We start from the raw sequence: 60,948 nt of genomic DNA on the forward strand, positions 1-60,948 counted from the left end.
TGTCAGGGGAAGATACCAGCAGCAGCCAGGTCTCTGGCACCACACTTGGTTCTGCTGTGGGATAGGGTCGGGCAAAGAGCAAGCAAGTTGTGGTAATAGGGGACTCGCTAGTTAGAGGCACAGACAGGCATTTCTGTGGCTGCGATCGAGACTCCAGGATGGTGTGTTGTCTTCCTCTTGCCAGGGTCAAGGACGTCTCTGAACGGTTGCAGGACATTCTTAAGGGGGAGGGTGAGCAGCCAGAGGTCATTGTACACATTGGTACCAATGACATAGGTAGAAAAAGGGATGAGGTCCTGAAGTGTGAATGTAGAGAGTTAGGCAGAAGGCTAAAGTGCAGGACCTCGAAGGTGGTAATTTCTGGACTACTGCCAGTGCCACGTGCTAGTGAGAGTAGGAATAGGAAGATTAGACAGGTGAATGCGTGGCTTGAGAGCTGGTGCAGGGGGGCGGGGATTTAGATTTTTGGATCATTGGGATCTCTTCTGGAGATGGGCTGTCCTGTTCAAGAGGGATGGGTTGCACCTGAACTGGAGGGGGACTAATATCCTGGCAGGGAGATTTGCTAGAGCCACTCGGGAGGGTTTAAATTAGTTTGGCGGGGGGGTGGGACCCAAAGCAGTCGGGAGACAGAAGAGAAGGTTGAGGACAGCACAGAAGTTAAAGAGAGCGCATTAAATAATAAAGGCAGTGTCAGTAATCCTAGTACCAGACAGATCAGGCAAAAGCAAGACATGTCCCGAGTTCATGTGCCTTGCCCGTCAGGCCTCTTGCATTGAAATAAATGCAGTTTAATCTGATCTTCCCTTGCTCTCTGTCTTGCTTTTGCCTGATCTGTCTGGTACTAGAATTACTGACGCTGCCTTTACTATTTAATGTGCTCTCTTTAACTTCTGTGCTGTCCTCATTTTTGGGCAGGTGACAGAAGTGTTAGTGAGCGATCACTTTGGGACAAGTGGCCATAATTCCATTAGTTTTAAGATAGCTATGGAGAATGATAGGTCTGGCCCAAAAGTTAAAATTCTAAACTGGGGCAAGGCCAATTTTGATGGTATAAGGTAAGGAACTTTCAACAGTTAATTGGGGGAGTCTGTGGGAAGGCAAAGGGACATCTGGTAAGTGGGAGGCTTTCAAAAGTGTGTTAACCAGGGTTCAGGATAAGCACATTCCTCTTAGAGTGAAGGTAAAGGCTGGTAGAAGTAGGGAACCCTGGATGACTCGGGATATTGAGGCCCTGGTCAAGAAGAAGAAGGAGGCATATGATATGCATGGGCAGCTGGGATCAAGTGGCTCCTTTGAAGAGTATAGAGGGTGCAGGAATAGGGTTAAGAGAGAAATCAGGAGGGCAAAAAGGAGACATGAGATTGTTTTGGCAGGTAAGGCAAAGGAGAATCGAAAGAGCTTCTACAAATACATAAAGGGCAAAAAAGTAACTAGGGAGAGAGTAGGGCCTCTTAAGGATCAACAAGGTCATCTATGTGTGGATCCACAAGAGATGGGTGAGATCCTAAATGAATATTTCTCATCAGTATTCACTGTTGAGAAAAGCATGGATGTTTGGGAACTTGGGGAAATAAATAGTGATGGCTTGAGGAGTGTACATATAACAGAGAAGGAAGTGCTGGAAGTCTTAAAGCGCAACAAGGTAGATAAATCCCCGGGACCTGATGAAGTGTATGCCAGGACATTGTGGGAGGCTAGGGCGGAAATTGCAGGTCCCCGAGCAGAGATATTTGAATCATCAATAGTCACAGGTGAGGTGCCTGAAGATTGGAGGGTGGCAAATGTTGTGCCTTTGTTTAAGAAGGGCTGCAGGGAAAATGCCTGGGAACTACAGGCCGGTGAGCCTCACATCTGTAGTGGGTAAGTTGTTAGAAGGTATTTTGAGAGACAGCACGGTAGCACAGTGGTTAGCACTGCTGCTTCACAGCTTCAGGGACCTGGGTTCGATTCCCAGCTCGGGTCACTGTCTGTGCGGAGTTTGCACATTCTCCCCGCGTCTGCGTGGGTTTCCTCCGGGTGCTCCGGTTTCCTCCCACAGTCCAAAGATGTGCGGGTTAGGTTGATTGGCCAAGCTAAATTGCCCCTTAGTGTCCCGGGATGCGTGGATTAGCGGGGAAATATGAGGGTTAGAGGGATTAGCGGGTAAATATGTAGGGATATGGGGATAGGGCCTGGGTGGGATTGTTGTCGGTGCAGACTCGATGGGCCAAATGGCCTCTTTCTGCACTGTAGGGGTTCTATGGTTCTATGGAGACAGGATCTACAGGCATTTAGAGACACAAGGACTGATTAGGGACAGTCAGCATGGCTTTGTGAGTTGAAAATCTTGTGTCTCAAATTTGATTGAGTTTTTTGAAGGGGTAACCAAGAAGATAGATGAGGGCAGTGCAGTTGATGTTGTCTACATGGACTTTAGCAAGGCCTTTGACAAGGTACCACGTGGTAGGTTGTTGCATAAGGTTAAATCTCAAGGGATCCAGGGTGAGGTAACCAAATGGATACAAAATTGGCTTGATGACAGAAGACAGAGGGTGGTTGTAGAGGGTTGTTTCTCAAACTGGAGGCCTTTTACCAGCGGTGTGCCTCAGGGGTCGGTGCTGGGTCCACTGCTATTTGTCATTTATATTAATGATTTGGATGAGAATTTAGTAGGAATGGTTAGTAAGTTTGCAAATGACACCAAGATTGGTGACATAGTGGACAGTGAAGAAGGTTATCTAGGATTGCAACGGGTTCTTGATCAATTGGGCCAGTGGGCTGACGAATGGCAGAAGGAGTTTAATTTAGATAAATGCGAGGCGATGCATTTGGTAGATCAAACCAGGGCAGGACTTAGTCAGTTAATGGTAGGCCGTTGGGGAGAGTTACAGAGCAAAGAGATTGAGGGGTAGAGGTTCGTAGCTCCTTGAAAGTGGAGTCCCAGGTGGATAGAGTGGCGAAGAAGGCAGTCGGCATGCTTGGTTTCATTGGTCAGAACATTGAATACAGGAGTTGCAATGTCTTGTTGAATCTGAAGACATTGGTAAGGCCACACTTGGAATACTGTGTACAGTTCTGGTCACCCTATTACAGAAAGGATATTATTAAATTAGAAAGAGTGCAGAAAAGATTTACTAGGATGCTACCGGGACTTGATGGTTTGAGTTATAAGGACTGGGACTCTTTTCCCTGGAGTGTAGGAGGCTGAGGGGTGATCTTATAGAGGTCTATAAAATAATGAGGGCATAGATGAGGTAGATAGTCAATATCTTTTCCCAAAAGTAGGGGAGTCTAAAACTAGAGGGCATAGGTTTAAGGTGAGAGGGGAGAGATACAAAAGTGTCCATAGGGCCGAGTTGTTCACACAGAGGGTGGTGAGTGTCTGGAACAAGCTAACAAGCTGCCAGAGGTAGTAGTAGAGGTTGGTACAATTTTGTCTTTTAAAAAGCATTTGGACAGTTACATGGGTAAAATGGGTATAGAGGGATATGGGCCAAACGCGGGCAATTGGGACTGGCTTAGGGGTTATGTAAAAGGGGCAGCATGGACAAGTTGGGCCGAAGGGCCTGTTTCCATGCTGTAAATCTCTATGACTCTATGATTAGGCAGGGAATAGAGGGATACAGACCGTGTAGAGGCAAAGGGTCTTTAGTTTAGAAAGGCATCATGTGTTGGCGCAGGTTTGGTGGGCCGAAGAGCCTGTTCCTGCGCTGTACCGTTCTTTGTTCAAAGAGAGAGATTTTAAGGAGATCCTTCAAAGAAGAGTGGACAGGTTTAAGGAGGGAATTCAAAATATCTATGCATTCATGAGATTGTGGGCATTGCTCGCTGGGGCAGGATTTATTGCCCATCCCTAATTGTCCTTGAGAAGATGGTGGTGAGCTGCCTTCTTGAACCGCTGCAGTCTGTGTGATGTAGGAACATCCACAGTGCTAATAGGGAGGTAGTTCCAGGGTTTTGACCCAGTGACAGTGAAGGAACAGCGCTATATTTCCAAGTCAGGATAGTGAATAGTTTGATGGGGAACTTGGTGGTCGTGGTGTTCCTGTGTGCCTGCTGCAGAAATGATAGGTTTGGGATGTGCTGTTGAAGGGGCCTTGGCAATTTGCTCAGTCATCTTGTAGTTGGTACATGCTGCAGGCACTGGGTGCCAGCCGTGGAGGGAATTAATGTTTTAACATGAGGAATGGGGTGCCAAGCAAGCCAATCAATTCCAGAACTTCTTGTCTGGGCAGCTGAAGGTGTGATCACCTATGATGGAGCAATGAAGATCAAGAAATTGCAAGGGGCCATAATTAGAGGAGTGTAGAGAGGTTGGAGGGTTTTGGGGATCGGAGGGAGTTACAGGGGCAGGTAGAGGCGAGGCCCATGGAGGAATTTGAAAATAAGACTATTGTATCCCCCAGGCCCTGAACCAATGTTGGTAACAAGCACAGGGGTAATGGATGAATGGGGCTTGGTACAAGTTAAGCTCTGCGGCGCAGAGCGAAGACATGTTTTTGGACCTCAGGTTTCGGAACATTGTGAGGGGTTGGGGAAGGGAGAGTCCAATGATTCATACAGATCAGGAAGAGCCAAGTTTGGATAATGACCTACATTCAGTCAATCATATTCATCACTGGTTGCAGTGTGGAATTCTGCACTGTTCCCTATGCCAGGTTATGTTGCAGCTGTATAAGGTGCTGGTGAGGCCACACCTGGAGTAGTGTGTGTCAGTTTTGGTCTCCTTACTTGAGAGAGAATATACTGGCACTGGAGGGGTGCAAAGGAGATTCACTAGGTTGATTCCGGAATTGAGAGGGTTGGCTTATGAGGAGAGACTGAGTAGACTGGGACTATACTCACTAGAATTCAGAAGAATGAGGGGAGACCTTATAGAAACATATAAGCTTATGAAGGGAATAGATAAGATAGAAGCAGGGAGGTTGTTTCCACTGGCAGGTGAAACTAGAACTAGGGGGCATGGCCTCAAAATAAGGGGGAGCAGATTTAGGACTGAGTTGAGGAGGAACTTCTTCACCCAAATGGTTGTGAATCTGTGGAATTCCCCACCCAGTGAAGCAGCTGAGGCTACCTCATTGAATGTTTTTAAGGCAAGGATAGATAGATTTTTGAACAGTAAAGGAATTAAGGGTTATGGTGAGCGGGTGGGTAAGTGGAGCTGAGTCCACGAAAAGATCAGCCATGATCTTATTGAATAGCGGAGCAGTCTCGAGGGGCCAGATGGCCTACACCTGCTCCTAGTTCTTATGTTCTAATCGGTCGGAATAGGATGAAACTCAGCAGTAATGCCCCCTCATATCCGCATGCTCTCGTCCAACTTCAGCTACCTTTCAAAAGTACCTCATTGGCTGTAAAATCATTTGGGCATTTAGAGGATGTGAAGGGTTGTGCTGCTTTGGAACTCTCTGCCTCAGAGGGCGGTGGAGGCAGGGTCACTGAATATCTTAAAGGCGGAGGTAGATAGAATCTTGTTAGGCAAAGGAATCGAACATTATCGGGGCGGATGGGAATGTGGAATTCTACACAAACAGATCAGCCATGATCTTCTTGAAAGGCAGAGCAGGCTCGAGGGGCCGAATGGCCTACTTCTGCTCCTATTTCGTATGTTCGTATATAAATGCAAGTCTTTCTTTCTCCTCCTGGAGCTGTTCAGATTCCCACTGTTGCCTCATTGGTGGCCATGCCTTCAGCTACCTGGGCCCAAAGCATTCAAATTCCCTCCCTCTCTTCTCAAGACACTTCTTAAAACCCATCTGTTTGACCAAGCTTGTGATCACCTGTTCCAGTATCTCCTCTTGTGGCCCACTGTTAAGTTGTTGCTATGCCGTGAGGCCCCTTGAGATGTTTAATTATAAAGGCATTATATAAATGCGAGTTGTTGTAAGTGTTGCTCAGTCTCACTGCTGCTGGCTCTTGATCTCGTATTCTCAAACTTGAAAGCAGCGTGAGATCTGTACAGCAGAATTATTCCAGAGGGTTTGAGGAGGTTTAATGAAGCTGTTGTAGAATGTTGGAATGACACCTTCATGTGGGATGTCACGGAGCCTCAATACGAGTCAATATCCAACAGCATCAAGCACTAGAAGTGAGTATTTGGATCTATCCTCGGATTGTTTGGAAATCTGTGGTCTTTCCTGGCAATGAACCAACTGTCAGATGGTGATTTCTCCCTGACTCTATCTTTCAGGCAGTCTTCACAGACCTCGAGGTATTGGCTGCAATTTTTGCGTCGGCAATCCACGATGTTGACCATCCAGGAGTCTCAAACCAGTTCCTCATTAATACCAGTGAGTACTGTCCCGAGATGACTAATAACACAAGGGGTACAATCCTGGGTATAAACCACCCCGAACCCCTCGATTAGATTCCAGTCTGTAACTCACTCCCGGGTATCTGTTATTCTATATATAAACACCCTGAACCCCTCGATTAGATTCCAATCTGTAACTCACTCCCAGGTATCTGTTATTCTATATATAAACCATCCAAACCCTTCGGTGAAATTCCAGCCTGTAACTCACTCCCGGGTATCTGTTATTCTATATATAAACCATCCAAACCCCTTGGTGAGATTCCAGGCTGTAACTCACTCCTGGGTATCTATTATTCTATATATAAACCACCCTGAACCCCTCCATTAGATTCCAGTCTGTAACTCACTCCCAGGTATCTGTTATTCTATATAAAAACCACCTCAAACCCCTCGATTAGATTCCAGTCTGTACCTCACTCCCGGGTATTTGTTATTCTACATATAAACTACTCGAACCCCTCAATTAGTTTCCAGTCTGTAACTCACTCCCCCCGGGTATCTGTTATTCTATATATAAACCACCCTGAACCCCTTGATTTGATTCCAGTCTGTGACTCACTCCCGGGCATCTGTTATTCTTTATATAAACCACCCCAAACCCCTCGATTAGATTCCAGTCTGTAACTCACTCCCATGTGTCTCTCTATATATAAACCACAAGAACAAGGCTGAGATAGACATTTTTATTCAGTAAGGGAATCGAGGGTTATGGGGATAAAGCGGGAAGGTGGAGTAGAGGATGATCAGATCAGTTCAGTCATGGTCTCATTGAAGCAGACTCGATGGGCAGAATGGCCTACTTCTGCTCCAACATCCTTTGGTCTTATTGTCAGTCTGTAACTCACTGTAACTGTTATTCCTTCATTTTAAAAAATAACTTATTTATCCTCTCTGGAAAAATAAAGTGTATTTTACACAGTGAAGGGTTCCTTCATATTTGCAAAGTCCGCACAAGAGTTGCACATCAGAAGCAATGTTGTGTCCATTGCTCATTTGACATTGCCGGCCCATTCACCAATGTCCCACTTCAGGACGCCATGGATATCACAGTGATCTGGACCCATCCTCATTGGGTGAATCAGTATTCATTGAACTTATGAACTCAGCAACTTGTGTAGTTGAGTTCAGTTTTAACGATGCCATGTCTGTCCAAATAGATGCCGTTGTCATGAGAGCCCCTCTGGGCCCAGCTCTCTCAAGCATCTTTGTAAATGACCCCGAACCTCCTACCCCCCGTGTGCTTTTGATATGTGGATGATACGTTTGCCATATTTAAATCCACAGCTGCATGTAATAATTTCCTTGCATGTCTCAATGGACTCCATCCTGAACTCAAATTCACCTTTGGAATGAGGAAGTCAAATGAACTCCCTTTCCTTGACATGCTAGTTGAGGAATTTGCCAGGGGGTTCTCTGCTGCTGTCTACCACAGGCCAACCTTCACTGGTCAATATACGTGTTGAGTTGCTTACAGTTCCATGCACTATAAGTTTGGCCTTATCAGCAACCTGATGAATAGGGCCTGGGCCATTTCCTCACTATGTAAGTTTGATGCTGAAATAGGGTCCATCAGAAACACCCTGCAGAATAGTGGCTACCCGGATCAGCTCGATATGTGCCGTGTATCATGGAAACCAATGAACAGGTTCAGGCTGTCACTTTTGGCCCTGAAAAGTACCCAATCTACCTCCGATTGCCCTGGAAAGGCAAGGTGTTGCAAACATAGCAAGTGAAGCTAGCTGCTTCACGCCACTGCTATGAAGCAGTAACATGATTGGTAATCACTACAAACAGAATGCTGCCATCTAGCTAAAATCACATTCTGCCGACCACACAATTGAGTCATGTGGTAGCTGAATTTCAGTGCCAGTGTGATGTTGGGCATGTAAGCCTGTAAGGGGATTTTCCAGGGGCCTCCCTCTGGCGGGGGGTCTTGCATTCAGACGACCTCAGCTAACACAAAGACTTGCGAAAGACAGTGTGCAGTTCAAGACGTTCTTTATTTCACCATTGGGAGAGAGAAAGCCGGAGGATTCCAGCTTCTCTCTGACTTCACATCACGTGAGCACAATATACATTTTCAAAGATTCATTTCTCCTGCCCAATCTGTCATCCAAGCTCGATGATCCAATTACATTAATACGCATTGTCCACCTTAGCCAATAGCATTCTACCCCCTAATTAGGAATTGGGAACGTACTGGTCAACTACACCCAGAGGCCTTTCCCCTCCCCATTGCCTGGCAACCTGACCTACACATACTTGGCAGGTTCAAGGATCACCCTCCCCTCCTTGGAGTTCCATCTTGGAGTTCCAAGATGGCGCCGTAGCGAGGCGACTTCTTGCAAGCTGTGCCCAGCATACCTTCTCATTCTATATTTTACTCTCGTTCTCTGCTTCTAAAACTTCATTCTAACTCTCTTCACCGCATTCTGCACTCTCTCGTTTCCTTCCCTATGAGCGGTATGCTTTGTCTGTATAGCGCACGAGAAACAATGCTTTTCACTCTATGTTCATACATGTGACAATAATAAATCAAATCAAAAAATCCTGCAAGCCATGGGAATGAGGAGGGAGTCACTCCCTCTGTTTGTTAGCTACCCCCTTATCAATGGAAGCTGAATACAACTATTCATTGCAACTAGAAGTTGAACCCTTCTATTCATTTATAATCTTGGTAGCCTCCAGCTGCAAGGCTTTTCAGTGATAATATTTCCAAACGTTATTGTTTCCAGAGATCTGTTGTGATCTGCCTGGTTCTGCTTTTTCCCATTATGTTTTAGGGCAGGTTGCTTTTGGCCAAAGTTTGCAAAACATTTAAAACTACAATATTTGTCCAAAATTCGCTACTGTTACATATGTGTCTATACAGACAATACCTTCGTATGATATGTAAGTGAGGCACATCATGATACCTTTGGTATGTATAAGGCACACTGATCCCTATTCTAAACTAATTTACTTATTTTATTAGTTCTCAAATAGCAGGGGCTTTTGTATAGAAACCTAGAAGATAGGAGCAGGAGGAGGCCATTTGGCCCTTCAAGCCTGCTCCGCCATTCATCACGATCATGGCTGATCATCCAACTCAATAGCCTAATCCTGCTTTCTCCCCATAACCTTTGATCCCATTCTCCCCTAGTTCTATATCTGGCCGCCTCTTGAATACATTCAATGTTTTGGCATCAACTACTTCCTGTGGTAATGAATTCCACAGGCTCACCACTCTTTGAGGAAATGTCTTCTCACCTCCGTCCTAAATGGTCTACCCTGAATCCTCAGACTGTGAGCCCTGGTTCTGGACTCACCCACCATCGGGAACATCCTCCCTGCAGCTAACCTGTCTAGTCCTGTTAGAATTTTATAAGTCTCTATGAGATCCTCCCTCATTCATCTGAGCTCCAGCGAAAACTATCCTAACCTAGTCAATCTCTCCTCTTACATCAGTCCCACCATCCCCGGAATCAGCCTGGTAAACCTTCGCTGCACTCCCGAGAGACCAAGAACATCCTTCCTCAGAAAAGGAGACCAAAACTGCACACAATACTCTCGGTGTGGCCTCACCAAGGCCCTGTATAATTGCAACAACACATCCCTGCTCCTGTACTCAAAACTTCTCGCAATGGAGGCCAACATACCATTTGCCTTCTTTACCGCCTGCTGCACCTGCATGCTTACCTTCAGTGACCGGTCCCGCTGCACACTCCCCTCTCCCAATTTACAGCCATTCAGGTAGTAATCTATCTCTTGTTTTTGCTTCCAAAGTGAATAACCTCACATTTATCCAAATTATACTGCATCTGCCATTGATTTGCCCACTCACCTGACCTGTCCAGATCATTCTGAAGGATCTCTGCATCACAGTTCACCCTCCCACCCAACTTGGTATTATCTGCAAATGTTGAGATGATACATTTTGTTCCTTCATCCAAATCATTAATATCCCCTGCTACAAGATCGTACATCCCAAAGACTGGCGAATTGTATCAAACAGCATCTCCCTAATGTTGATCACTGCAGGCAAGGTACGGACTGTATCCAGGGCAAGGTACAGACTGTATCCAATCAGCTTGTGCTTGCAAAACTCAAAACAGTGTCCAACATTAGATATGATTCCATGATTGGACAACATTTGTTAAATATTCCTCAGTGCGCTAAGAATTATGCTGACAGTCAATTCAAGATTGTCATTCAGACTCACATTGTGGCTCAGTTGCTTGTACTGGGAGTTACATATGTTAATACACGGGGCCCTGTTCTTTGCAAACAGAAAGAACATATATACACACTGCACCTGTTTCAGCTAAACAAAGCCATTCACTGGCTCATTCCTCAGGCCTTGACCAATCGGATACAAGCTGCCTGGTTTAAATTTCAAACAATACTTGAAGTTAACCGTCAGTCATCGGTTAACTGGTGCATTTCCATGGCAACACCTCTGTCAGTCAGAGTCCACTTGCCAACCAATCAGCACTCTCTTCCCACAGTATAAATTTATTGAGTTCCCCTTGCATCGTATTCCTGCAACTATCCTGATGAGTGCTAGATGAAAAGTTTTGACAGAAATGTCTTTTTTTCCATCAACACTGAATGATGCTTTGTTTTCAATGTATTGATGGAATGAACCAGCTGTTATATATGGAATATTTGAGTTGCTTGTTGCAATTTTTGATGGAATAATTATTTTCAAATTGTTGTTTTCTACTTTCCACCTCTGCCTATCATCATCTTTGTTCTCCACGTCTAACTCCCTTTTCAATCCCTCCTCATCCCATCTTCTCTCACACTGTCCCTTTTACCCCGTCATATCTTTTTTTCCTGACTTTGTATCTATCTGCCTCTCCCATTCTTCCTTTCTCTCCCTATCCTTCATTTGTTGCGTGTCTTTTCCCTTATCACCTCGGCCTCCTCGCCTGGTTCCCTACGTCTCTCCGTTTATATTGCTCTATTCCCCTGAATCCCTCAAACATCCGCCTCCTCTTGTCTTTCACTGCATCTCTCTGTCTTCCATCTATCTTTCTGTCCGTCTTCCCCCTATCTCTCTCTGTCTGTCTTCCCCCTATCTCTCTCTGTCTGTCTGTCTGTCTTCCCCCTATCTCTCTCTCTCTGCCTGTCTTCCCCCGTCTCTCTCTGTCTGTCTTCCCCCATCTCTCTCTGTCTGTCTTCCCCCATCTCTCTCTGTCTGTCTTCCCCCATCTCTCTCTGTCTGTCTTCCCCCATCTCTCTCTGTCTGTCTTCCCCCATCTCTCTCTGTCTGTCTTCCCCCATCTCTCTCTGTCTGTCTTCCCCCATCTCTCTCTGTCTGTCTTCCCCCATCTCTCTCTGTCTGTCTTCCCCCATCTCTCTCTGTCTGTCTTCCCCCATCTCTCTCTGTCTGTCTTCCCCCATCTCTCTCTGTCTGTCTTCCCCCATCTCTCTCTGTCTGTCTTCCCCCATCTCTCTCTGTCTGTCTTCCCCCATCTCTCTCTGTCTGTCTTCCCCCATCTCTCTCTGTCTGTCTTCCCCCCTCTCTCTCTGTCTGTCTTCCCCATCTCTCTTGTCTGTCTTCCCCCATCTCTCTCTGTCTGTCTTCCCCCTCTCTCTCTCTCTTTCTCTGTCTTTCCCCCATCTCTCTCTCTCTCTCTCTCTGTCTGTCTTCTCCCTACACCTCGTCTCTGTATTGTGTTGTGCAGACTCGGAGTTAGCGCTGATGTACAACGACACCTCCGTACTGGAGAACCATCATTTAGCCGTGGGCTTTAAATTACTGCAGAAGGACAATTGTAACATCTTCCAGAACCTGACCAAGAAACAATTCCAGAACCTACGCAAAATGACCATCGACATGGTGAGTGCAACCGCTTTGCTCAAAGACCAAATTCAGACGGCAAACTTGTCCCTCGAGGAACCATGTTCATCCCCGGAATTAACTGACAGACTCAGCCAAAGCGTTCACCTCTTTGATGTCAAAAGACGGGGGTGATTCTCCCCAAAAAAATTCTAATTGTCGAATTCACATAAAAACTGGAGTAAATGCCATTGGTTATTTCAGCGGGAATTTGAAAATGAATCTCCCACACTCTTTGCCCTGCAGAGTGCACTAGCGTGAACCAGTGGCGGGGCCTATCCCCACTGGACAGGCCGACAGCATAACGCTGAGCGGGCCACTGCGCATGCGGTGATCTGTCAGCGCCACAATCAGCACACGTGCAGTAGCCTCCTGAGCGCTGGCCAGCCCCGCGACCCCCCCATTATTTGTTTTGCTCCAGCGGGTCGGGCCATCAGTTCCCCGCAAGTGTGGAGCTACTGTAAACCCCACTGGAGGGGGGGGAGGAAAGGGGGGGGGGGGGGGAGCGGGGAGACTCAAGCGGCCCCGGAGAATTCAGCCTGGGACCCGCTAATGAGATGCAAATAATATTAAAATGATGATTGCCGATTTCTGGCGCGGAGCTGACAGTGCCGGAAATCCAGCTGCCGGAGACGCGGGGCGCCCGCGAAACGGCCTCCACTTGAGTCTCCCAGCCCACTGTGGGACAAAAGCAGCACGGCAGCTGGGAGAATCACCCCCGACATTTTTTTCCCTCCTCTCTGTATAAAATGAATTAAATTTAAGGTCTGTCTGAATTACTTTGAAATAATTTTCTGAGTTCACCTTATCTCTGACATTTGGTATTTGGCCCCCTAACGGGGAGACTCTCTCTATAAAGGGGTCCCTAACGGGGAGACTCTCTCTATAAAGGGGTCCCTAACGGGGAGACTCTCTCTATAAAGGGGTCCCTAACGGGGAGACTCGCTCTATAAAGGGGTTCCTAACAGGGAGACTCTCTCTATAAAGGGGTCCCTAACGGGGAGACTCTCTCTATAAAGGGGTCCCTGATGGGGAGACTCTCTATAAAGGGATCCCCTGACGGGGAGACTCTCTCTTGTTTGTGAAGTTGTTTCCCTCTCCCTCTCTAACACTGCTTTGTTCTGTTCTAGGTCCTGGCAACTGACATGACCAAGCACATGAATTTGTTAGCAGACTTAAAGACAATGGTGGAGACAAAGAAAGTTACAAGTTTAGGTGTCTTGCTGCTGGATAATTACTCTGACCGGATCCAGGTAAAATCACCAGCTTCATCCAACTAGTCTGCATCATCCAGCTGTCCAGCTCTGATATGTCTACAATGGAATTCTTCTCGGTCACAAACTGCTTTTTAGTTCCCCACCACTACTGTACCCCACTACTGTACCCCACTACTGTACCCCAGTGTTATAGTGACAGACCCGTCCCCACCAGTACTGTACCCCAGTGTTATACAGTGACAGACCCACCCCCACCAGTACTGCACCCCAGTGTTATACAGTGACAGACCCGTCCCCACCAGTACTGTATCCCAGTGTTATACAGTGACAGACCCGTCCCCACCAGTGCTGTACCCCAGTGTTGTACAGTGACAGACCCGTCCCCACCAGTACTGTACCCCAATGTTACACAGTGACAGACCCTGGGTGGAATTGTGGTCGGTGCAGACTCGATGGGCCCAATGGCCTCTTTCTGTGCTGTAGGGTTTCTAAGATTTCTAAGACCCGTCCCCACCAGTACTGTACCCCAGTGTTATACACTGACAGACCCGTCCCCACCAGTACTGTACCCCAGTGTTATACACTGACAGACCCGTCCCCACCAATACTGTACCCCAGTGTTATACACTGACAGACCCGTCCCCACCAGTACTGTACCCCAGTGTTATTCAGTGACAGACCCGTCCCCACCAGTACTGTACCCCAGTGTTATACACTGACAGACCCGTCCCCACCAATACTGTACCCCAGTGTTATTCAGTGACAGACTATGTGAAAATTTTGCGAAGCCACCTTGGCCCCCTCCTGGCGTTCTGTCGATATCTCTCTCTCTCTCTGTGCAGTGACTGGGAGCTGGGGAATGTGTTGACTAACAGCCAGTGAACTTTGCCCTGAGATTTGTGCTGTTCTTCTCTGCAGGTTCTCCAGAATATGGTGCACTGTGCCGACCTGAGCAACCCCACCAAACCGCTGCACCTTTACCGGACATGGGTGGACAAAGTCATGATGGAGTTCTTCCAACAGGGAGATCAGGAGCGAGAGCGAGGAATGGAAATTAGCCCGATGTGTGACAAACACACAGCTTCCATCGAGAAATCCCAGGTTTGTCCGTGCAATCTCTGACTGCAGAGGGACAGGGATAAATGTTACACACTCCGGGCTTCAGTCCTGGGGCTTTAGACTCACTTTGTGCGGTTTTATCATTTTCTTTGCACATTTTAATTTGTTACTTTCTTAAAAAATGAGAGTTGGGGACAGAGCACTGTCCAATTGACAATGGAGAATTTCCAATCTGGTAACAAAGTGTCTGCTGGCTTTCTGATTGGCTCTAAGAAGATGGGACACCGGTAAGATGTTGGGCCACCAATAGCAGGAGAGTGGAAATGGATCACAGTTCCATACTGATAATCCAGTGGATCACAATTCTACACTGACAATCCAGCCCTCTCTCACTACTGTCACTCAGTAATCCCTCTCCCCCGGCACCCTGTGTTACTGACTGTATCTGTACTGATGTTAATCCAGCTCCCTCACATTGTCACTCAGTAACCCCTCTCCCCCCAGCACCCTGTGTTACTGACTGTATCTCTACTGATGTTAATCCAGCTCCCTCACACTGTCACTCAGTAACCCCTCTCCCCCCAGCACCCTGTGTTACTGACTGTATCTCTACTGATGTTAATCCAGCTCCCTCACACTGTCACTCAGTAACCTCTCTCCCCCCAGCACCCTGTGTTACTGACTGTATCTCTACTGGTGTTAACCTAGCTCTCTCACACTGTTACTCAGCAATCCCCCTCCCCCAGCCCCCAGTGTTAAACATGCCTCTACTGATTCTAATCCCACTCCATCGCATTGTTGGATTTTTGGGGGGAAACTGGTTTGTGGAACCAATCAGGACATCCCCCATAACAATTTTTTTTAAATTGAAAGTAAATTGACAAAGAAAACAAACAATGACAATAATCTTCAATTATGATTTGGAGATTAACTGGTTCTGAATGATGAATCTTAACCTGTACCTTCATTGCCCTCTGCTGGCCAGTTCCTCAGTTTGACCGATTAGTCACTAAAAGTTTGGGTTGCCAAAGATGATGTCATATAGAAGCCTTAACTAATGAGACCTGGGTTCAAATCCCACCACCACAATTCCGACTGTGAAAATTAAACTCAGTTAATTTGAAATAAAATTTGGAATAAAAAGCTGGTATTAGTAATCATGACAATGAAACTACTACTTTATTATTTAAAAAACCCATCTGGTTCACGAATGTCCTTTAGGGAAGGAAATCTGCCGTCCTTACCCCGGTCTGGCCTACATGTGACTCCAGACCCACAGCAATGTGGTTGACTTTTAATTGCCCCTCTGAAATGGCCATGTTGTTGTCTGCAACAAGGTGGCTCACCACCAACTTCAGAAGGGCAAATAGAGATGGGCAATAAACATCGACTTTGCCAGGGATGTCCATGTTCTGGGAATGAAAGCAAACAGTGAGTTTCAAGGAGGATTGTTGGACAGACTTTTGGTAGACAAGGTAGTCAAGGGTTATGGGAGGGGGCAGATAGCAAAATGGAGTTGAGGCTACAACCAGGTCCGTCATTGGCTCAAAGGGCCAAATGGCCTAACTCTGCTCTTATGATTAACCATGATGATGGAACAGAGGGGCTGAACGGCCTGTGCCAAATTACTGAAAAAGGAGGAGGAGAAATAATGTAAAATGTATCAATGTTCCTGATTAGATGTTCTTGTTGTTCTTGTTAGGTTGGATTTATCGATTTTATTGTGCATCCCCTCTGGGAGACCTGGGCTGACCTTGTTTACCCTGATGCCAAAGAGATATTGGACAACCTGGAAGACAACCGCGACTGGTTTCACAGCATGATCCCTCGTAGTCCACCTTCCCCAGTCTCCCTGGACTTGGAGGAAGGCAACAAAATTGGCAACGATAACTTCCTGATCAACATCGCACAGAACAAGGAGAGGTTGAGCTATAGGAGCACAAATCCCAGCTCCTTCGAAGAGATGCAAAGCTTCAGCAGCCCGGAGACAGCAGATACTGATGCGTCCGAGTCCTCGGAGACCATGGAGGCTAACCGGCTGGTCCCACTCAAAACGTACGACAGCGAGGTGGGAAACTCCTCTGCCGAAGATGATAGTTCCAGGGATTCGGGCAGCAGTACGCCAGAGGCCAGGTATCAGCCGCGATATCCCTATCCGGGCTTCAGGCCGGCACCTAGAGCTGCACAGGGAGAAACCAGTCAAAGTCCAGAGGACACGTTGGATGAATCGAGGCAAATCGGAGCACAAAGTCTTGTAGAAGATGAAGAGAATGTTTCAAATCTTCTGCTAGGCACCTAACAAGATAGAGACATTGTGTATTATATAATAAATTCATTATTTTTCTGGTATCAAAGCACACAGATCAGCCACTGCTTTAAAGGCAAGAGGCTGGAATCTTCGTTGTGAGCTGTTTGAGAAGGCAGAAGGAAGAGACAACTTGGCCAGTGGCAGCCACAATAAGAAGCAACCCAAAAGGAAAAAAAAACAAAGTGCAGTGATTTTTCCCCCCTCTCTCTGGGCGAGAGGGGGGAATAATTTTTTTTTAAGAAAAGGAGATCGCTGGCAAGCAGTGGTGCCAAACTGAAACCTGAGGGAGGAGCGAAGAGGAGAGGACGGAGTCGGGAAGAAGACCAGCTTGGAGAGCAAGTTTTTACTTTTATTTTTATTTTTTAATTTTGAAAACCTTTCAGCAACAATTAACACTGAGAAGGAAATAGAAATTGGCTGGAGATGTGGCCAGGGAAGAGGGTGCATGTGGCAATGGAAGAGCACAGTAGTCGCTGGTCTGCTGAGAACTGTTGCTCGAACTGGAAAGGGTTACAAAGTTGGATCGTGGCACTGAGTCAAGCACTGCGCTGGACTAGACTCGAGGACACACCAAATCAGATGCCTTTTTAATTGAATTGTAAGCTGTCAGCAGCATGACGGGACTTCTATTCGGGTACAAAAAACATTTAAAAGAAGGGTTCGTCGATCCTTTTTTATTTAAAAAGTGATCTGTATTTTTCTTAAATGAATATTTTTAGCAATTTTTTTACACAATTTGACTTGTGATTATGTGAGCCTTGGATTGGACCATGTCGACTGCTGCCCTTGATGTCTGTGTGTTTGCGTTCCTGTGCCTCTGTATATATCTGTGTGGGTGTGTGTGTGTATATGTGTCTCTTTTCCCCCCTCTGTATCTTTGTTATGTATGTCTTTCTCTATACGTGTGTGTTTCTGTATCAGGGTGTTATATCTGTATGTGTGTGTGTGTGTCTCTCTCCTCTGTGTATCTTTGTGTGTGCCTGTCTGTGCTTTTGGTATCTGTGTGTCTTGTATCTGCGTCTTGCACTGTGTATCTTTACTTTGTCTCGGTATGTAGCTGTGCGAATGTGCGTGTGGGTGTGTGAGTGAGTGAGTCTTTGTGGGGTGCTGTGTGAGTGTGATTGGGGTTAAAGGGGGGGTGTGGGGTTAAAGGTGAGTGGGTGTGAGTAGAGGGTGTGACAAGGGGAACATTTCACACTGGTTAAGATGCAATCTCAGTTTCCTCCTATGGCCTGCCTCTCTGTCTGCTCCCACAACATCATTCGAAATTGCACATTTGTTATCTGCCCAAACACCAACTTGTGTCAGTGTCTTAGTTAAAAGGTATTGCTAAGTTTTGATCAATCAAAACTTGTTCAGGGGGGGGCGAGGGGTAATATTTACCATACAGCAAACAAAACCTCATTATTGTAGACTCATAGGGTGAAAGTCAATGCCCTCTCCGGTGGTGAGTTTAGAGGGTTTAGTCGGGTGTGAGGGTGGCAGTAGAGTCCACGCCACTTTCCTTGCAAGCCACCCTGATTAAGTCCAAGGCAGGAAACCCTGTGATCGACCTTCCAGCCCACTTAAGGGCCTCACCCTATCACAGCCAGGGGTTATTTGCCAGGCCTAGTGGTGGTGGGTGGGGGTGTGAGAGGCCCCCTTGTACCTGACCAAGGGATCATACATCAGCAGTGTGAACCCCTGTGGTAGCACGCCTCAGCCCTTCCTGTCAATTTTCCCCCAACCCTAACCCATGATTTCTCCCACCTCTCCCCCCCCTCCCCCCCACCCACCTTCTCCCTCCCCCATGCCCCACCATCACTACCTCCTCCATCGTAGACCTATGGTGGGTGTCATACCAGCAGCAGCCAATGCTATTGGTGGCACTGCCGTTTGGTAGAATTGACGGTCTCTGATCTTCAACAGGTGGGTATTCCACCCCCTGGGTTCTTGATCAGAGTGGCACTTGAGGTGGATCTTCCCAAAATGGAGTAAAGCAGGACTTTCACGGTTCTCCATCCAGTGGGTGGGACTCTTGCTGCCGCCATTAATTATTTCTCCATGTGCAGATGGCGGACTTTCAGGGAGCCCACCCCCACTGGGATGGGGAGGGGTAACAGGGACGTCATCACAATTCTTCTTGACAACACATGATAGGAAGGTGATCTGTGTTGAGGTTGGAGACTATCGCTCATCCTTGAGCCAACTGTATGAAATAAGAGATTTTTTCGCACCATCCTTGCAAAGGAAGCCTTGGTATATTTTGATATGTCCACAGTTAAGGTAAAGGCCCAGATGACCATAGGCTGCTCTTCCCTTTGAGGCAGAGAGCTGACTGGTGATGATTTAACCCGAGGATCACCACACCTCAGGCAAGGGGCAAGGTTGAGAATAATCTCAGCCGTTGTGGGAATTGAACCAACGCTGTTGGTGTTTTATATCTATCCTTTAAGATTATTGGTCAATGATCGAGGTGAAGATGAGGGAACTTCAGAGGCAATGCTTAGACATTCTAAAAATGAGATATTGCAACACCAGATCACAAACTAAAGGAGAGACGCTGTTAATGGGATGAATTGAGGTGAGAATGAGGTCTGTGGTTGTGTCTGCACTGGTTTGGATGGGCTATCTTACAAAGAATTTCCAAGTATTTACAACATAGAAACAGGCCATTCAGCCCAACAGGTCTATACTAGTGTTTATGCTTTACTTTCAGTGAATGATAGAACTGAAGTCTAATCATTGCACACTTTGAGAGCTTTAATTACAGAGAAACGCACAACACACAAGCACCTCTTGGCCTGGCAAGTGTGGTTTCAGTCTGTTATCTATAGAAGCACAAGTGAATCTCCAGGTTATACCCACCACCTGCATACAAATACTCAATTAAAATACAATTGGCATTCATTGGCCATTACCAACATATCCTATTTTTTTCCCTTGATGTTTATCCAGCTTCTCTTTAAATGTATCAATAACTATTCACTTCACCCACTCCGCAAACTCCACATTCTCACCACTCTCTGGGGGAAAAAAGTTCCTCCTAAAATCCCAATTCGATTTTTAATGCCTATTTTATGTTTATGGCCTTGAGTTCTGATCACTCCACATGTGAGAAAATCTCTCTATTTACCCCTTATACAACTCCCATGATCTCTATCGGGTTTGCGCCTGAACCCTTTTCTCTGAAAAAAATGAGTCTCCGCTTGTTCAAACTTTCCCATAACTTCTCCAATCTGATATCATCTTTGGTGTCTCAATATCCTCTTTATAATGTGGAGACTGAAGCTCTGGGTATGGTCTACGCAAAGTATTTTAGAGACCGGAACTGTGCACAACAGTGACTGGGATGAAGGTTCCTTTCTGTCTAGAACCTCCTTCCGGCTCTTGAGAAAGCAATCTCTTGCACCGACCAAAGTTGTCCTGTGAACTCGGGTAATTACAGCAACTGAATGCTGACACACACTCTAGAGACAAAGACTGGAAAAAGGACGGCAGGGTTTATAAGCAATTATTTTCCATTAGAATCCTGAAGCAAGTCATGCATTCACACCACGTTCACGCTCCATCTCCCTATTCACTCCCACAACCCCAGATTAATTCAGGGCCGAAGTTTATCTTTAATACTCAAAGTGGCTTCTCTTTAAGATGCTTCCAATTTGTTGAGACTAGAGGTCAGCTTTTGTGTTGTACCAGTCAACACGAGCCGGCCCCCCGCCAACACTACATCTTCACCTGACATTCCCATTTCATCCAAACATCATTCCATTTGCTGTTCTGCTCCCGTTCTTGTCCAATGTACCCCGTTTTATGCTCATCCAGCCCAAGTGTTTAGCAAGGTTGTGGAAATTAGCCCACATTCCATGATACTGTGCCGTCAACCTGTTTGGACCAAGTCTCTACGGTAAGGGCATCTCACACAACCTGCACCCAGCGATGGTCGGAGAGCTGGGTGAAAACAAGCCCAGAAAATACATTTTTTTAGTAGACTTTTGAAGGTGGGGAGAGAAGAAGGGAGGTGGGATGGGGAGGGAGGGGGGTCACAGCATCGGTTTAGGGGTAGGGGGCTCCAATGGGTAGGAACTAGAGATTTGAGGAGCAGAGGAGAGGTCAGTAATGGCTGGCATTCCTTCCATACTGGGGAATACAGTTTGATCTCTTAACCATCAATCCAGCAATCAACTGATGTCATCCTGAAAATCCTCCTGTTAGCATTCATTCCCATGTCTTCAGTCACCCCTGTGTAGGACCGTTCTCCACTGTCTTTCCAACCGGAAAATATTCTGCACAAGTATCCCCCTCCCCTCCTGATTGGTCATGATGTGGAGTTGCCGGCGTTGGACTGGAGGAGGCACAGTAAGCAGTCTCACAACACCAGGTTAAAGTCCAACAGGTTTATTTGGTAGCACGAGCTTTCGGAGCGCTGCTCGTTGATCAGGCACTCACCTGATGAAGGAGCAGCGCTCCGAAAGCTCATTCTACCAGATAAACCTGTTGGACTTTAACCTGGTGTTGTCAGACTTCTTACTGATCCTGATTTGTGTTTCTGGTTTTTGAAAATTGGGACTGGTCTAGCCCAAGCTCACCATTAAAGCACTGACTGTATCTGGTGTTCAAAGGGCAAGGATGAGCTGACTGGGAGGGTTTGTGCAATAGGAACCATCACGTGGAGTAATGAGGGCAGCATTGAAATCCAGGGTGGCACGCTTTAAGGCAGACAAATTATTTCTAATTTTAAAGGGGAGGTATGCACAATTTAGAAGGCTCACCCAGGGACTGAAAGCTTGCAACACAATCCCTTTAAGGCTTTTCTAAGGTATGTAACACTGAAGTTAATTATGACAATGCTTTAGAATAGAATGAGGTCTTTGTTTGTGTTAGGCAAGTAAAAAGTCATTTTGAGGGACTGGTTTAGGAACATGGTAGGATTACAGGATCCCACTTTGACATCTTGTTTCTTTCTAACTCTGGTAGTGGCCTCAGGGCCTTTGGCAGGCAGGCAGATCAGAGGTCAAGGATATCAACTAGATTGGGGGGGGGAAAATGATTCATTCTTGGGATGTGGGCATTGATGGCGAGGTTGGCATTTATTGCCCCAACCCCCATTGCCACTTGCGATGGTATTAAACAGTCCATGCAGCGATGGTGCCCCCTGCTGCCGATAAGTCAGAAGTGCCAGGATTTTCCAGCAATGCTTGCCAACTGGGATGAGTGAGCCTTCGCTTGGGATCTGTGCATCTGCTGCTGTCCTTTGTTGGGAATCACCAGGCCACTTCAAGCACCAAGCACATTTTGACATGTTTATGAACATAACATTTGCCTGTCGTTGCAACCACTGGCCTTCTGATTATCCTGTGGGCAGCAGCTGTTTTGCCTGAGATTAGAATCACTCGGAAGGGGGAAATAACTTGGGCCTGTATCAAACCGTTTGTATGTAATCCAGCAGCTCAAGGATCTGGGCGTCCTTCCTGAGTTCAGCAGTCTTAAGTTTGGATCCAGCTTGGACCCCAGCATCCAGTGTTGTGAAGTATGTGAACTGAGGAAAGTCTGAAATCTCTCGTTGAATGTCTCTCTAGCTGTCTGCTGCAGGGTGAATGTGTCATGAGAGTAGAATCGCGGCACTCGATGGGCCGAATGGCCTCCTTCTGCACTGTAGCATTCTATGATGATTGTCCGCAGAGATCAGCGTTAACCCCTATCCTGGCTGCTTTCCTGTTTGATAAAGGCAGAGGGCAGCCCAACAGCTGAATCTGGAACAACTTGCGGTTCCAGGCTCATGCCTGGGTGCCTTTAATTGCAGATTCCCCTCATTGGCAGGGAAACTCTGGGGTAACTTCCCTCCTCAGCACCAGCATGGAATTAACCTCTCCGCCATGGGAGTAAGATGAGCCTCAACATTCACTGCACTTGGAGCTGATTTTTTTCAGATGTTGTCCTTTAATTTGGAACCTACATCTAAAATACCCCAACTCTCACTGAAGCCACATGCCGACGGCAGGCTCTCACATTCAATAGTCACCATTGGTTACCATCATCTGTTAACTCTCAATGTTAAGGCAAAATCAGGGTGACAATTTCCCCACCTATCGACTGTAATAGCTTGCACCGCCTGCAAGTGTGACACTGTCACATCTTCCCAGTCACACTTAGTTAACAGAAGAGGATTTAGTTTATCCAGTAAATCAGTGGCCCTGGGGCGTTCTTCAGTACAACATTCCACTCTTAAAGACACATGAATCATCCATCTCAGCATGAGAAACTCAAGGAGAGTTCCGGTTGTAAGATGTGCAGTGGCCGCAAGTTATTTCATCTTGCATGAACTCTCCCTCCCTTTCCCCAGCCGCGTTATTCTCACCTCAAGTTCTAACCCTATCTCTGTGCCATCAGGTGAAGCCTTTAACTTCTTTTAGACGTTGGGCAAAGGCATAAGCGCTGCCATGTGCCAACCAAGGCCAGAATCCAAAAAGAAACCCCAATGCAATGCCAAATAAAACCGGGCAAAGGGGACAATAGTGAGGCACGTGGCCACCCCACAATTGCCTGTGCCATCAGACTGCCCCCAATCCATTACCACGTGCCATTCCATCTTCGACCAACCGCTCAATGACCTTGCAGCATAAGCCCAGCGCACACATACACGTGCAAAGCAATGAAACTTGTTCTCCCATTCAGTAAAGAACGTGAGCAGAGCAGACCTTATCAGTGAAAGAAATGTATTTTCATGCAAAGCTTCTCAACAAGAGAATGTATTTAAGGCAGCGTGGAAGAGGTGTCAGCATGCAGTCAATGGTTCTCAATCACTCTGTTATGTATAAATATTAATGACCAAGAAACAGTGATTTTCTTTCACCACTCTCAATTTGAACTATTTCTTTTTCCGTGCCTGTTTTCAATGTGTATAATTGTAATTAAGTTCACTATTTATTCCAGTCTGTATAACAGCATCTTTCCAAAGGAAGAGGTGCAGTCTCCCTGTTAAGCTCTGATTTAGAGTATGACTAGTATCTATTCCTGTAAGTTGTTGTAGATGTAATATATGCACAAACTGCTTAATATAAAATTTTCAATAATATTCTGATTGTTTGTGTTTTATATGTTGTGAGAATTATCCCGTGCTTTAAACCTCTCTGAAATTCCTTCCCAGTGTTCACTGACCTACGTTGACTTCTTGGCTTTACAACTCTCCGAGATTCTCCCTATTCTTCGTTCAAACAGTACTGAGGGAAGATGGGGGACACAGTTTCATCATTCATCCAAAAAACAGCACCTCCCACAGTGCCACGACAGGGATCTCTGAAGGTTGCATTTCCCGTCTGGAGCCAGGATTAAGGACATCTCCTTGTGGTTGGAGAGGAACTTTTAAAAATTCATTTCATAGAATCCCTACAGTGCAGAAGGAGGCCATTTGGCCCATCGAGCCTGCACCGACTCTCAGAGCATCTTATCCAGGCCCACCCCCTATCCCATTCCCTTAACCCCACATGTTTGCCCCTCTAATTCCCCCTAACCTACACATCTTGGGACACAAAGGACCAATTTAACATGGCCAATCCACCTAGCTTTCTCATCTTTGGAGTATAACTGGAGCATCCAGAGGAACCCCACACAGACACAGCGAGAAAGTACAAACTCCACACAGTCGCCCAAGGCTGGAAGTGAACCCGGGTGCCTGGCGCTGTGAGGCAGCAGTGCTAACCACTGTGCCATTTATCGGATGTGGGTAAAACTGGCTAGCCCAGCATTTATTGCCCATCCCTAGTTAGGGAGTTTCAGGATTTTGACCCAGCGACAGAACTTGGAATGGGAGGGGGAGAATCCAGCTGTTGTGGTACATGTGGGAACCAGTAACATAGGTAGAACCAGGATTGATGTTCTGCTGAGAGAGTCAGTGTCCAAATTAAAATACAAACCATCAAAGGTAATCATCTCTGGAATGTACCTGAACCATGCACCAATTGGCATAGGGTAAAGCAGATTAGAGAATTAAACATGTGGCTCAATGTGTGGTGTGGGAAGAAGGGCTTTGATTAATGGGGCACTGGCATCCATACTCAGAAAAGAACGAGCCATTCCGTTGAGATGCAATCCATTTGGATCAGGTTAGAACCAGTGTCCTGACCAGTTGTATAACTAGGGTTGTGGACAAGACTTTAAACTGACAGAGGAGAGGCGGATTCGGGTGAAAGGTGAGTTAGAAATCCAAAGAGAGGTCAAGGTATCAGAACAGTGTAGTGATGTGGGTAAAGACCAGCAGAGTTGATAAAAGGGGAAAGAAATAGAATATGAGAATGAACCAGCCAGGAATATAAAAACCGATCGTAAGAGCTTTTATAAGTATATAAAAAAGGAAGAGTAAACATTGGTGCCTGACAAGCAAAGACAGGAGAAATTATCTTGAGGAAATTTTTAATTTGGTTTGATTTGATTTATTATTGTCACATGTATTAACATACAGTGAAAAGTATTGTTTCATGCCCGCTATACAGGCATAACATACCACTCATAGAGAAGGAAATGAGAGAGTGCAGAATGTAGTGTTACAGTCATAGCTAGGGTGTAGAGAAAGATCAACTTATTGCAAGGTAAGTCCATTCAAAAGTCTGACAGCAGCAGGGAAGAAGCTGTTCTTGAGTCGGTTGGTACATGACCTCAGACTTTTGTATCTTTTTCCCGAAGGAAGAAGGTGGAAGAGAGAATGTCCGGGGTGCGTGGGGTCTTTAATTATGCTGGCTGCTTTGCCGAGGCAGTGGGAAGTGTAGACAGAGTCAATGGATGGGAGGCTGGTTTGCGTGATGGAGGCTGGTTTGCGTGATGGATTGGGCTACATTCACGACCTTTTGTAGTTTCTTGTGGTCTTGGGCAGAGCAGGAGCCACACCAAGCTGTGATACAACCAGAAAGAATGCTTTCTATGGTGCATCTGTAAAAGGTGGTGAGAGTCGTAGCTGACATGCCAAATTTCCTTAGACTTCTGAGAAAGTAGAGGCATTGGTGGGCTTTCATAACTATAGTGTCGGCATGGGGGGACCAGGACAGGTTGTTGGTGATCTGGACACCTAAAAACTTGAAGCTCTCGACCCTTTCTACTTCGTCCCCATTTATGTAGATAGGGGTATGTTCTCCTTTATGCTTCCTGAAGTCGATGACAATCTCCTTCATTTTGTTGACATTAAGGGAGAGATTATTGTTGCCGCACCAGTTCACCAGATTCTCTATCTCATTCCTGTACTCTGTCTCGTCATTATTTGAGATCCGACCCACTACAGTGGTGTCGTCAGCAAACCTGAAGATTGAATTGGAGGGGAATTTGGCCGCACAGTCATAGGTTTTAGAAGTATTATTAGTTAGTAGAAATGTTAGAAACTATTTAGGCAATACTTATGTTGTCCCCACAGTAGAAGAAACAACTTCCATGCCACAAATAGACAATAATCTAGGGGTTAAAAAGAGTGGGGAAATTAATAGAGATAAAGTATTGAAGAACTTAAGGGACTAAAATCTGGTAAATCCCAGGAGCATAGACCCTTGGGTTCTAAAGAGACAGCTGCAGAGTTAGTGGATGAGCGAGCTATGATTTTCCAAAATTTCTCGGATTCAGCAACGAGTTTGGAAGTTGGCCATTGTTCCACCACTTTTCCAGAATGGAGGGAGAGGGAAAACAGTGAACTACAGACCAGTTAGCCGAACATCAGTTGTTGGGGAAAGGCTGGAATCTATTAATAAAGAAGTCTTGACAATGCACTGAGAGAAGTGTAGTATGATTAGAACAAATCAACATAGTTTTACGAAAGGGAAATCCTATTTGACAAATTTATTAGAGTTTTTTGAGGATGTATCTAGTAGGGTACAGGTGTACATCTGGATTTCCAAAAGACATTCAATAAGATGCAGTTCAAAAGATTAATAGGTAAAATAAGAGTTCAAGGAGTTGGGGGGTAACATGTTACTGTTACTAAGAGGGTTTTAAACAGCCCTGATTTCTCCTCTCACCACATATAAGGTGTTTCAATTTTAATTTCCCCTTTATAAGCAGTGGCATATTTCCCAACCCCTCGATTTTGGTGTGATGTGATTTCTATTAATAAGCAAAGTCAAGATTGAGTAAACTCAGAGGGTTAGTTTATTTCCATTCACTCAAATGCAAGAGGAGGGTCATGACATCATCACCTTGCCACTTATACAATAAAGAGGGAGATGGAGAAAGAAAGATTCACAGGGCAAAGACCACAGAGGAAGTAATTATTGTTTCACACGAGTCCAGAATCAATGTCCAGTGGTGTATTCCTTCACAGAGGCCGGCAGGCTTAAAACTGATGCTGGATAATTCACTTTTCCAGCAGAGATGACTTCCATGCTGAGATTTTGATTTCATTTGATTTATTATTGTCACATGTATTAGTATACAGTGAAAAATATTGTTTCTTGCGTGCTATACAGACAAAGCATACCGTTCATCGAGAAGGAATGGAGAGGGTGCAGAATGTAGCGTTACAGTCACAGCTAGGGTGTAGAGAAAGATCAACTTAGTGCGAGGTAAGTCCGTTCAAAAGTCCGATGGCAGCAGGGAAGAAGCTGTTTTTGAGTTGGTTGGTACGTGACCTCAGACTTTTGTATCTTTTTCCCCACGGAAGAAGGCGGAAGAGAGTATGTCTGGGGTGTGTGGGGTCCTTTATTATGCTGGCTGCTTTTCCAAGGCAGCGGGAAGTGTAGACAGAGTCAATGGATGGGAGGCTGGTTTGTGTGATGGACTGGGCTTCATTCACGACCCTTTGGAGTTTCTTACGGTCTTGGGTAGAACAGGAAACACCAAGCTGTGATACAACCAGAAAGGATGCCTTCTATGGTGCATCTGTAAAAGTTGGTGAGAATTGTAGTGGACATGCCAAAATAGGCACGCAGAGATGAATTAGCCTTGTAGGTAATGGTATAAAAGTTCAGACATTCTATCGTAACAATGTAGATTGGGCCAAGCATTCAAACCTGGAGAGAAGCCCTTTTTCTGAGCTGCTACTTGATGAATGGAAGATGATGGACTGACTTGCAGTGCAGCAAGACAGTGTAACTGATTCTCCCAGCCAGGGGGCCATGTTACATGACACCCACCACTCCACCTTGGCTTGACAAAAGGGATCTATTCCTTTGTCTGGGTTTCTGAGGCTGTTAATGTTCCAACATTATGAACGTGAAAGGATATTGCCTGTGCTCCAGGCAATAACTCAGCTCTGGTGGCCAGGTCGGGTTATGAAATGTAGATAGATAGTCATAGAAATCATAGAAACCCTACAGTGCAGAAGGAGGCCATTCGGCCCATCGAGTCTGCACCGACCACAATCCCACCCAGGCCCTACCCCCACATATTTACCCGCTAATCCCACTAACCTACGCATTACAGGACTCTAAGGGGCAATTTTTAACCTGGCCAATCAACCTAACCCGCACATCTTTGGACTGTGGGAGGAAACCGGAGCACCCGGAGGAAACCCACGCAGACACGAGGAGAATGTGCAAACTCCACACAGACAGTGACCCGAGCCGGGAATCGAACCCGGGACCCTGGAGCTGTGAAGCAGCAGTGCTAACCACTGTGCCACCGTGCTGCCCTTTGTCTTTGTATAATTCCCCTTGAATTTAGTTTCTGCAGCCCACAAGGTCATTAGTGTCTCTCCAGAGATAACGAGGTGTCTACCTCTCTGATACTGCCAGAAAGGTCTTTTTGTTTGAACGTCATAGCCAGACAGGGCTTTGGACAGTTTATATATTCTTAGATGATAGCCATGAGGATATCTATATATTATAAAAATATAGAGTGTGAGTTCTTAACCCCGTTATAATTAGCAGGGTTGGAGGATTGGTTAATTGATAGAAAATGCAGAGTGGGCAGGTAGTGACTAGTGGAGTGTCACAAGGATATGTGCTAGGGCCTCAGCTGGTTACTATCTATATTGATGACATAGATGAAGGGACCAAGATTAATGTATCAAGCTTGCTGATGAACCAAACTAGATGAAGAGATAATCTGTGGGAAGGACACAGAATCTGGAAAGAGATATAGACAGATTAGGGCAATAAAATGGCAGATAGAGAATAATCATAGAAACCCTACAGTACAGAAGGAGGCCATTTGGTCCATTGAATCTGCACCAACCACAATTCCACCCAGACCCTATCCCCATCACCCCATGTATTTACCCTGCTAATCCCCTTGACACTAAGGGGCAAATAAATGGCCAATCAAACTAACCTGCACATCTTTGGACTGTGGGAGGAAACCTTTGCAGACATGGGGAGAACATGCAAACTCCACACAGACAGTCACCTGGAATTGAACCCGCATCCCTGGTACTGTGAGGCAGCAGTGCGAACCACTGTGCCGGGAAGTGTGAAGTTATTCATTTTGGTCAGATGAAGAACAAAGCCAAATTTATTCTGAAAGATGAGAAATCTGTAAATGGTAATACAAAGAACAAAACAGCACAGGAACAGGCCCTTCGGCCCTCCAAGCCTGCGCTGCTCATGTGCCCACTAGACCATTCTTTTGTATCCCTCTATTCCCAGTCTGTTAATGTGGTTATCTAGATAAGTCTTAAACAATCCCAGCGTGTCCGCCTCAATCACCTTGCTTGGCAGTGCATTCCAGGCCAAATTAGCAGGGTAAATTTCAAGGCCAAATGACCAAGGTCATGGGTTCAATCCCTGTGCTGGCCAGTGATACTGACATTGATGGCACCCGCTCTTTTGGGGCGGCAAAGTGACGCAGTGGTTAGCACTACTGCCTCACAGCACCAGGGACCTGGCTTCGATTCCAGCCTTGGGAGACTGTCTGTGGGAGTTTGCACATCATCGAGTCTGCATCAACAATGATCCCACCCAGGCCCTATCCTCGTAACCCCACGTATTTACCCCGCTAATCCCCCTGACACTAAGGGAAATTTAGCAAAGCCAATCCACCTAACCTGCACATCTTTGGGGTGTAGGAGGAAACCGGAGCACCCGGAGGAAACCCATGCAGACACAGGGAGAATGTGCAAACTCCACCCAGTCACCCAACACCAAAACAGAACCCAGGTCCCTAGTGCTGTGAGGCAGTGGTGCTAACCACTGTGCCACCATGCCACCCTCCCCGTCTGCATGGGTTTCCTCCGGGTGCTCCAGTTTCCTCTCATAGTCCAAAGGTGTGTAGGTTAGAAGGATGAGTGATGGTAAATGCCTGAGGATATAGGGATAAGGTGGAAGGGAGGGCTTGGGTGGGATGCTCTTTCAGAGAGTTGCTGCAGACTCAATTACCTTTTTCTGCACTGTAGGGATTGTATGGTTCTCTGGCCTGCTCCTAAGTCCTATGTTCCCAAGCCCTGAGCTACTGAAGACCTCACTTGTTTCAGGGTCTGAGCCTCCCTGGCTGGGGACTGCTTTGATCCTGAGCTGTACAGCCCACTCTGTGATGTTGGAGCTCACCACACCCCCAATGGGCAGTCAATGAGAAGGAGCTAGAAACCCTATAATGGCAACGACTCCTCACACCGCCAGGGGGCGCTCTGCCTGGAGGACTCACCATTGGCCAGCAGCGCCCTGACGTCACCAGTAATTAAGTATTCATGAGTATGCATGCGTCATAAATTATGCAAAACAGTGCAGAAAGTGCTATCTTGCTGCTTCCCTTTGCTTTTTGCACCTTACTAACTTCCTACTTTAACCCAATTTGCAAAATTAGGGTGAAAATGGGATAAAATTTCGCCTGGGAATGTTAGAGAGACAACCTAATAAATAATTAAAATGTACACAATATATTATTCATGAGAGCAGGTTTGTTCCCAATAAATTCCACATTTAGCCATTTATTTGGCCTCATTGCTTTTGCATTAAAAATGTACTGGATTTAACATGTTAAGACTATTAATAGTTTTGCAAACAAAAAGCTTTAATGTTGCTCAGACCAAATTAGCAAGCCTTCTGGGGTGATGATGAATAATTGATCAGCTTTTGAATAAATGAAGAATTGTGCAGAGTTTCACAATTAATCTGAATTCACTCAGGCTTTCATTGTCATCCTGGCTCATTGCTGGCTGCAGAAGCAAAGAAAAGGAGGACATAAACTGCATCTGCATTGAGAGGCTAAGGATGCTCTGGCCTGCCTGAGCTGCCAATCAGTGCCCTCTGACAGGGCCCCGCCCCCCGCCCCCTGACAGGGCCCGGGAGTGACGTCAGGCGGAGCTGTCAATCAGCCGCTACCGCTGCTGCTGCAGTCTTTGCAAAAAGGAGCGGTACTGAGGCAAACGCTTGAAAGGTAAGGGTTAAGGGAGGGCGCTGGGGTCGCACGGACAGCGCGGGGCACCGGATTGCAGCCGTTGCCCCGTGTTGCACCCTTTCCCATTGGGATTAATCATCTTTAATTGCAGCAGTTTTCCTTAATATTTGCCATTTTTCTCCCCCATAACCTTCATTTGACATAGAATGTCAGAGAGTTGTTGTTGTGGGGGAGTGGGGGAGGGAGGAGGAAGGGGGTGGGGAGGAATTGGGCAAAATTAAATATTGCTTTCCCCAAAAATGAAAGGTGGCAGGTCTTCTTCTATCTGGTGAGCAATGGGCGACTGGAAATGATGTTGGTCCCACTGGTCCATTCATTCTGTAGCCTGAGCTGTCAGTGTTGAGGAGCAGGCAGCATCCGCTGGATTGCAACCGAGAGGAGAACCCTCCTGGGCGGATGAGCCTGTGCTGGACCAGTCGCTGCTGCCTCCTCCAGCATCAGTGACAGTGGGATCGCCCTGTGCCTCTCCACTGCAGAGCCTATAGAGACATTGACATATTTCCTATTGATACACTGGCTGTTCCGGCACAAGACAAATTGTGGCAGAAATCAGCTATAAATAATTTACAATGTGAACTGTGAGTTGCATGTATAATGTATTCATTGCCACATCTGACTGGCAGGAAATACAACGTATCCTCAACGTGAATAACATCAGCAGCAGAGCCAGAAAATGGTTACCAGCTTGCAGTTTCTCTCCGGCAGAGGACAAGCGACCCCCAGCAGGAGTGCAGCGTTTTAGTTTCTAAAGGAACCCGGCCCACAGTTTATTTATAATCTGCCCAATAGAGGGCACAAGGCTGGCAGAGTGAGTGGGTAGATGTACATTGCTTCCACAGGGATAAGTCCCTTGCCTGTTTAAGGATTTCTGGCGAACAGTCAGTGTTGTCACTGGGCTTAAGTTACAACTAAACGAAGCAAAAATCAATGTCATTCGAAACACTTAACTGACGTGTATTAATTTTCGGTCTGCTTCTTTTAATTTGTCCTCTACAACTGCTGAAACGACCAGTGCTGTACCCCAATGTTATACAGTGACAGACCTGTCCCCACCAGTACTGTACCCCAGTGTTATAGTCACAGACCCGTCCCCATCAGTACTGTACCCCAGTGTTATACAGTGGCAGTCCCCACCAGTACTGTACCCTGGTGTTATAGTGACAGACCCGTCTCCACCAGTACTGTACCCCAGTGTTATACACTGACAGACCTGTCCCCACCAGTTCTGTACCCCAGTGTTATACAGTGACAGACCCATTCCCACCAGTACTGTACCCCAGTGTTATACAGTGACAGACCCATTCCCACCAGTACTGTACCCCAGTGTTATACAGTGACAGACCTGTCCCCACCAGTTCTGTACCCCAGTGTTATACAGTGACAGACCCGTCCCCACCAGTACTGTATCCCAGTGTTATACAGTGACAGACCTGTTCCCACCAGTACTGTAGCCCAGTGTTATACAGTGACAGACACATCCCCACCAGTACTGTCCCCAGTGTTATATAGTGACAGACCCATCCCCACCAGTACTGTATCCCAGTGTTATACAGTGACAGACCCATCCCCACCAGTACTGTATCCCAGTGTTATACAGTGACAGACCAATCCCCACCAGCACTGTACTCCAGTGTTATACAGTGACCCATCCTCACCAGTACTGTATCCCAGTGTTATACAGTGACAGACCCATCCCCACCAGTACTGTACCCCAGTGTTATACAGTGACAGACCTGTTCCCACCAGTACTGTAGCCCAGTGTTATACAGTGACCCATCCCCACCAGTACTGTATCCCAGTGTTATACAGTGACAGACCCATCCCCACCAGTACTGTACCCCAGTGTTATACAGTGACAGACCTGTTCCCACCAGTACTGTAGCCCAGTGTTATACAGTGACAGACACATCCCCACAAGTATTGTACCCCAGTGTTATACAATGACAGACCTGTCCCCACCAGTACTGTACCCCAGTGTTATACAGTGACAGACCCGTCCCCACCAGTACTGTAGCCCAGTGTTATACAGTGACAGACACATCCCCACCAGTACTGTCCCCAGTGTTATACAGTGACAGGCCCATTCCCACTAGTACTGTATCCCAGTGTTATACAGTGACAGACACATCCCCACCAGTACTGTCCCCAGTGTTATACAGTGACAGGCCCATTCCCAGAGTACTGTATCCCAGTGTTATACAGTGACTGACCCGTCCCCACCAGTACTGTACCCCAGTGTTATACAGTGACAGACCCATCCCCACCAGTACTGTATCCCAGTGTTATACAGTGACAGACCAATCCCCACCAGTACTGTACTCCAGTGTTATACAGTGACCCATCCCCACCAGTACTGTATCCCAGTGTTATACAGTGACAGACCCATCCCCACCAGTACTGTACCCCAGTGTTATACAGTGACAGACCCATCCCCACCAGTACTGTACCCCAGTGTTATACAGTGACAGACCTGTTCCCACCAGTACTGTATCCCAGTGTTATACAGTGACAGACCAATCCCTACCAGTACTGTACTCCAGTGTTATACAGTGACCCATCCCCACCAGTACTGTATCCCAGTGTTATATAGTGACAGACCTGTTCCCACCAGTACTGTAGCCCAGTGTTATACAGTGACAGACACATCCCCACCAGTACTGTCCCCAGTGTTATACAGTGACAGACCCATTCCCACTAGTACTGTATCCCAGTGTTATACAGTGACTGACCCGTCCCCACCAGTACTGTACCCCAGTGTTATACAGTGACAGACCCATCCCCACCAGTACTGTATCCCAGTGTTATACAGTGACAGACCAATCCCCACCAGTACTGTACTCCAGTGTTATACAGTGACCCATCCCCACCAGTACTGTATCCCAGTATTATACAGTGACAGACCCATCCCCACCAGTACTGTACCCCAGTGTTATACAGTGACAGACCTGTTCCCACCAGTACTGTAGCCCAGTGTTATACAGTGACCCATCCCCACCAGTACTGTATCCCAGTGTTATACAGTGACAGACCCATCCCCACCAGTACTGTACCCCAGTGTTATACAGTGACAGACCCATCCCCACCAGTACTGTACCCCAGTGTTATACAGTGACAGACCTGTTCCCACCAGTACTGTAGCCCAGTGTTATACAGTGACCCATCCCCACCAGTACTGTATCCCAGTGTTATACAGTGACAGACCCATCCCCACCAGTACTGTACCCCAGTGTTATACAGTGACAGACCTGTTCCCACCAGTACTGTATCCCAGTGTTATACAGTGACAGACCAATCCCCACCAGTACTGTACTCCAGTGTTATACAGTGACCCATCCCCACCAGTACTGTATCCCAGTGTTATATAGTGACAGACCTGTTCCCACCAGTACTGTAGCCCAGTGTTATACAGTGACAGACCCATTCCCACTAGTACTGTATCCCAGTGTTATACAGTGACTGACCCGTCCCCACCAGTGCTGTACCCGAGTGTTATACAGTGACAGACCCATTCCCACCAGTACTGTATCCCAGAGTTATATAGTGACAGACCCATCCCCACCAGTACTGTACCCCAGTGTTATACAGTGACAGACCCGTCCCCACTAGTACTGTCACCCAGTGGGGTTATACAGTGACAGACCCATTCCCACAAGTACTGTACCCCAGTGTTATACAATGACAGACCTGTCCCCACCAGTACTGTACCCCAGCGTTATACAGTGACAGGCCCATTCCCACTAGTACTGTATCCCAGTGTTATACAGTGACAGACCCGTCCCCACCAGTGCTGTACCCCAGTGTTATACAGTGACAGACCCATTCCAACCAGAACTGTACCCCAGTGTTATACAGTGGCCAAACCTGTCCCCACCAGTACTGTACTCCAGTGTTATACAGTGACAGACCCATCCCACCAGTACTGAACCCCAGTGTTATACAGTGACAGACCCGTCCCCACCAGTACTGTATCCCAGCGTTATACAGTGACAGACCCATTCCCACCAGTACTGTACCCCAGTGTTATACAGTGACAGACCTGCCCCCACCAGTACTGTACCCCAGTGTTATACAGTGACAGACCCATTCCCACCAGTACTGTAGCCCAGTGTTATACAGTGACAGACCCATTCCCACTAGTACTGTATCCCAGTGTTATACAGTGACAGACCCATTCCCACTAGTACTGTATCCCAGTGTTATACAGTGACAGACCCGTCCCCACCAGTACTGTAACCCAGTGGGGTTATACAGTGACAGACCCATTCCCACAAGTATTGTACCCCAGTGTTATACAATGACAGACCTGTCCCCACCAGTACTGTACCCCAGTGTTATACAGTGACAGACCCGTCCCCACCAGTACTGTACCCCAGCGTTATACAGTGACAGACCCGTCCCCACCAGTACTGTACCCCAGCGTTATACAGTGACAGACCCATTCCCACCAGTACTGAACCCCAATGTTATACAGTGACAGACCCGTCCCCACCAGTACTGTATCCCAGTGTTATACAGTGACAGACCCGTCCCCACCAGTACTGTAACCCAGTGTTATACAGTGACAGACCCATTCCCACCAGTACTGTACCCCAGTGTTATACAGTGACAGACCCATTCCCACCAGTACTGTATCCCAGTGTTATACAGTGACAGACCCATTCCCACTAGTACTGTACCCCAGTGTTATACAGTGACAGGCCCATTCCCACCAGAACTGTACCCCAGTGTTATACAGTGACAGACCCATCCCCACCAGTACTGTACCCCAGTGTTATATAGTGACAGACCCACCCCACCAGTACTGTACCCCAGTGTTATACAGTGACAGACCTGTCCCCACCAGCATGGCACCAGTTAGCCAGCCTCAGCTGTTTTTTGAATTTTTCAGATAACAGATATCCTAACTATAATTGTGCAAAGTTCTCTACCTCAGGAAATATTCCTTTGAATTGAAATATTGTGCATTTCACTCTGTCCTTCAAGAACCTGATTCAAGAAGAGAATGGGGTACCTGGGAATTATAGGCCAGTTAGTCTAACATCTGCTATTGGGAACAATAGAGCCTAGAGTTAAAGGTCAGAGTCTAACACATTGAAAAATTTCAGCTGATCAGAGACGGTGGCATGCTTTTGTCTCGAGTAGGTTATCTGATAAATCTAATGAATTGTTTCGGGGTGATAAATGGTGACTGGGTTTCTTGGAGGCATTTGAGTTCCTGATTAGAGACTGTTTGCTAAAATTGAAGCTAATGGAATAGAAGGCAAATTATTCACCTTGTTAGGAAATTATCTGAGGGACAGGAGGCAAAGGTTGGGTAAATGGGCAGATACTCTTGTTGGCAGAATGTGACTCGTGATGTTCCACAAGCATCCTTGTTAGTGCCTCAACTGTTCATTATTCTAAAGAGGAAGGAGAGAGAGAACAAAGCCTTGGCTTGAGAACTGCCTCTCCCGCAACCCACTCGCTCCCACCCACCCCCAAATTCATCAGGACAATTCTTACCCTCTCTGCCCAGAGATCTGTAGCCCCAGGATTGGCTTGCGGAGTTACCTGAAGACACACAAAGCGTGAAGCTGATGTCCTCCGTGTGTCAAGAGGCTGACGGTAGCATTGACCCATCACTGTGTTTATCCCGGTGATGGGATAGAAAACCATCTCCAAACTTGCTGCTGACACAAAGGTAGGCAGCGTTTCAAACAGTTTAGATAGAAGTGGAACATTACAAAGAGATATTTATAGATTAAGTGAATGAGTAAAACTGGGGCCCAACACATTTCAATGTGGCAAATGTGAAATTATCCACTTCGGACGCCAAAGGATAAATCAGGAATTTGTAAATGGTAAAAAAACTAGAAACAGGGAGGCCCAAAGAAACTTGGTGGTTCGTATATGAAGATCATTAAGATGTTTTGAAGAAGGGAGCGAGGGATGCAGTGGTAATATCACCAGACTGGTAATCCAGAAGCCGATGGTCTGGGGACATGGGTTCAAACCCCACCACGGCAGCTGGTGGAATTTAAATTCAAGTCATAAAAGCTAGCCTCAGTAATAGTGACCGTGTAACCATTGTTGATTTCTGTAAAAACCCATCTGGTTCACTAATGTCCTTTATGATATGGAGATGCCAGCATTGGACTAGGTTGGGCACAGTAAGAAGTCTCACAACACCAGGTTAAAGTCCAACAGGTTTATTTGGTAGTACGAGCTTTCGGAATGCTGCTCCTTCATCAGGTGAGTGGGAGTTGACCTGTTAAGCCTCGCATTTCATCCATTATCTTGTAATTGAGTTTGTGTTTATATATGCTGTGTTTGTGAACTCAACTCCCACTCACCTGATGAAGGAGCAGCGCTCTGAAAGCTCGTGCTGCCAAATAAACCTGTTGGACTTTAACCTGGCGTTGTGAGACTTCTTAATGGCCTCCAGGGAAGGGAATCTGCCATCCTTACCCGGTCTGGCCTACATGTGACTCCAGAGCCACAGCAATGTGGTTGATTATTAACTGCCCTGTGAAATGGCCGAGTGAGACACTCGGTTGTATCAAATCGCTACAAAACATACCAAAGGAATGAAACTGGATGGACCACTTGACATCGGCCGAGACACCAGAAATGAGAACTGCAAACCCAGTTCTGTCAACCCTGCAAAGTCCTCCTTACTAACATCTGGGAGCTCGTGCCAAATTTGGGAGAGCTGTCTCTCAGACTGGTCAAGTAGCATCCTGACATAGTCATTCCCACAGAATCATAGCTTGCAGAATACACCCCAGATACCACCATTACCATCCCTGGATATGTCCTGTCCCACTGGCAGGATGGAGCCAGCAGAGGTGACGGCACAGTGGTATACAGACAGGAGGGAGTTGCCCTGAGGGCCCTCAATATCGAGTCCACTCCCTATGAAATCTCATGGCACCGGGTCAAACATGGACAAGGAAACCTCCCGCTGATTACCACACACCGTCCCCTCAGCTGGTGAATCAGCTCCTCCATGTTGACACCACTTTGGAGGGAGCACTGAGGGTGGCGGGTGCAGAATGGACTCTGGGTGGGGACTTCAATGTCCATTACCAAGAGTGGCTCAGTAGTTCCACCACAGACCGAGCTGGCCGGGTCCTAAAGGACATCGCTGCTAGACTGGGACTGCGGCAGATGGTGAGGAAACCAACAAGAGGGAAAATGTACTTGACCTCATCCTCACCAACCTGCCTGTCGCAGATACATCTGTCCATGACAGTATCGATAGGAGTGACCACTGCACAGTCCCTGTGGAGACAAAGTCCTGTCTTCACATTGAGGATAGCCTCCATCGTGTTGTGTGGCACTGTCACTGTGATAAATGGGACAGACTTTGAACAGATCTAGCAACTCAAGGCTGGGCATCCATGAGGTACTGTGGACCATCAGCAGCAGCAGAATTGTACTCAACCGCAATCTGTAACCTCATGGCCCGGCACATCCCCCACTCTACCATTACCACCAAGCCAGGGAATCAACCCTGGCTCAATGGAGAGTGCAGGAGGGCATGCTGGGAGCAGCACCAGGCATACCTAAACATGAGGTGTTAACCTGATGAAGCTTCAACACAGGACTCCTTGTGTGCCAAACAGCAAGTAATAAACAGAGCGAAGCGATCCCACGATCAACGGATCAGGTCTAAGCTCTGCAATCCTTCCACATCCAGCCGTGAATGGTGGTGGACAATTATCAATTCACTGGAGGAGGAGGCCCCACAAATATCCCCATCCTCAATGATGGAGGAGCCCAGCGCATCAGTGCAAAAGATAAGACTGAAACATTCACAACAATCTTCAGCCTGAAGTGCCGAGTGGATGATCCATCATGGCCTCCTCCAGAGGTTCCCGGCATCACAGATGTCAGTCTTCAGTCAATTGGAATCATTCCTTGTGATATCAAGAAAGTGCTGAAGGCACTGGATGCTGCAAAGGCAATGGGCCCTGATAATATTCCAGCAATAATACTGAAGACTTGTGCTCCAAAACTTGCCGCTCCCCTCGCCAAGCTGTTCCAGCTACAACACTGGCACCTACCCGGCAACGTGGAAAATTGCCCAGGAATGTCCTGTCCACAAAAAGCAGGACAGATCCAATCTGGCCAATTACTGCCCCATCAGTCTACTCTCGACCAACAATAAAGTGATGGAAGGGGTTGTTAACGGTGATATCAAGTGGCACTTACTCAGAAATAACCGGTTCAGTGATGTTCTGATGCAAGGGGATATCACCACCTGGAAGTTCCCCTGCAAGTCACTCACCGTCCTGACTTGGAAATGTATCACCGATCCTTCACTGTCGCTGCGTGAAAATGCTAGATCGCCCTCCCTAACAGCACTGTGGGTGTACCTACATCACATGGACTGCAGCGATTCAAGAAGGCAGCTCACCACCACCTTCTCAAGGGCAACTAGGGATGGGCAATAAATGCTGATCTAGTCAGCGATGCCCACATCCCGTGAAAGAATAAATTACTGAAAATACATAAAAGGCTGATGGAGTGTTGGTCTTTCTATCGAGAGGACTGGAATACAGGGTGGGGGAGTTATGCTTCTGCTAAACAAAGCCCTGGTTAGACCACACCTGGAGTCACTGTGAGTAGTTCTAGGCTCCACACCCCAGGAAGTATATACTGGCCTTGGAGGGAGCGTAGCATTGCACTCAAAGGATTCAACTTCAAGGAGAGATTACAAAGCCCGGTTGGCGTTCCTTGGAATTTAGAAGGTTAAGGGATAATTTGATCCAAGGCACCAAGATGGGCAGACAGGTTAGATTGGAGGAAACCATTTCCGTCAGTTGGGAATTCTAGGATTAAGGGACAGAGTCTAAAAATTAGACACAGACCTTCAAGAATGCAGTTCAGAAACACTTCTACACTCAAAGGGTAAGGGAAGGTTGGAGTTCTGTTCTAAATATGGCTGTTAATGTTAATAGTTAATTTTCAATCTGAGTTTCATAGATATAGCCAGAGATATTAAGGGTTATGGGTAACATTTCGATACAGGGGTAAGGGGTGGCATGGCGGCACAGTGGTTAGCACTGCTGCCTCACAGCCCCAGGGGCCAGGGTTCAATTCCCGGCTTGGGTCACTGTCTGTGTGGAGTTTTCACGTTCTCCCCGTGTCTGGGTGGGTTTCCTCCGGGTGCTCTGGTTTCCTCCCATAATCTGAAAGACGTGCTGGTTAGGGTGCATTGGCCGTGCTAAATTCTCCCTCAGTGTACCCGAACAGGCGCCGGAGTGTGGCGACTTGGGGAATTTCACAGTAACTTCATTGCAGTGTTAATGTAAGCCTACATGTGACTAATAACTAACTTTAACTTTACTTTAAGGTCATAGATCAGCGGTGACCTCAATGAATGGTGCACCAGGCTCGAGGGAATCCAATGTGCACCATTTGTTAGCTAAGGTTCAGATGGTGGCCTTTCTGACCTGACTCAGAAGGTTGTTGATTTTCTGGAGATTACTGAGTGAGTGCTACATTGTCAGAGGTGCTTTCTTCCACTGAAACATGAAACCGAGGCTCCGATTGCCCTCCCATGTGAAGCAAAGGATCCCAGAGAAGTTTCTATTTGAAGGTCAGGAGAGCTCTCCCAGGTGCCCGGGCCAATGTTTATCCCTCAATCAACATCGCAGAAACTGAAATACAAAAGCAAAATACTGCGGATGCTGGAAATCTGAGACAGGAACAAAAAAAAGCTGGAAAAACTCAGCTGGTCAGACATCTGTGAAGTGAAAGCGTACACACTTCAGAGCAATGACTTTCTTCAAAACTCCACAATGTTGTCTGATCTGCTGAGTTCATACACCTTTTTTGTTGTTATTTATTGTAACTAAAATAGATCTGGTTGTTATCACATCGCTGTTTGTGGGAGCTTGCTGTGCACAAATTGGCTGCCGCGTTTCCTACATTACAACCGCAAACATACTTGAAATGTATTTCATTGGCTGTGATGGTCGGTGGCTGTGGAAAGCGCTAGATCAATGCAAGCCTATTTTTCTACATGTGACTCACAATGAACAGGATTGCTTGAAGTGCTTGCAGAGGTTGTCAATGCTGGGGTCAAGTTAGTGGCGTGGTTAGCAGTCAGCTTTGAGGTTTTCGGAACCAACCCTTTTGTATCTTCCCTGCCCCCTCTGAGAAATGGATACCAGCACCACTGACCCCGTTCTCCCAACAAACGTGCCCTCGCACAGTCCTGTACCTCTTCCCCCCCCTGCCCCCCCAACATTCCTTCTCGTGCATTCATAGCTCATGAACCTTGTCATGGGAATACACGAACAGGAGTAGGCCATTCAGCCCCTCGAGCCTGTTCCGCCATTCAATGAGATCATGGCTGATCTGTGGACTAACTCCATATCTCTGCCTTTGGCCTATATCCCTTAATACCTTTGCTTAACAAAAATTTATTTACTTCAGATTTAAAATTAGCAACTGATCTCACGCCAACTGCCAATTGTAGAAGAGAGTTCCAAACTTCTCCCTGTGTGTGTAGCAGTGCTTCCTCACATCTTTCCTGAAAGATTTGACCCTCATTTTTAAACTAGGCCCCCTTGTTTTAGAATCTTCAACTTGTGGAAATAGTTTATCTTTACCTACCCTGTTTTTTCCTGTTAATATCTTGAAGGCTTCGTTCAGATCACCCCTTAACCTTCTAAATTCCAGAGAAAACATGTGTGATTTATGTAATCTCTCCCCAGAACTAAACCTCTGAATCCAAGTATCATTCTTGTAAACCTACACTGCACTCTCTTCAAGGCCAATATATCCTTCATAAGGTGCGGTGCCCAGATCAGCTCACAGTGCTCCAGTGACGTCTAACCAGGGTTTTGGAGAGCTGCCATGATGCGGAGATGCCGGCATTGGACTGGGGTGGGCACAGTAAGAAGTCTCACAACACCAGGTTAAAGTCCAACGAGTTTATTTGGACTCACGAGCTTTCGGAGTGCTGTTCGTCATCAGGTGAGTGATGAAGCTCTGAAAGCTTGTGATTCCAAATAAACCTGTTGGACTTTAACCTGGTGTTGTTAAACTTCTTACTGTGCCCACCCCAGTCCAACACCGGCATCTTCACATCACTTAAAAAGGGGGACATGGAAATTCTCCAAAAGCAGATGACAGAGTTATTCTCACTGTGCTGCCTCCCAACCACAGGTATCCATGGTGATAGCATATGATGCATATCAACCACTGGTATCCATGGTAATCATAGAATCCCCACAGTGCAGAAAGAGGCTATTCAGCCCATCGAGCCTGCACAAACAACAATCCCACCCACGCCCTATCCCCGCTACCCCACATATTTACTCGCTAATCCCCTGATACAAAGGGTCAATTGAGCACGGCCAATCCACTTAACCTGCACATCTTTTGGAGTGTGGGAGAAACCGGAGCACCCGGAGGAAACCCACACAGACACGGGGAGAATGTGCAAACTCCACACGGACAGTGACTCAAGGCTGGAATTGAACCCGGGTCCCTGGCGCTGTGAGGCAGCAGCGCTAACCATGATTCCTCCCAATGACACATGCTGCCTCCTAACATTGTGTATCCGGGGTGGCAGTGTGTAATGTTTTGGTAATCCTTTTTATCTGTGGTGACAGCCTATGTTGCCCTGGTGACCTGCGGTATCCATGGCAAAGTTAAATTCTCACACCGAGCGTGTGGAGGGCTGAACTGCGGGGAGTCTGCTGTCACAGCTCACTATCTGCTGACGTTAATTCAGTGTCGAATTGACTCATGGTTTGTTTCCATTTTCTAACAGAACAGGATCACATCCTCAAATTGAAGCTTGTAGGAGGCGGAGAGAAAGAGCGAGAGAGAGGGCACAGAGAGTGCAGAGAGCTTTCTGGGGGTGTAAGAGCAGCTTTGCGCCTCCTTCGATTTGGAGAAAAGAAAGAACCCTCATTCAATCAGCATCTTCTGTAACCTCAGTTAATGGTAGGGCGTTGGGGAGAATTATAAAACAGGAGATCTAGCTGTACAGGTTCATAGCTCCTTGAAAATGGAGTCACAGGTGGACAGAGTGATGAAGAAGGCATTCAGCATGCTTGGTTTCATTGGTCAGAACATTGAATACAGGAGTTGGGACGTCTTGTTAAAGTTGTACAAGACATTGGTAAGGCCACATACTGTGTACAGTTCTGGTCACCCTATTATACAAAGGATATTATTAAACTAGAAAGAGTGCAGAAAAGATTTACTGGGATGCTACCGGGACTTGATGGTTTGAGTTATAAGGAGAGGCTGGAGAGATTGGAACTTTTTTCTCTGGGAGCATAGGAGGCTGATCTTATAAAGGTCTATAAAACAATGAGAGGCAAAGATCAGCTAGTTAGTCAACATCTTTTCCCAAAGGTAGGGGAAAACAAGAGGACATAGGTTTAAGGTGAGAGGGGAGAGATACAAAAGGGTCTAGAGGGGCAATTTTTTCACTGAGGGTGGTGAGTGTCTGGAACAAGCTGCCAGAGGTAGTAATGGAGGTGGGTACAATTTTGTCTTTTAAAAAGCATTTAGACAGTTGCATGGGTAAGATGGGTATAGAGGATTATGAGCCAAATGTGGGCAGTTGGGACTAGCTTAGTGGTAAAAACTGGGTGTCATGGACAAGTTGGGCCGAAGGACCTGTTTCCATGCTGTAAACCTCTATGTAAACCGCTAAGTGCTTTATGGTCACTGGAATACTTTTCAAATGTAGTCATGTGAAATGTACATGGAATTACATCGAATTTTGCACCACTGAATCAGGCTTCAGTCCAAGGTTAACGTGGTCCACACTTTACTTCATATCATCCCATCAGCATACCCTTCCCTTCGAACAGACAGACATTAATGAACAAGCAGGAAAGCAAATCTGGATGTGGTCATTCACTGTCACTTGTTGGTGAGGAGTCCCAGGGAAGTTTTACAGCCCCACAGTGCAGGGAATGAGGCCAAGATTGAGAAAAATAAGCAGAAAGGTTTGAGAAATTGGGACTATCTGGGAGGGTACCATGGTCGGCATGGACCAGTTGGGCCGAAGGGCCTGTTTCCAGGCTGTATTGTCCTATGACTCTATCGCTGGAATTCTACCACCCTGCCCGCCACAGGAATCGGAATGGGCAAAGGGCGGACAATGGGAAGGTCCGTTGGCCTCGGGCAGGATTTTCCGGTCTCGGGTCGAGCGAGGCAGTAAATTCCTGCCCCATGACTCTATGACCCTAAACAATGCTTGGCTTTGAAAAACAGAAGATTCCGGAAAGCAGGAAAGTTTGGGGAAGAGGAGGGGTCCGCAGTCAACGTATTGGAGAACAATGAGATACGGAATCTTGATTTCAGCTGAATTAAGAAAGGGGATATCCCGTGATACAATCGGATGTAGCATCAAACCTGCATGGCCAAGTTTTGTCCCTGTATCTCTTGTCTCGGGTTGTGAGGGAAGGAGGAATGAGAGAGATGTGAGGAGACTTCGTGGAATGTTGGTTGGGACTTTAGCATCAGAATTAGACCCATCAGAGTCCTTTTGATTGATCTCAAACACATCTTGTCACATCTAGCTGCACATCTTGTCACCAAATTCTTCAACTCTTTCTCTTCAGAAATCCTTCTTGACCCATTGATGCAAATGCTTTTTGGTCACTAATTGATTACCCCTTGTGCCCAAATACTTCACCACATTTCTCCTAACCTCCTCACTTTGACTTGCAACTCTCAGCCATCCCTCTGTTATCTCTGGACTCAACCATTCCAATGGACAATGACTGGCATCCACTTTGTGCCCCCTGGAGACTTCCGTACATCCAAAACCCTTCTGCCCCTATCCTAACTCGCCAAGTCCCATTCATCCGTGTTTTTTTTTATTCATTCGGGGGACATGGGCATCGCTGGCTGGGCCAGTATTTATTACCCATTCCGAATTGCCCTTGGAGGGCAGTTGAGAGTCAACCACATTGATGTGGCTCTGGAGTCACATGTAGGCCAGACCAGGTAAGGATGGCAGATTTCCTTCCCTAAAGGACATTAGTGAACCAGATGGGTTTTTCCGACAATCGACAATGATTTCATGGTCATCAGTAGATTCTTAATTCCAGATTTTTTTTTTTATTGAATTCAAATTCCACCATCTGTCGTGGCGGGATTCGAACCCGGGTCCCCAGAACATTAGCTGAGTTTCTGGATTAATAGTCTAGCGATAATACCACTAGGCCATCGCCTCCCCTGTTATGTCCTAAGCTCAGTAACCTACCTTGACTAACAATCTGGCAATACCTCAGTTTTAAAATTCTCAACCTTGAGTTCAAATCCCTCTATGGGAAGTTGAAGTTCATGGAACTGAAGACAGATTCCTGATCTGGATGGGAAATTAGCTGCACAGCAGGAGACAGAGAGTCGAGATCAATGGGCAGTTGCACTAACTGGCAGAATAAATGTGACTTACGATGTCTTCCAAGGATCTGTGGAATTTCAGCTATTGTTGTATTTCTTAGACTTTGGGATAAAAAGCCACAAGTCCACATTTATCAATGTCACAAAGATAAGGCTGCTTTGTATGCAGTGTAGATGGAAGCATAAAATAGCAAGGAGAGATTGATAGATTAAATGAATGGGTGAAACTAGCAAATGTAGTCAAATCTGACATCCTCCACTTTACTTGGATAAAACAGGGTCGTTTCTAATAGAAAAGCCAGAAAACAGTGGAGGCTTAAAGTGACTCATGGTCCAGGTACATCAAGCATTACAATGTCATGAAAGGTATTTAAAATAATCACAAAGGCAAATAGCATGCAGTCTGCTATATCTGGAGAATGAGAATACTGGGGGATGGGGAGGAGAGAAGACATACTCCAGTTTAACCAAGGCCTGTGTAGGACCAGACCTGTAAGAAGTCTCACAACACCAGGTTAATGGTGTGTTGTGAGACTTCTTACTGTGCTTACCCTAGTTCAACGCCGGCATCTCCACATCATAGACCAGACCTGGCAGTGAGCAGTTCTGGGCACCATGCCTTAGGGAGGATATTGCCCTTGGAGAGGGTCGGGTAAAATTATGAGGAATGATGACACAAACTAGGGTTTGTTTCCCTGGAATTTACCAGGGAAATTCAGTGGTGATTTGATTGAAGATTTCAAAATATTGAGGGGAAGAGAGAAGGTGGATGGAGAGAAACTGTTTTGTAGAGCCAATGGCTCGAGAAGTCAAGTCTAACAATTGGAGCCAGACCTTTCAGGAGTGAAATTAGAAAATAATTCGACACAGAGTGGATACTCAAGATTCGGGACTCTCTTCCACAAACAATGCAAGATCAATTGTTAATTTTGAATCTGAGATTGATAGATTTTGTTATTTTAAAGGATATGGGATAAGAGTGAGTAGGTGGAGTTAGGTCACAGATAAGCCATGATCTCATTGAATGGTGCAATGGGCTTAAGAGGCTAAATGGCCTCCTCCTGTTCTTATATTTTTATGTACCAGCAGCGACTACTTGGGCCAAATGGTCTGCTTCTGTGTTATGTATAAAATGTGATAGTGTCTGTAGGATCTTGCAGTCGGTAGTGACTCCTGTCCTTGGCTCCGTATCTACCGTCTGTCACTCTAATTCACTGTGTGCGAGATGTTTTACAATGATTCGGAAAGGTATCGCAGGATAAATTGAAATTGTTTTGTCAGCTTTACCCTGTGATTAAGGAGAATAATTTTACTTTGGGTAGATGGCTTCAGCTACAGATCCCCGCTTTGGACAAAAAGAATCATCAGATCAGAACTTTGATTACATGTTCAAGATCCTGATTATTGGGAACAGTAGCGTTGGCAAAACCTCTTTCCTGTTTCGATACGCCGATGATTCCTTCACCCCAGCGTTTGTCAGTACTGTTGGAATTGACTTCAAAGTGAAGACCATTTACCGGAATGAGAAAAGGATCAAGCTGCAGATCTGGGTAAGTGATGTTACCCATCTTTACATTTCCTTTGTTAACATCTTCACACAACCCCCAGCAACATGATGGCTGATTGAGCTGCCTTAGGTGAAATTAATTCAGGAAGATCCCATTTCAGTACATGCTGTCACTAAGTTGTTGATCCCCCTCAGACAGTCCACAGAGTAACATGAGACGAAATTGAGATGTGTTCATAGAATCCTACAATCTGAAGGAGGCCATTCAGCCCATCGAGTCTGCCCACTCTCCAGCTCAGCCTAAAGTTTAAAGTGTATTTTTTAGTGTCACAAGTAGGCTTACATTAATACTGCAATGAAGTTACTGTGAAAACGTCTCCCTCAGTGTACCGAACAGGTGCCAGAGTGTGGCGACTAGGGGATTTTCATAGAATCATAGAATTCTACAGTGCAGAAGGAGGCCATTCGGCCCATCGAGTTTGCACCGACCACAATCCGATCCAGACCCTATCCCCATAACCCCATGCATTTACCCTAGCTAGTCCCCCTCACACTAAGGGACAATTTAGCATGGCTAATACCCCTAACCTGCACATCTTTGGACTGTGGGAGGAAACCGGAGCACCCGGAGGAAACCCGCGCAGACACGGGGAGAACGTGCAGACTCCACACAGACAGTGACCCAAGCCAGGAATCGAACCAGGGTCCCTGAGGCTGTGAGGCGACGGTGCTAACCACTGTGCCACCGTGCCATGTTGTTGGGGCAATGGCCTTGTCAGATCAAGCCATGCCCTGCCTGTCTTGACACATGGAGAATATTGACACTGCATCATCAAACATTGGCAAAATATTTTATCCCCAAATTCTGGCTGATAATTCCTGGATAAGAAGGCAGTTAGGAACCAGTTCCCTGGCTGGTGTGCCCATCTCACAGCTAGGAGATCTTTAAATTGTTTGGCAAGATGGTCTTTGTCAACAAGGGGCAGGCAGATGGAAGAGGAGAGAGGCGGCAAAGGAGAGGAATAGTTCAGGTGTGTCTGAGAAATGTACAAAATCATCAAATCTCCCCCCAGCCCCGCCCCCAAGCTCCATAACATCTCCAGCCCTTCTCAATCCACGGAGAACTCTGCAGTCATCCAATTCTGGAATCAGACATCCCTTTAACCCTTCACTCCACCATTGGTTGCTGTGCATTCAACCATTAAACATTCCCACCTCTCTGTCCCTTTAAGACATTCCTTAAAACGTATCATTTTGGCCCGGTTTTGGGTAACCTGTACCAATATCTCAAACTGTGGCTTGGTGTGATTTGTTTTGCTTGATAACAGTCCCCTGGAGTGCAGTGGGACGTTTAACCCCTTAAAGGTGTCACAGAAACACAAATGTTGCTCAGTGAACGAATTAAATTTGGAGATTTAACTCAGGGTTTAATGATTGTTCTTCCTACGTACTTATTGCAGGATACGGCTGGTCAGGAACGATATCGAACCATCACCACAGCTTACTACCGTGGTGCTATGGGCTTTATCCTGATGTATGACATTACCAATGAAGAATCCTTCAACGCTGTCCAGGACTGGTAGGTAACCTGCAGGTTCTTGTTTGGGAAAAGTTGTAAATCATAGCATCTTAAAGCAAAGATTGAGACCATTCAGCCCATCGTGACTGTGCCAACTCTTTACTAATAAATCCCACACTCCTTGTCCTTCTCCATAGCTCTGTCATTTTCTTCCCTTCAAGTATTTGTCCAAACACCATTTGAGAGATTTTTAAAATTGTTTGATGGGATTTGGGTCTTGCTGGCAAAGCCATCAGTTATTGCCCATCCCTAATTGCCCCTTGAACTGAGTGTCTCGCTCAGCCATTTCAGAGGGCGGTTAAGAGTCATCCACATTGTGGTGGGTCTGGAGTCACATGTAGACCAGACCGGGTAAGGATGGCAGGTTTCCTTACTGAAGGAATTTCCCTTCATGAGTGAACCAGGTGGGCTTTTACAACAATTGATGCAGCATTACTGAGCCTAGCTTTCAATCCCAGATTGCTTTTAATTGATTAATTGAATTTATTAATAAATTGAATTTATTAATTAATTGAGTTGAAAATCCACCATCTGCCGGGTGAGATTTGTACCCTTGATCCCGGAGTATTAGCCTGGGCCTCTGGATTACTAGTCCAAAGACATTATCACTACACCACCAAGTCCCCACTACTAAGATGAGTGGTAGAGCAAAGTGTGCAGAGGACACTGAAAGTGGGCAAATCAATGGCAGATGCAGTATAATTTGGATAAATGTGAAGTTATTCACTTTGGAAGCAAAAACAAGAAGGCAGATGACGACCTGAATGGCTGTAAATTGGGAGAGGGGAGTGTTCAGTGGGACCTGGGTGCCATTGTTCACCAGTCGCTGAAGGTAAGCATGCAGGTGCAGCAGGCGGTAAAGAAGGCAAAGGGTATTTTGGCCTTCATTGCGAGAGGTTTCGAGTAGAGGAGTAGGGATGTGTTGTTGCAATTATACAGGGCCTTGGTGAGGCCACATCTAGAGTATTGTGTGCAGTTTTGGTCTTCTTTTCTGAGGAAGGATGTTCTTGCTCTCGAGGGAGTGCAGCGCAGGTTTACCAGGCTGATTCTGGGGATGACGAGACTGATTTTTGAGGAGAGATTGACTAGGTTGGGTTTGTTTTCGCTGGAGTTCAGATGAATGAGGGGGGATTTCATAGAGACTTATAAAATTCTAACCGGACTCGACAGAGGAGATGCAGGAAGGATGTTCCTGATGGTGGGGGAGTCCAGAACCAGGTGTCACAGTCTGAGGACTCAGGGTAGACCATTTAGGATGGAGATGAGGAGACGTTTCTTCACCCAAAGAGTGGTGAGCCTGTGGAATTCATTACCACAGGAAGTAGTTGATGCCAAAACATTTGAATGTATTCAAGAGGCAGCTGGATATAGCACTTGGGGCGAATGGGATCAAAGGTTATGGGGAGAAAGCAGGATTAGGCTATTGAGTTGGACGATCAGCCATGGTCGTAATGAATGACAGAGCAGGCTCGAAGGGCTGAATGGCCTCCTCCTGTTCCTATCTTCTATGTTTCTATGAAACAAGGGTGGGGTTTGAGGGAACCTGACTGAACTATTTCAAGCTGAACAAAGGGAAATTTCAGTGATCCCACTGGGTTGTAGCAAAGGTTCAAATCCTGTGGGACGGAAGTTTAAGAATGAAGAAGGTAGTGGTGTGAGGGGGAACCTCCAGGATGGATTTCCACACAATGCGTGGTAGAGCCATAAAGCTCTGGTGTGGTTATGGAGAGTGAGAGAGTTTTACCCAGAGTTTTACCCAATATTTATCCCTCAACCAACAGCACTGAAACAATTGCATTTGTGTGTGGGATCTTGCTATGCATACATCGATTGCCCCGTTTACTACGTTACAACAGCGCTTCAGAAAGTATTTCATTGCCTGTAAACACTTTGGGGTGTCCTGAGGTTGCGAATCGTGCGATAGAAATGTTCTTTTTAAATGGAAGATTTCTAAGCAATCACTCGGTAACATTCTCAGACCAATCACCTTCCCACAGAAGATGGTGACGTTGTTAACCCTTTCTGTTCAGTCCATTTGTGTAACGAAGGGACCATTCCTGAGAATCTCTTTGCTCTTTTTACTCCTCACCGATGTTAATTACATTGATCTCTGTCCCCCACAGGTCGACCCAAATAAAAACCTACTCGTGGGACAATGCCCAGGTCTTACTGGTTGGAAACAAGTGCGACATGGAAGATGAGCGTGTGGTGTTAGCAGAGGGAGGGAAGCAGTTGGCTGATCATCTAGGTAAGATAAGCAATGCTCTTACTGTGTAAGGTTCCCGTCCGATCCCAACAACAACCTCTATTTATATAGAAACCTTAAACGGCAAAATGCCCCAAAGCGCTTCATAGAAGCGATTATCAAATAAAGAACAGTATGGCGCAGGAACAGGCCCTTTGGCCCTCCAAGCCTGAACCGATCATGATGCTTGCCTAAACTAAAACCGGATGCACTTACAGAGTCCGTATCCTTCCATTCCCATCCTATTCATGTATTCGTCCAGATGCCCCTTAAATGCCGCTATCGTACCTGCTCCCACCCCCTCCCCGGGCAGCGCATTCCAGACATTCACCACCCTCTGTGCAAAAAACTTGCCTCGCGCATCTCCTCTAAACCTATGTCCCAGAGTACTTGACTTTTCTAGTACTTCTCTAAAATCAAACACAAAACCACGTAAGGCGTTATGACGGCTAAAAGCTTGGTCAAGGAGGTTGGTTTTAAGGAGCGTCATTAAAAAGAGAGAAAGAGAGGTTCAAAGGTTTAGGGAGGGAATTCCAGAACTTGGGGCCATCGGGAGTGGAGCAAATTATTGATGCTTGAGAGCCTAAGTTGGAGAAATGCAGAAATCTTGGAGGTTTGTAGAAGGCTTGTAGGGCTGGAGGAGATTACAGAGGCACGGAGCGGGTGAGATCATGGAGGGATTTGAAAATGAAGATGAGAATTAGAGGCATTGTGATATCTTCACTGGATAGTAATCGTGAGGTAAGAACAGGATGTGCTGGATAATCTCAGCAGGTCTGGCAGCATCTGTGGCGAGAGAGAGACAGTTAATGTTTCAAGTCCAAACTGAGTTCTCCAGAACGGATTGGTTCTGTCGTAGGGACTCAAAACATTAACTGTGTTTCTCTCTCCACAGAGGCTGCCAGATCTGCGGAGTATTTCCAGCATTTTCTGTTCATATTTCAGATTTCCAACATTCGTGTTTATTTTGCTTTTGTTAGTGGCTAGGTATTGTTCTGGGCACCTGGGTCCAAAATCTGTAATAATCCTTCTTCAACAAATCCCAACACGGCAGATAGTGGTATTTGAATTCAATGAAAATCTGGAATTAAAAGTCTACTGATGAGCATGAAACCATTGTCAATTGTCGGAAAAACCCATCTGGTTCACCAATGTCCTTTAGGGAAGGAAATCTGCCGTCCTTACTTGGCCTGGCCACATGTGACTCCAGAGCCACAACAATGTGGTTGACTTTTAAATGCCCTCTGAAATGGCTAAGAGAGCCACTCAGCCGTATCAAACTGCTCAGCACACAGTAAGATGTGTCACAGCACCAGGTTAAAGTCCAACAGGTTTATTTGGAATCACATGCTTTCGGAGTGCTGCTCCTTCATCAGGTGAGTGATGTGACTCACCTGATGAAGGAGCAGCGCTTCGAGAGCTCGTGATTCCAAATAAACCTGTTGGACTTTAACCTGGTGTTGTGAGACTACTTACTGTGCCCACTCCAGTCCAACGCCGGTATCTCCATATCAAGGTGTACCCACACCACACGGACTGCAGCAGCTCAAGAAGGCAGCTCACCTTCTCAAGGGCAATTAGGGATGGACACTAAATGCTGGCCTGGTCAGTGAAACCCAAATCCCAGGAATAAAAAAATAAATAAATTGTGGCTAGCCCAGGAGTCAGTGTAGATCAGTGTGAACCTGGGCTGGCTAAACAGGACTTGGGTAATAATTGCTGGCCTGGCCAGTGACACCCACATTCCACAAAAATGAACTTCAGAAAAGTCAGGAGATGAACATTGGTGGGACGCAGAGAAAGAAAAGCTTTGGATGAGCTCAAGTTTCCAGACAGTTAAAGCACCAAGGAATTGAAGAATTTCCATTGCCTTTGGAGGGAGGACAGAGCAGGCAAGTGTTGAGGGCAGCAGAAGTTCTTGCAGATTTCAATGGACATGGGATGTCACAATGGAGCTTTCAGATTATGGGAACTGACAACATTTCTTCAAGTAAATTATTCCTGTGTTAAAGGTTTCAAATCCCTTGGGAAAAATGTTCAGCGTAAGAAAGGAATTTGGGAAAAGGGAATGTTTTCAAACTCGGTCCATCCACAAAGAAAGCGCAGATGGGATCAAGAGTGTTTTCTGAATGTGTTCCCATCAGAGAGAGTGGCAATCCTGAATGCTCCCTCTGTAACGGGATAGAATCATAGAAACATAGAAGATAGGAACAGGAGGAGACCGTTCGGCCCTTCGAGCCTGCTCCGCCATTCATTATATTCATGGCTGATTGTCCAACTCAATAGCCTCATCCTGCTTTCTCCCCATAACCTTTAATCCCGTTCGCCCCAAGTGCTATATCCAGCCGCCTCTTGAATATATTCCATGTTTTGGCATCAACTACTTCCAATGGTAATGAATTCCACAGGCTCACCACTCTTTGGGTGAAGAAATGTCTCCTCATCTCCGTCCTAAATGGTCCACCGTGAATCCTTAGACTGTGACCCCTGGTTCTGGACTCCCCCACCATCGGGAACATCCTCCCTGCATCTACCCTGTCTAGTCCTGTTAGAATTTTATAAGTCTCTGAGATTCCCCCCCTCATTCATCTGAACTCCAGCTAAAACAATCCTAACCTAGTCAACCTGTTCCCATACATCAGTCCCACCATCCCCAGAATCAGCCTGGTAAACCTTCGCTGCGCTCCCTCGAGAACAAGAACATAGGATAGATTCTGGTGGGCAACTGGAGCTTTCAGGATTGAGATTAATTTATGATTAAAATGTGCTGACAGATTGCAAGAACTTTGTTTGTATTCCGCCAAAAATAGGAGGCTGAGGGGTATTGGCAGGGTGGATGTAGAGGGGATGATTCCTCTTGCTGAAGAATCCCGAACTAGGGATCACTGTTTAAAAATAAGGGGTGGAGCCTTCCCAAACTTTGTCAAAGAGTCAGTTTGTCAGGCTGAAAACGGGCGTGTAGCTCGCCAGTTGCACAGTCGAGTTTTCTCTCCAGATTCACCGGCACTCAGCGCGTAGAATCTAGTGCCGTGGTTTGTGCCGGTACTCGGGCCGGTTGAGGCCTAACGGAGCGGGCAAGGCCAATTCCACAGAGATCGAGCCGCCATCTGCATAAAAGCTCCCCCTCCCCCACACAAATACACATACACAAATACACACACACACACACACATATACACACACACACACATAGGCACAAACATCAGAGCACCTCCTACCACCACCTCAAAGGCATTTGCACCCCCCCCCCCCCCCCACCCTCATCTTGCAGGCATGTATTCACCTCCTGCCCCTACTACACAAGCATTAGCAGCATTCCTGCTCCAAATTTGTACGATCTAACTGGGGTATTTAAAATAAAATAACAGAATCCCGACAGTGCAGAAGGAGGCCATTCGGTCCACCGAGCCTACACCCACAGCAATCCCACCCAGGCCCCCTATCCTGGAACCCCACGTATTTACCCTGCTAATCTCCCTGACACCAAAGGGATTTGATGAGACAGATGGAGCGAAACTGGTGGCACAGTGGTTAGCACAGCTGCCTCACAGCGCCAGGGACCCGGGTTCAATTCCAGTCTGTATGGAGTCTGCACATTCTCCCTGTGTCTGCTCCCATTTCCTCCCACAGTCCAAAGATCTACGGGTTAGGTGGATTAGCGGGTAAATACATGGGGCTTCAGGGATAAGGTACTGGGTCGGAAGCTCTGTTGGAGAGTTGGTGCACACTTGATGGACCAAATGGCCTCATTCTGCTGTACGGATTTGATGATTTTATGAAAGTATTACCTCTGGTGGGTGAGCCCAGAACCGGAAGGTAGAGCGGTAAAATTCCAGGAGTAAAATCAGGACGTATTTTTTCCTACACAGACGGTAAGGGAAAACTGGAATTTAAATCTGCGGGTGCTGGGAGTTCAACACTGAGGACAATAGATGTTTATAGCATTGGGGAACTGAGAGAGAGCAACGGGTTAACTGAATTAAGGAGCAGACCAAACATAAACAAACTGAATGGCAGAACACATCCAAGGGGATGAATGGCCTCCTAATGTTCTTGAGGAGAAGGTATCTGAAGGAGCTGGGGTTTACCTCAAGAACTCGAGATTAATAGGCTTCTTGAAAATCCGACCGTTGCTCTGGGGATGGGAGGTGGGAGGAGAGTTACCCGAATGGCAGCTGCTGTTTATCCAGCTGTCTATTCCAATTAGGTTGCAGTAGATTGACCAAGTGTTGGTACAACATGCCCATGGAAGGTCTGGAATGTTCCGTGGACACTTATAGTCCTCCCACAGCTCACTCAAGTGTATATTCTTCAAACATTAGGCTGTCCGACTGTCATCACCCGACATTCTAACTGTCAGTATTCACTGGAAGGTCAACAGCAGCAAGAACACGGACTGCATCCTCCGCTCCCCAACCTGAATCTTCCCGTCAGCTCTCCCTAGAGTGGGAAGGGCATAGATCCAAGGCCCAGTCTAAAGACCAAATCTAAATTGATGCAGTATTAGGAGAGTGCTGCGCTGGCAGAGGTGCCAACATTAGGATGAGATTTTGAACCAAACACCTATCTGTCTTCTCAGTGAATTTAAATGATTTCCAAAGCCACTAAGAGGCAGGAAAACAGAGGCGCCTTAGCCCAAAAACTACCCCTCAATTAACCACATTAAAAGCAGATTATCTAGTCATTGCCAACATGGCTGAGCATGGGATCTTGCTGTGTTCAAATTGGCTGACACCTGTCCTACATTGCAGCTGTATTGTCGGTACTTAATCAACTTTAAAGCTCTTTGGGACATTCCAAGATTATGAAAGGTGCTATATAAATGAAATTCTCATCTCTCCATCTGTCTTTCCTCTTTGTAACTCCTCTATTCAAGAAAGGAGCGAGAGAGAGAAAGCAGTTAGCCCAACATCTGGCACAGGGAAAATGCTGGAGTTGATTTTTTGATGTTCTTTTATGGGATGTGGCCATCGCTGACTGGCCAACATTTATTGCCCCAACTGTCCTTGAGAAGGTGGTGGTGAGCCATTTTCGTGAATTTCTGCAGTCCATGTGGCGTAGGCACACCCAATGTGCTGTTAGGGAGGGAGTTCCAGGATTTTGATCCAGCCACAGTGGGTGACATATTTGGATGGTGACCTCCATCCAGGCCTTCTTTATCAGGCAATGCGACCTTCTCATGCCATCCCTGGGCATCAGGATGTTGCGTCTGGCACTGACTCCCTGCACCAACGCAGACAGGCACTCATCTGTGAAACGGGGGGGAACTTAACCCGCCTTGCATGACCTCCTGTCACCTAAGCCATTGCTGGACAACAGGGAAGTTACTCGCCTTAAACCACACAGAGCCCTCAGCCCCTCCCCACAACTCCTGGAGCCTTCAAGGAGCTGCCTCCTCAGGATTTAAACCCCCGGCCCCAGTTGCCAGGTCCCCATTTGACCCCATGCCCTATGTGTTCCCACTCAGTGCGATCTCTACCAGCAACGCATTACACACAGGGTGGGCCTTAATTGGGCACCCAACGTAAGATTGTGTTAACAATGCGATCTCAGGCGCTGTGGCTTTCACATCCACTTTCGTCCGTGCTGACTTTGAGATGGTTAATCTCCAACCACCACAACCATCTTCCTTTGTGTCGGCTATGACTCCAGCCAGTGGAGAGTTTTCTTCTTGATTCCCATTGACTCCAGTTTTGCTAGGGCTCCTTGATGCCACACTCGGTCGAATGCGGCCTTGATGTCAAGGGCTGTCACTCTCATCTCACCTCTGGAATTCAGCTCTTTAATCCAGGTTTGGAACAAGTCTGTAATGAGGTCAGGAGCTGAGCGACCCTGGCGGTACCCAACGTGAGCATCAATGAGTCAGTTATTGCTGAATATTGTTAAGGCGCAGGTGGATACAGTCCTGACCAACAAGCATCAAAGGATATTGTGGAATGGGCAGGAAAGTGGGTGGCATGGTGGCACAGTGGTTAGCGCGGCTGCCTCACAGCTCCAGGGACCCAGGTTCAATTCCCGGCTTGGGTCACTCTCTGTGTGTAGTCTGCACGTTCTCCCCGTGTCTGTGTGGGTTTCCTCCGGATGCTCCGGTTTCCTCCCACACTCCAAAGATGTGCAGGTTAGGTTGATTGGTCATGCTAAATAGACCCTTAGTGTCCCAGGATGTGCAGGTTAGAGGGATTAGTGGGGTAAATGTGTGGGGTTACGGGGATAGGGCCTGGGTGGGATTGTTGTTGGTGCAGACTCGATGGGCTGAATGGCTTTCTTCTGCACTGTAGGGATTCTAGTGTCTATGATCTGTTTCTAGAGTTGAGGCCACAAGCAGATCAGTCACATTCTTATCAAATGATGGATCAAGCTCGAAGGGTCAAATGGCCTGCTCCTGCTCTTAATTTGTACATTTGTGTATTTCCTTTAGATCTCTTGTTCTCCTGACATTGTCCACCAAATGAAAATTACAGCTGCTTTTGGGTTTTTCTGGTTGCAGGGTTTGAGTTTTTTGAAGCCAGCGCCAAGGACAACATCAACGTCAAACAAACGTTTGAGCGGCTCGTGGACATCATCTGTGAAAAGATGTCCGAGAGCTTAGACGCAGCAGACCCTGCAGTGACCGGCGCCAAGCAAGGTACACAGCTGAACGAGCAACCCACCCCTCCTCACCAGGACTGCGGCTGCTAAACACCCTCCCTGGAAGCAAGCCCCCAACACCTCCTTCCTTTTATTTTTGTCCTCCTTTATCTCTGTCTCTATCTCCACCCAGTCCTTTCCTCCTCTCTCTCTCTCTCCCTTTAAAACGCAAGAAGGCGCATGCAGGTACCCAAATGGACACAAACATACAGAACCAGAAGTTACCTTACAACAAAATCTCAAACCAGAAGCAACGCACAGAGCAGGGTGCTGTGTGGTTGGTGCGCAGAGTTATACAAAGTTATATAAAACTCATAGTCTATTGTCCTGTTACTCACTAATCCCTAACGTTGGTTACCGCAGCGGTGAATTCTGGCATCTGTGACAATCATGATTTTAATTACAAAGGGTTGGTCAGAAAGCCATCTGCTTATCGACCGCTCCCTGAGCCTTAGCTCCTTGACCGTCTACCTGAGGAGGGAGGTTAAGTATTTTGCAATGTATGTTTATTTATTCTTAAGTTTTTTTTTCTCTGTGAATTATTCTCATGTGTGAAAATTAATCTTGTGCCATCTCTGATACACCCAGTTGTGGCTGCACATTTCCCTGTGTCTGAGTGTGCGTGTGTGTCTCTCTCGGACATTCTCATGCTGTCTCTCTTTTTCTATCGTTCTCTTTGTCTCTCTCTCTGTCAAATATTTTCCCTGCACTGAAGTGTGAGCACATGTACATACACTACACACCACAAAAGGATGAAGCCTGTTAGCTCTGGCTGCAGGTGTTTGGGGAGATGGCGAGGAATCTACATAGTCAAAGTGATGAAGTGAATGCCTCGATCATTTTCTGACTGTGACTAGGAGAATTGCCCTGACTGCCCCCTCAACTCACATAAACATTAGCCAGCCTGAAGGCAACTCGCAGTCCACTCGTACCAGCCAATGCTACACAGCATAATCTGCATGGGCATTCCTGTACACAGCCTAATAAGATCAGTAAAAAGCAAACAAAAATTGGCTTAATTTCTAGAAAAATAGAACGGAATATCAGAGTTGTTACACTAAACAATCTTAGTTAAACGACACTTGGAGTACTAAACTCTATTACAAAAAGGACCCAGAGACACTGGTGAAGGTGCAAAAGGATTCATGCGAGGATCCTAAAACTGAGAGAGAGGTTTTAACTGTCAGGAAGGGTTGAAGATGTAATCTAATGGAGGTCTTTAAAATGATGAAGGGATTTGTTAGGGTCGATGTAGAGAAAAATGTCGTCATCCAGAGAGTGATGAGAATGTGGGATTCGTCCGCTCAGGGAATGGTTGTTGGAAATTGTATATTTAAGGGGAAGTGGAAGAGTCTAAAACTGAAGGATTTGATGATTGGGTGAGATAGGGAGGGGGGTGGGGGGTGAGAGGAGGCTCAGGTAGAGGATAAGCACCAACACAGACTAGTGGGCTGAATGGCCTGTTTCTGCGCTGTACATTCTATATAACTGTCCAGCACTCTCCAGGGTATAAATCACTTCCTGAACGAACCTTCATTACTCCCACACACCTGAAGACAATCTCCGATCCTGCTGCCTTTGTGACATCTTGAAAATCCATTCCTGGGATGTGACCATGTCTGCCAAGGCATGCATTCTCTGCCCATCTCCTGGCTGCTGTGAATACAACAAAGTGACTTTCTGTACCCTGTCCGATTCATGCCAGGTTTATTTGAGAATTTGAATTCATTTTGGAAATAATCCGGAACTTAGAAACTAAGCTCAGTTTATTTCTATAGAAATGACATCAGATTGTCATTAAAAACCCAAACAGCTCCCAGTGTTCGATCAGGGAAGGAAACTTGCCGTCCTCACCCTGCCTGGGGTGTCTCTGTGACTCCAGTCCCCACACTCAACCTAATAGCTGAGCAGAAACAGTCTCAGCAATCAAACATTGCCCCATCAAAGAGGCAACAAGAAGACCTTTCATAGAATTTTAAAAATATACATTGTGGCAAATCCCCATAAACTCTCCCATTCCCCATAATCTGCCCCATAAACTGTCCCATCCCCATAAACTGTCCCCATAAATGATCCCGTCCCCAAAAACTGTCCCGTCCCCACAAACTGTCCCGTCCCCACAAACTGTCCCATTTCCCATAAACTGTCCCGTCCCCACAAACTCTCCCATTTCCCATAAACTGTCCCTATAAACTGTCCCATCTCCACAAACTGTCCCGCCCCCATAAACTGTCCCCACAAACTGTCCTGTCCCCATAAACTGTCCCCACAAACTATCCCATCCCCATAAACTGCTCTGCTATTTGATAAGATCATGGATGATCTGATTGTGGCCTCAGTTCTACTTTCCTGTCTTGCCCTCCCCCGCACCCCCCCCCCTCCCCTCCCCATTAACCTCTGACTCCCTCATTGATCATTAATTTTTATTTAATCATTACTAATGAACTAATGGTGATATGAATGACCATGATTACAGTCGTATTGTGGTTATACTATCGGACTAACAACCCAATCTGCCCTCCCCCGTCTATCAGTGTAACTGTGCTCTGTGATACTGGGCAATGCTGTATGGCCCTCACTCCACACTGCCCTGGCCTACAGACTCAAGATCTGGTTACACTGATGACAATGGAAACCGTGTTGGGTGCTATGCACATGTGATACTTGCTGTGTTGTGTGCAAAGCTTTTGTCATTGAACAGTTGACATTGACTCTCGCTGGTGGCCATCTTTGATCTCTAAATCTTGAGGCCCCCGCCCCCCGACTCTATCTTTTCACATTATTCTATTTACCTCTGTTATCCAGGGGGATGCTGGAGGATGTGACCCCAGTGCCCAGTCTTCATATCCAGGAAGTGAGTGCTGGGAAGATAGACACCGCAAACAGCCTCACAGCTGGACTTACCCTCACTCTTCATCCAACTCCGCCCCCACCTCCATCTCAGCCCCATTCAGTTTATCATTTTAAAAACCCAATGGGTTCACTCTCATTCTTTCAGGGAGAAAGACCTGCTGTTCTTACCTGCTCTGTGCCTATACGTGACTCCAGGCCCTCCCACGTCAACCTGGCTAACTCTGAAGCACACTCTTGTTGTGTCAGTTCAAGAAGCCGGCTCACCACCACCTTCTCAGGGCCATTGGGGAATGGGCAATAGATGCCAGCCTTGCCAGAGAGAATGGACTTTTACAAAGTGGGGCAATGAAACTCTCATCCCCTTTATCTGGTGAAGTGAAATCAAGTCTTCATCTGTGAGGCTGAAGCTCTATAAATCCTGAGGCAGTGATCCACGTTTCATTTTATATTCTTCTCAAACTTTGACCCAGATCCCGATTTTTATTTTTGCTGGTGGAGGGGGGCGGGATTGGAGGGGGGGTAATTGGACACAAGAGGACGTCACATAGCATGTCACACCTTGCAAATAAAAATTGCAAGAAGAATAGGGGAAAAAAAACAGCTCTCCAGATAAGGTCTTCCTTATTGTAAATAAGTGTAAAAAGCCAGAGTACCAGTCAATGTGTGCCTGTATCGTGTAGTTAACGTCTTAATGTCCTCAGCACAACTTTGCACCATTTAATCAGCTTGTGACAGCTTTCTCTTTCAAAGCACTCAATGTACCTCTGTACAA

General features: G+C 46.5%; 2 protein-coding genes across 8 annotated transcripts in view; both read left to right on the forward strand.

The window, feature by feature from the left end:
* The window catches only part of LOC144479625 (3',5'-cyclic-AMP phosphodiesterase 4C-like), a 330,099-nt gene extending 306,336 nt beyond the window's left edge, over window positions 1-23,763 (forward strand). For all 7 annotated transcript variants that reach the window (XM_078198561.1, XM_078198559.1, XM_078198565.1 and 4 more), the window contains 5 exons: window positions 6,173-6,272; window positions 11,971-12,125; window positions 13,256-13,378; window positions 14,261-14,443; window positions 16,104-23,763. In XM_078198561.1, the coding sequence (XP_078054687.1) occupies window positions 6,173-6,272; window positions 11,971-12,125; window positions 13,256-13,378; window positions 14,261-14,443; window positions 16,104-16,700 (1,158 nt within the window). In that variant the 3' untranslated portion in view covers window positions 16,701-23,763. The remainder of the gene's footprint in view (window positions 1-6,172; window positions 6,273-11,970; window positions 12,126-13,255; window positions 13,379-14,260; window positions 14,444-16,103) is intronic.
* Window positions 23,764-30,910: 7,147 nt separating this feature from the next.
* rab3ab (RAB3A, member RAS oncogene family, b) lies at window positions 30,911-59,429 on the forward strand. Its single transcript, XM_078198549.1, has 5 exons — window positions 30,911-30,971; window positions 46,688-46,915; window positions 48,333-48,451; window positions 50,575-50,699; window positions 57,184-59,429. The coding sequence occupies exons 2-5, from the start codon at window positions 46,688-46,690 to the stop codon at window positions 57,372-57,374; spliced, it is 663 nt and encodes a 220-aa protein (XP_078054675.1). The 5' UTR covers window positions 30,911-30,971; the 3' UTR covers window positions 57,375-59,429.
* The last annotated feature ends 1,519 nt before the right edge of the window (window positions 59,430-60,948 follow it).

This window comes from Mustelus asterias, chromosome 26 (assembly GCF_964213995.1).
Source record: "Mustelus asterias chromosome 26, sMusAst1.hap1.1, whole genome shotgun sequence".
Taxonomy (NCBI): Eukaryota; Metazoa; Chordata; class Chondrichthyes; order Carcharhiniformes; family Triakidae; genus Mustelus; species Mustelus asterias.

Bases quoted from the DNA above. Each gene is read 5' to 3' on its own strand.
- rab3ab (XM_078198549.1), top strand. From the start codon at position 46,688: ATGGCTTCAGCTACAGATCCCCGCTTTGGACAAAAAGAATCATCAGAT. The intron at 46,916-48,332 runs GTAAGTGATGTT...TACTTATTGCAG, and splicing joins GGATCAAGCTGCAGATCTGG to GATACGGCTGGTCAGGAACG. The intron at 50,700-57,183 runs GTAAGATAAGCA...TTCTGGTTGCAG, and splicing joins GCAGTTGGCTGATCATCTAG to GGTTTGAGTTTTTTGAAGCC.